The following is a 52,361-nucleotide window of genomic DNA, read 5'->3' as shown; positions in this document are numbered from 1 at the left end:
TATGAGCAGATCTCTGGCACTCCCTGGTGGTGAAGGAGTGTAACTAACTAGTCTAATTTATACAAGTGTCCCCCACAGTGAAAGTTTGAATTGAAATATGAGACTCACAGTAACCTATGTCACACATTGTAGTTCCATTTACTTTGGAAAATATAGATGCCATTTGTCATGTATAGATAACTTTGCGCACTCGTAAAATACACACTTTCTCTGGGCTGATATCATTTTTTCAGATTTCTTTCTAATCTAACCTGGTTAAGTTGTTAAACATCGTCCTAAACATAAAAATTTCAACATTTATTTTTGTGTCTGAAAACTCAGCAGAGATGTCCCAAAATGTGAAAGTTTGGCACAGAAACATACTCGAGCAGGTCGTGTGCTTGGGTAGTAAAAAGTCCTGACGGTGTTCATTAATCACTACGTTGAGGTTTTGATGCCACAGCAGGAATAGAAATGCTGCTCTAACTCTCAGAGATAGACTGTAGTGCCTCCATCAGCTTCATTTCAGTTCAGAGCTGGGAAAAAAAAAACCTCTCCAGCCGGAGTAGCACTGGTTACTTGTCCAAATAATGCGCTAATATTAACATTTTCTTAACATTTAGTGCAAACAAGTAGGTTAAGGGTGTGCTTCAATGCACTACACTGTAGTAATTAATTTTCAGATTATATGTAACATAATGGTGGGTTTTGAGTCGTCATGAATATTTCTAGTTGTTCTAACGGAAAAACTGACCCAATGCTGCAGACCCAACTCCCTGAAACCAGTAGTTGATTTGCAGTTGGAACTACAATGTTGTAGTTCCAACTGCAACTGTGTATATGTGCGTGTGCGTCTGTGTATATATATATATATATATATATATATATATATATATATATATATATATATATATATATATATATAATATATGTTGTAAATATACCTCTCAGCAGTAACTCAGTACAGGAGTTTTTCTCAACCTCGTCTACAGTAAGAGTTGCCAACTCAGCATCCACTCTTCAGTCTAATCCTATTTTTTTCTTTTTTGGTAAAATCGAGCCTGATTTGTTTTGCAAATGAGGCAGAAACAGCTAGAAACTGCTTCTACTGAATATACAGCGTCATCGTTTGAGGGGGTGAATTATAGCTGTTATTTTTCTGGTGAATAATTTGTAGAATTTTGTTTTAAGTTTGACATTTTATTGTTCTAAAATCTGTGTTTATATAGCACCTTAGCAGGACTCCAAACGTAAGACTCCAACCTACTCATTAGAGCCACTGGGGGCTCAGCATCTTGCTCACAGATCGAGTGAGGACTGAGCCTGTGACCTTTAAGTTACTTAACAACTACTCTACCTCCTGAGACTGCCTGCACCTTGTGGGAATAACAGCCTAATTGCTATACCTCACGTGTATGTTTGAGAGAATGAAGAATACTGTATAACCTGTCAACTAATGTGCTAATGAAGTAAAACTTTGAATATTTGATGCATCACCAACTCAACAGGTTAGCAAGGCATCACACTGGAGCAGCAGCATCCATTTCCCTGATTCTTTATGCTGACTTTTTGCATAATAGAGAAGATTCACATGAGAAATACATGATGGCTCATTCATCAAGTTTGGGGAAATAGCATAAAATATACTATGGAAATGATCCAGGATGCCATATGTGATTAATGAGGCTGACTCACTCTACCAATACCAGAGCAATCAGACACAGAATTAGAAACGTGGAGCCAATAAAACATTTATATCTATGTAACACGTGTAAAATTAAGCCCGCTCAGCGATTCCTGGCTCATGAAGAGGCCGACTTGGCCCCGTGATATTTGCAAACGTGCATGTAAGCTACTTATTAACCATGACACAGGAAGGCATCAGAGCATGGGTTCCACTTCATGTGTGATTCAGGCTCTCATAGAAGACAAAAAAAAAACAAAAACGAGACAGACTTCAGCCAGGTATACTTTCAAATTAAATAAAAAAATGTTTTCAAAAGTTTTACATTCCTTTCATTTGGAGAAAAATAAAAGGATACTGAAATCAAACTTTGAACACCAACGTGAAGCTGCTCTCACGGAGAGGTGAAGAAGGGCGCAGAGGCGAAGTGGAGGTGTGCATCATTAACAATGAAGTGAGCTTGCTAGCACACATACAGCTATTACCTGACTGGTAACACACTGCAACACTGATGTAACCTCAGTGGCAATTCTAGCTAGTTGGGTGCCCTGAGAAAACAATAGCAGAGGAAGCACAGTGTGATCATGTGTGGACTTGAGTTTGATCTGACGATTGACCTGAAGTGAAAAGTCTCCTTTTGAATGCTTTGCACCATTTTTTTTAGGCAATATTTCTCCACATGGTTGACATTGCTCTGACAGTGATAGTGCTGCGAAAAGAAATGTATCAAAAGCTGAGTTTGACCAAAACAAAAAAAATAAATAAATCAACCAGAGGAAATGATGTCTGCGCAAACAATCTCTGAGAGTGGAGTAACGATAATAAGACCAACAGAGTGAGTGGCCATCGATCCAGCCTGGGTTTGGACCTCAGGGGTCAGGGGGTTCCATTCATGTTCCCCTTCCACCCTCCATGTGGACTCCGGTGCTGTTACATCACGCACAGGTCTGACATGAAGCGGAACAACTGATGAAACACGGGGCGGCTTTGTGTGAGGGGAGCACACCGTGTTGGGGGCTGGGAAATGTCATTTCAACAAATGAGTGAACTCCGTGAACAAACTCTTGATGTTTGATACACGTCTCACACTTCATTTTTCCTAAATGTGAAAGAGACAATCGTCACATTTGTTTTGTCATACAATCTCACACTGAACAGATGTTTGGGTTTTCTTCAGCAGCTCGCCACTGAGCTTGTCCTGCCATTCAAGAGTTTTCGAGAAGGCCCTGACAACACCGTCACTAGTTCAGTCTGAAGTCTTATCAGGCGTCAGGGTACGATGCAGGTGGCCTTTCTGAGGGCCAGGTAGCCTGTAATCACATCTGTGGGCAGGAGGCGGATGTAGGAGAACTCCTCAGAGGATGTGAACCGTAGTTTTGTCTGCGGGTCTGTGTAGTTTGCCTGAGACAAATTTTAGAAAAAGCAAAAAAAAAAAGGAGTTATTGCTTTAAACAGTACAGGAGCAAAGTAATGATTACATTTGTAGCAAAGTAATGACTCACCGGGAGTCCAGAGATGTCAGAGTATTTTTTGGCTGGCATCAGCGAGGGAGGAGCATCAATATTGTAGTCTTAAAACAAAAAGAACATATTGGGAGTAATTAAGTGACACAGCCTTATTAGGTACATTCCCTTTTTCGTTTTGGCCATAGTTTTTGCTTTAAAATGGGGGGGGGGGGGTGCAACTATTGGACATGTACATTGGAGGGTTTGCAGCATATTCAAAATCATGTCTGTTATGTTTTCATCTAAAAAGGAAGTCAGAGGACTGAAGACAACAATGCATGTAAATAAACGTGTCTACAACTGAAATGGCTTCTAATTATTTAGAGCTCATAAATGAACCGGGTAAAAATGAGGGGCAGTAACTCACAGTTGGGGTCGTTCAGCTTCCACGGTAAAGCCCGTTCCAAAGCCAGAATTTGTTTGAGGTTTTTCCAGGTTCTGTTCTTTTTGCCTGCTGCTGCTCCGCCAATACCAGAATGCTGCCAATATTATGAGCAACAAAAAAAAAAGGAGGTGTAAATGGAGGGAGAAACCACAGAGGCATCAAAACCTTAAAGGCCAGATGGACTTAGACACCCACCATGAATGTGGGGTCTTTGAACGGTGGAGGTTTTGATGTGGACTCTGTGGTGGCAGCCGCCGCAGCGGTGGTGGTTGGACCACTGTCCACTGATCCAACTGCCTTGACCTCAGCTGCCGGGTCTACTGCAGCTGACTGATCACACACAGAGGAAAAACATGTTACACTGTTACAACATTTCAGTTTAAGTTGCTTGAGTTCAATATTTTTTGATTGTCAACAAAGATTATGATGTAGATCCAGATGCAGGGGTGTGTTTTTTTGTTGGACTTATATATAAACATCCTGAAGATATGATTTTGAAAACTGAATTCCAAATACAAATGTTTATCTTGACAAATTTGAATAAAAACAACATGGATTCTGAATTAGATGAGGGAACTTGGTGAACAGATGACTTAATTAGGGGTAGAAATCTGACAGAAGACTTTTTTTTAACTTTAGGGAGCACGGTGGTGCAGTGGTTAGCACTGTCGTCTCACAGAAAGAAAGTTACAGGCTCGAGCACGGGGTCTTACTGTGTGGAGATTGCATGTTGTCCCTGTGCCTGCGTCAAGACTTCCCTATCAGTCTGAAATTAACGCCACAGGATGGACCTTCTCTTAAGAGGACTTTTTCCATCTACTCAAGCAGTTTATCGGTATCATTGTTAGCAAAAAAAAAATCTGTCATCAAGAGGTGCACCTCTCTAAGTAGTACAAGTTTAATACTTTTCCCTACGTGATGAATGTAGTATTAATATTGTATGTCACATGATATATATACAAGTAATGCAAGCTAAAAGGCTAAATTGTAATTCACAAGAATATGCAGACATAGATCAGAAGAACACAAGCTCCCTATTAATGCAGCATTACTATGGGAGGGCCAGTGCGGTCTCACCTGGGTCTGTGTGCCCGGTGTCGGTGTCGCCGTTAGCTGTCCCTTCTTCTTCTTGCTGCCCCCGCTGCTCGGCTGAGTGGTAGACACCGCCAGACTACCGGGACGTTTCTTGGCCCTCTGAGCGGCGGAGCTGGCGGCCGCCGGCTGGCTCCTGATGGTTATGGGGATCTGAGAGGCCATTGGAGCCTCTCACATAGCCAAATGGTAGCGTAGTACAGGCTGGGAATACAGCTTTCTCACTCGATAGTTAGCATGAACTGCTAAGACCAAAACATCGCTTTAACCCCGGATATTGAAATACTTCACTTCCGGTGGCATTTAGAACACCAAAATAAAACAAATGTCCAAATTTCCTGAATAAAATGCCTAATTTAGAAAATATAAATTACACTGCTCTGTTTTTTTTAAGTAATAACAAAAGCTAGATTTTATTAGTCAAAAAAGCAGCATATAAATGAACTGAAATCCCAGGAAAACAGGATGATCTCATTAAAATCAGTAGCACCATCTGAGCTGCTGTGATGGAGTGCTGCTGCCACCATGTGTATTATAGGAGGTCCCACACAGAAGTGGTGACAGTAAGGAGAAAACACAAAATTGATTGTTATTCATTGTATAAAATTATCCAAGAGCCTTGCATACACAGCACCTGTCTGCTTTAGCTTTCTGGTATCTTGTTTATGTCATCACTTTATGTTTTGTCAATGCAAATGCATAATGAACTCATGAAGTGCATTACAACCAAGCTCATGAAAGTAAAGAATTGTCATTAATATGTGTTTTTTCACTCTAGTGCTGCTTTTATAATAAGCCTTGCTTCAGACTTCTGTATGGCAGGTTTGCGATGGAAATATTCTCTTAATTTTGCACAAATCCTTGTCGTTGAAGCCACAAGCGTACATGACAAAAAAACATGAAGCTGTAAACAGCACTCAAACAAAACTTACCCGCACATTCAGAATTGGGGACAACATTCTACCTCCTGAGATACATCCTACTTCTTGTTTTTCTTTCACTGCCAACTCTCTCCCAGCCAGATGGGCTAACAAATGATGAATGTTCCTGGCAGAGGTGCTGGAGGGTTCAAACTGTTCAGTTCACTCATTACAGCAAAAATAGACATAGTGTGTAGTTGTAACTCAGTGGTTCCAAACCTTCTCACTTGCTACTCATCAAATCCAGCAAAGTCTTCTCGGCCCACACATTAAGTGCTAAAATATAAGCAGTTAAACCAAATAATCCCTTTTTTATGGGAGAAGAAAAAGCAAAGTTAAAATTAAAAAAATCACGTCCATATTAATAGATGACATTATTGTACACCCTCTATTGTCTTGTGCTCTCTTTTATTTTATGTGTAAGAATGGTCAAACTCCTTTTTTTTTTTAAAGTAAACTGAAGACACTTTCTTTGACTAGACCTTCAAGAGAAATGAGACAAATTTCCTCATGCAGCAACCTGTACAGTCCCTTTTCTGTGTTTAGGAGTCTTGATGTTAGAGTTAAGCAGCAGAACCTGTCTGGATGACTGAGATTTCCTTCAGTTAGATCAGGATGCCATGCCTCAGGGGGTACAGGGTTGTTCTCTTGTCAGTCAGGAAGTGTTTCACAAAAAATAAACCTTTGAGGGGAAAGTGCCTCCAGCATATCCATCAGTCTATTGAGCCCTACCAGGGAAGGACCTGTCAGTATCCAGACATTGCCGCACATAACAAAGATGCACCACATCCACATTCAACCGAGTGCCCTCTGACCTCCTGCAGAGACCTCAGCAAACTGAAAAAACACTTTTGTAAAATATGTGACATTGTGTTTGAGTGTGTGTGGAGGAAATGTGGAGCCACAGAGAAGCTTTGCAACTATTTTAGTGTCCTCATCTTATCCAAGGGTGTCTAGAGGACCACACTCGCAGGGGAAATACTGATTCAGATTAAAGTCTTGCCAAATGTCTTATTTAGTTTTCAGCACCGGCACACTGTGGCTTGCAGCAGCATGAATAAAGTATAAAGCCTGCTCACACACAGTTGCAGACTAACAGATCAATGTTTTATGGGTGATGTTAACCTATGACATGTAACTAGTGGACCCTCCTTAACACATTATAGCAGGAACCAATAACATCCATGTCAAAGATTAGCACTAGCTGTTCACAGGCTTACAGTCTAAACACACCTGGGTGCCACACAGAGCTTTTCTGTTTAACAAGGGAGGCTGTGTTGTGTCAACTCACCCTGGAACAGCCATTCCCAAAAATAGGAAATGCAGCAGCCCGGTTAAACCTCTAAAAATCCATTTTGGACAAAACCTTCAGCTATAACTGATTAGACTAGTCAAGCTGAAGAGGAATTATATCCCTATTTATTCACAATTCTCTATGAATGTGGGCTTAAGGCAAAGCAGAGCAAACTGAAGAAGCATGTCTTTTTCTTTCCTAATTGATATCATAGCAATTTGGAAAGCAAGTTAAATTAATCATTAAGACTGCATCATGGATAGTTGATCATAAAATATTTGCATATATGAAGTCATTTTATGGTGATTTCTCTTTTTTAAACTTAATTTCAAACAATATAATATTCATATTGCTTTATAAATTATTTGGGCAGTCTTAAATTCTATCAGATCCCTAAACCTTAAGGCATGCACTTTTAGAAATAGTATATTGGTGTGATCATCCTACATTATTTACGATCCATATGGTTCCTATTTTATAATGTGCATAATGATTTTATAGCGGTTTTGTGGGTGTTGCCCTACATTTTAATGCAGTAACTTAGATCTAGCAAAGCAAGGGAACATTTCAACATAAACAACGCTCTTGCTGTCACGATGTGAGTTCCAGTTTCCTATAAAGTTAAAGCATTTTAAATTACAAAAGTTGAATGTATTTATTGTTTATGTCCCGTGACTCATCAGCAGTATCATTACATCCCACTAGAGGGCCGAGGCCTGCACCAAGGAAATCACTGCTCTTGAAATGGTCCTGGTGCTATAAAAAAAAAAAAAAGCCATTAAAAAAAGCATTTTCAAAGCGAGGTTGATTTTCAATTTGACATGCACACACACATGCATGCTGGCGGGAATGTCATTTAAAAGCACATTATGTAAAAAGGGTTGGTGGAGTTTTCCGCTCTGGTGACTCCGGGTGGTATTTGAGCCAAACATGTAAGCCAAAGCCTGCAGCACAACTTATCGATCAGTGTCAGCAGGTCATTGACTGGTGCTGGATATGTGTCAGTGTTTATAATGCGAATGGATCGCTCACATGTCTGTCCATGCATGTGAGTAGGAAAGTGTAGACAGGGTTTGACGGAGAGATCTTTCTTTTTTCTTTCCCCCAAACTTGGTTTTGCTGGTTTGCTTTCTATGACAGTTGCCTCGTTTGTGCCCGAAACATAAGGGCCAAGGGTTTTTCGCCCAGGTGGACAGAGCAACTTCTTGGTTAAAACAAGAAATATTCATTCATTCATATCCCAGAACTGCTTTTAATCTAACTGAAAGCTAACCCGTTTTCAAATTAAAGCCTTCGTAATGTTAAAGTCCATCCATCGTCGTCTTCCGCTTATTCCTTACAAGTAAGGGTCGCGGGGGGGCTGGAGCCTATCCCAGCATCTACGGGCGAGAGGCGGGGTTCACCCAGGACAGGTCGCCAGTCCATCGCAGGGCCAACATACAGAGACAAACAACCATTCATACCTACGGTCAATTTAGAGTATTCAATCAGCCTAGTCCCCAAATTGCATGTCTTTGGACTGTGGGAGGAAGCCGGAGTACCCGGAGAGAACCCACGCAGGCACGGGGAGAACATGCAAACTCCTCACAGAAAGATCCCGCGCCCGAGCCGTGACTCGAACCCGGAACCTTCTTGCTGTGAGGCCACAGTGCTGACCACCGCACCACCGTGCAGCCCGTAATGTTAAAGTGAATTTTATAATAGTTTTCTGACATAAATATCCTCAAACTAAAGGATTAAAGCCAAAATAGAAAACCAAGGTTGCGAAAGCCTTTTCTCGATGTTAAATGACTAATGCATGATTGCAACCTTGTCGGGGTTGAATGTAAACAGGCTGTATCACATATTTAATCATTCACTGTGCTGAATCTCGATCTCCCTGAATGAATTCCGCATGACCTGACCTAGAAGTGCAGCCGTATTGCTATTCACATCTCATCAAGTCGAGGCAGACTCCTTGCCTTTGTTTGTGCAGGTAGAATTTTTCACTCATAAAAATGAGACATGGCTCCTCGCTGACTTGATTATGTGCATTAAGAATTTAGACAGTGGGTCTATTGCAAACCATTTTGTCTGTGTACAGTTAAGAAATAGCAGACGGACACCGTATATTGAAGCTAATAAAGTAACAGAATGTAATACAATGAATCACACCTGAATGAAAAGAAGGAGGGATGGCATTTGTTTTTTGGCATGGATACACAAATGGCCTCCATTTGCAATGCAAGTTAGACCTCCAAGTGTCGATATCTATTTTTTTTTTCCAAAAAGCCCCTAATGGAAAGAGCACCTGTGTAATGTAGCAATGTAGCACAGACAAACAGTTGATCATTTTTATGTACAATTTTAACAGTTGGTTTACTTTTTTGAATGTGAGAATAAAATGAGTCAGTGTATTTGTATTTGTATTTTTTTTTTAGGGACTTAGGGACTTCAAAAGTTGCCAGGTAATACTAGTTACCCCAGCTACTATTAGCCATAGTTAATCTTTCTCAGAATTACACCTGGGACGCTGCTACCTATTAAGAGCAAGATTTACCGTCCCTCTGAACGAGTGGACGATATCAGGTGAAGGAAAAGAACTCTGGCTGCTAGCCTGACCCGAGCAACAGCCTGAGCACTCCCAAGCGCTGCTCTTATTCTAGTAATAAATTGTGGTGAAAAAAGCATTATGCCTGCAGTCAAGACATTTAAACACTCCCCTGATAAAACAGGTAATATTGAACAATCCTGTTGGCATCTTATTTGCTACAAACAAGCTTGTGGTAGAAAGGTGGAGCCAGATTTCTTCTTAAATCTCTTTGTTTCCCAATGTGTTCTTCTTCTCCATTTCCGGTCCATTGTTAATCCTCACTATATTGCAATAAATGACAGGTTCTTAGGGGGACTTTATTGCTTTAATGGTATTTTTGTAAGTATTGACCCATAAAAACATGCTGAAGTTACAACCCTCTGTCATATTGACATATATGTGATTTCCAGCAGTGTTTTGTAGTTTATGTGGACATAATTCAGCACAGATAGAATTTGAAACAACTAATGTGAAGGCCAGGGACACGCTCTCATCCCTCTGTAGGACAGATTAAAGGCGAACGATAACTTTTTTTTTATTAAGTTTTCCATTTAAATATGAAACCTCTCTACCATCAAGATTTTCATCTGATGAACTGATATGAATTTATGAAATCATCTTTGATTAATACAGTGGGTTTAGTTCGAGAGACAGACGGATGGATGACTAAGAACCGAAATATGGCAATTATTTCAGAGCTGTTTTAGTGCTTTATATCTGTTTTTTGCATGCAGTAAAAATAATCCAAAACCTGTTTGTTTTTCGCTCCAAAATCAATTTCAGAAACACATCTCTAAACATCAAGAAGAGAGGATCTTTATGATTGGTGTGTCACTAATGAGAGTCACAATGAGGTTAGAGGGCATGTTTTGAAGGTGTTGAGCCTCAGTGTTTTCTGCTCTGGCTATTTTGTGTTTTTCTGCTATGGAATGTGGAAGCATGATTCCTGTTTTAAGCAGCAGAAGCTTCCCTGAGGGTCAACATGTTCTATTTTTTTTATTCTTTGGTTCTTCAAAGTCTGAACTCTGAGACCAAACTCAGACATTAGTCAGAGAGGTATTGTGACAGCACACAACACATGGCCCCTCAAATACCAATAAACTTGGAATAAACCACCATCAGCTCTGTCTTCTCCCCAGCTGCAAACTTTGTGTGCCAAATTTGAGAATGCCTGTCTTCATACGCAGAATTCTTACATTACATCTCAGTCAGAATTCAGACTGGAACATAAATTTGAGTATGAGTATGAGTGCTCTGCTTCATCATGAAAGCTTCATCACCCAGACAACCATGAAGCCTCAAATTGTTTGTTGTAGCAACTGCATGCATCAACACAAGCCATTTGTAGTTTCATATACAAAGCAGTTAACTGTGGCAAAAGATGAATGTTTTCACCTGAGGGTTATTGTGTCATTAAATAATGCTCATATTTCCTATCAAAGTCATTTTAATGAACTGAACTATGTTACACCAATAACCTAACATTGTGCAGTTGATTGTTTTTAATGAATATGTAACAGAAGGTGAGCTCGGTAATACAGTAATTTATCTTCCGGGTCGACGAAGCGAAGGGAGGAATGAGCAGTGATGCTGCCTCTGTTTGCTCCGCACATCAGCAGCCAAACTCCTCTCTCAGAAGAACCCCTGGCAGAGGCAGCACGTCCGCCCGCAGAGGCTGATCACACCGCATAGCGCTGCTGCCAACTGAGCCCAGTCATACACACGGTCTTTCCTGATGGATGTCTTATCTCATATCGCTTTTTGAAACTGGAATGTGCTTTTATAGCTTCGGTCCACACTGGACACCTCACGCCCAGCTTGTTTTTTGAGGTAATTGGTTTGTCTCGACGGTGGAGAGAGGACCAGTCTCTCTCTCTCTCTCTCTCTCTCTCTCTCTCCCTCTCTCCCCCTTGCCGTTAGCGCGCTAAGCTAGCTAGCCCGCTAACTTAGCTGCGATACTTTGAAGCGTATCGGTGTAGTTTTCTGCTTCGGTTGCTTGCCCGCGGTCTCTTCAGCCACAGAGGATTGGGGTACCCCGTCACTCTAGGTAAGCGAGCAAAAACCTGTGTGAAAACCTCATTCATTATTGTTGTTATTTTCTCCAGCCACCGTGTCAACCGTAGTCTGGCCGGTGGATGTAGTATGGTAGCAGCAGACTGCCGCTATGGCAGGGGGAGCTTCTTGTTGACAGAGGCACTCAAGTAACGGGGATGTGATGCGACTCAACATCAAACATTGTCACTTCCCAGCTAATTAGCCGGCAATTAGTGATGTACCACCAGTGTGAAGCATGCTAAATGGAATAATGACCGCTTTGTCGATACTGATGAGTACTTTTATAAGTCCTCTACAACTGCTAGCTGTTTTTAGTCAATGGGCCACTGCCAGTTTAACATTATCTCACAGCTGCAGTGTTTGACTGCTGGGATTTTTCCTAACGGTCCTCCCGGAGCAGTGATGAGGCACTTATTGGATGTTCTGTCTGGAAGTAGCTCAGGTTTAAAGTTGGCCATAATAGTTGCAACGGGCTATAGTTTTCTAAGTGAGCTGAGCACCCTGAGTTGAACCCGTGTTTGGTGCTGGTTGTGTCTCCTGTGACCTCCCGCTAAAGGTCAGATGATTTCGCTCAGTGTGTCACACAAGGGGAGACAGCCTATATATGACTGTCTTTCTTTGTGGGCCTTTTAGTCTTTGAGGACCCTCAATCTCAGAGGAACAGAGGTTAATTACATTTCACGTAACTCAATCACAAAGAGACCTTACATAGGGTTTGGTTGAAGCTTGTGAGGCCTGACTTGTGTATGTAGTGATAAAGAGAGTGAGTGAATGAGCAACTTGAGTGAGTGAAAGAAGAGGGAACCAGTGAGCATGCATTAACAGCGTTGTAATTATCTCGAAAGATAAGAAAATGGATTCACTATCAATCCTGCAAGAGTTGACATTCGCAGAGCAGACCAGATGAAGATGTTTGACAGGGAGGAAGCCAAATTAAACTGTCATGTTCCTTAAAGTGAGAGCCTCAAAGTGAGAGAGAGAGAGAGAGAAAGGGAGGGAGCGTGTATCATTTATCCCGTCTGTGTGTGTGTGTGTGTGTGGTGATGCCTGTATGTGGTAATCTGTGGTGTTGCTGGATGGAGTCTGCTGCTGTATCTTTGTTTGACTGACCCTTGGTGTAGGTCAAGCATTGTCAAAACAAGAGCTGATCACCTTGATCATGTTTAAAAATGGATGTGTGTGTGTGATGCCACAAAATTACACGCACAGTTAGCCGCACTGATTTGATTCAGGTGAACACAATAACTGGACACTTGAGTTTGTCTTGATTAGAGTAGGATATTGTTAAAGAACGTTGATACAGGTATGCACCAAAACCTCCATTAGTCATTCATGAAAAATAGGTTTTCCACTCAAGTCTTTACAGCATAAAAATGAAACTTTTTATCACAACTTGAAGGTTTCTGGAAACATAATATCAATTCATAAGAGTTCTTTGGAAATAGACATTAATTGTTCAAATTCACCATGTGTCTTGTCAGTGTGCAGAATGCATAATATAATAAACGTATTTGTAAAATAGAAAATATGAGTATAGGTAAATATCAAGTGTCATATCATTTGAGGAGTAAAATACAATGTCTCGCATCTTTACAAACATTATGGTCCCCCTTGAAGTCACAGCCGAAATTTTGTGTTTGTTAAACATTGCCTACTGTCATCCCAGCTGTATTCCATCCTCAGTAATCTGAGGAATCCAGTGGTGGAGATTTTGAAGGAGCCGTTCTGGATTTGAATGCTGCTGAAGACTTAAATCCACTCTTGTTACTCAAATCAAACATGAGGTAACCGTCAGTACCTAAATAAATTCTATGCACGTTCAGTGAAGCCACGCCTTTGATGTCATAATCTCTGTAATGTTGCACTCACTGACATGCTTTATTTTATAGTGCGTGGTCATAGCACTCAACAAACCAGATGAGAGACCGCTATCTGCTGGGATGTAACAGAGTGTTTTAGTCAGCCATGTGTAATGTCAGACATCCAGTTACCAGCTGTACTAGATCTTAGCATACCACATGTTTATTGAGTCGCTGACACTTATGAGATGAACTCTCAATGTACCAAGATTTGGTATAGAAAGACAAGGAGTTTTTTTCTAAAGCTTTGCATTGTTGAAGCAAAGTGGTTAGTGGTACAAAGAACCGAAGCTCGGTACTCGGCCGTGTTCGTGACCTGGATTGAATATGTGTCATGCTCAGGAGGACGTTGCCTCAGAGCTGTAAATCTGAACTCAGCCCTGTGTTGAGGCATGACTATCCAGCATTGGAAGGAAATGAATCATGTTCCTCATTTCAAGGCCGTGGAGTCGACATGATGTGTTTCCTGCTCCGTGTGTGTTCAGGCCTCAGCAGATCTGCCTGTCTGTGTGAATGTTTTATAGACTGAACGATTCATCAAGAACATTATCTGGAGATGAATCTGCTGTGAAACTGTTTGGATGCAACCTATAACAACAACAAAACTCTGTGCGTGCGTGCGTGCGTGTAAATGTGACACTGTGGTTTCAGCTCCTGTAAAGAGCATGTAAGTAATCGTTTGTTTCTTCTCCATACAATCATAATACAAGTGGTAAAAATCACACTAAGTGCTTACATTGGAATGCTATAGTTTTTACACAAGTCACAATTTTCAAGTAAAAATATCTATCATTTGTTGTGATGTGTTTTTAATTACTGTTTTATATGGTGACTTCTTTCAATGCCTTTCCTGCTGAGGCTGCGTAAATTGAGGTGAACAATGTGCAGGTATATATCTTTGATGTCCACTTAGATTGAGTGTATTCATAAGTGTGTGTTTGTGTGTGTCATTGTCATGGATGGCGTTTGGTGTGTTTATTCCTCTGAGCTGGTCTGGAACAATAGCATCATTCTGGCTCACGTCTCCGAAGGGACGCAGCAGCATTCGGTGTTCCCGGCACTCTTGTGTTCCAGCAAGGCTTGGTGTAGGATTGGGTTTCCCCTGCCACCTGGAGCTCAGAGCACAGGAATGCCATTGTCGCCCACTCCACCCCCACCTCACGCCTCCTGACTATGGATGATTCAGACCAGCATGCAGTTTGCATGTGTACATATACAAAAACATGCATGCACACACATATACTATGCACAATGAGCTCATGCAACCCACCTGTCCCTAAAATTAGGTCACCCTTTGTTACATTGTCATTGCTTATATAAATAGACAACGAAACATCTGACATCTGCAGCTACTGAGCGCTGCCATTAGCTACAGAGGGTGACGCTCGGCAGGGTGGCTGCTGAGTATTTTTCAGTTTGAAAACTCACTGAATAACTGACAGCTGAACTTATAGTTATACTCTTTGTACTGTTGTTCAAGTTTAGATTTCAATCCACCTAAGGACAGGCATGTGTGAAGTAAGTGAGAGGTGACTGAGAATGAAACTACTGATCTCCTCAGTGGGTGATTGACAGAATCAACATATTAGATCTGAGAGGGTGTTAACTGTTCTGTAAAGCGCTAAGTGAGTCTGAAAGTGGGTTCATTGTCAGGGCACTGATAGCAGGACGGCTCAACTGGCTAGTGTTTCAACAGGAAGAGGGACTACAGTGAGCGTCTGCTGTGTTAGGTCTTTGGGAAAAGGAATTGTGGTCGACAGTGCCCATTAGGTGACTGTGATGTTTGTGCACCAGTGCAATATGTAAGGAAAAACACAAGATCAACTCTTCCTCAGGTGACCGAGAATGTCGGATTGCATTCTGGGTCCAACATGGGGTTTATTCAGTACAGATTCGTCACTGTACAGCAGGTGTGTCAGAGCTGGAGAATTTGTTTGGCCACTCCGGACACATGCAGTTTGCCCTTGACTTGTGTGTCTCTACTGTGGATTCAAATTACATGTATTTCAATGGTTGGTTATGTGTTTTAATCATGGTGGTTGTCATGCTCGACTGTACTGAAGTCTTAACACACAAAGTTAACACAGTTATGTCAGCTTACTTTTAAATTCTAAGATTAACCTCATCCATTGTGGCCTGGTGTTAGTGGTTATCATACTAATGTGATGATGTGATATCAGATCAAGACAATGTCATATTTTTTCAAATTTTGCTTGACATTATGAACAGTTTTGTGTCAGACGTCCTGCCTCACTCAATCTGCTCTGTGCTATAGCTGGGGTCAACAGAGTCACGCTCATGGAGGGGGAGTACAATATGTCTGTTGTTGTGATACATTAAGGGCCAAGGGATGTTTTAGTGAAGCTTTTATCAGAGTACATTTGGACACGCAACGTTGTGTGAGTACTCGTTTCACTGAGTAAATTTATTGACTTTAGCAGACCTGTTGAGGGCATGACTTTACAATGTTATTACTTGAGCATATTTGTCTCATGCTCTTGGCACTACCCTTGAGGGTTTAGTAGTAATATGCATCATAGATTTGCATAAAGCAGAACATAAACATATGCATATATAATAATTCTTTGTTACACATTGATGTAGGCAAGTTCTGCTTTCTGTTAATGTGCACATGGCAGTTTCATCAGGCACCTTTTTAATTGCTGTGAGTTTGCATTTTTTTGGATCAGTATTTATCCGTGTACACTTTCCTGTTTACACTTATTGGATATGAATACGTTTTCTGTGGTTGTTTTTTCTTCCACTTTCGTTACAGAGACATTTATAGGCTCTACTGCCAGAGTATAAGCCAGCCAGCATTTGTCATTATGACCTATTTTTGCAAATTAAAAAGCAGCCTTCATCAGTAACCTGCGTCAACCACATCATGGTGTGACATCTAACTTGTATTGAAGTAATAATAAATAATGACAACCTGGTTATATCATACTATGTTTGTTTATATACTGACTGACAGAGTTACTAGTGGACTGTGAGTAGTTTACCGCTGAGGCGAAGCAGCAACATGTGAGATCCAGTTTTAATAGAAGAGGGAGGGGGCCAGATTAGGGATGTTCGATCCTGGACTTTTGCTGATATTTTATAACTGATTTGCCTGATCATTGATATTTGCTGATGCCGATATATTTGTATAAAAGCACAAAACAAGTTTATATACTAGTAGAATTTTGTTCATACTAAACAACACCTCAACTAGTTGAATTTGAAAGTTTTCTTTTATTTCCAAAAGTTTTTGAGAAGTCTGTTGTCCATTTTTGCTTCATCATAAATAACAACAATGAGCAAAACTGAGGCTGAGGCTAATCTTGATTTGTTGTGCTGATATTAATTGTGATTTTTGGATCAATATGAATGTATTGGAAAAAGGACCAGTATTTGGCAATAACAATGATGGGCCAATGTTATCATCCGTCCTTAGGCAAGATGGTTTTGCACAGCACACGCTGTGTTTTTACTAGAAAGTTCTCATGTTTGAGAGTGACAACAAGATGAGTCATGGCAGCAACATTTTGGAGTTGATGCGGACATTGAAGGAGCTACAAAATACACAACGTAACAATTTAGAGTGTCATACCAAACTGTTTAAAAAAAAGTTCAATACACAATTCTTTTTTGTCCCACAGGGCAACGAAAGTTCTATTAAATGCAGTGTATTTAATGAGAGTGTAGTGCGTGCATATACACATGCATGGATGGCTCATTAGCTCGAGGCTTGCTGAGAAGACAACAGGCACTATCACTGTAGTGACCATGAATGACAACAAAACGCAGTAGGGATTATGTTGATGTCATTTACTCATTTCAGCTCATGTTGGGAATGTTTTTCTTCTCAGTAATATACAAGTCAGATTTAACTGAAACTGAACTGAATTGAAACTCAAACTTTCACCCAAAAACCACAATACAAAACCCAACCTCGGCCTTGCTGAACTGTTCCACCCCTACCGTCCATTTGCTTCTCTCCTGTTTTTTTTTGCTTACACATACTATATTTTATTGGAGTCAGAGTCCCAGTAAAGCAGTTCAATAACATATTTTCTTTTCCTATTACAAGACAACAGGACAAGTATGAAACTGACTGAGAAGCAGCTCTAGTAACACTACATATTAACCACCAGCGGTCTCATCACAGAGAAAAGCTACACACGGAACTGAGTAGCTTTATAATGCACAGATCATTCACTCTTCCATTCAGTCTGTGTCGGCCGCTGCTGTGTGGAGTGAATGTTCTGCTCTGCCAATCTTGGAACAGAAGAGAGATGCGTGTCTCCTGCGGGGAGGTTCTGGTGACGGTCTTTTGTAGAAAGTCACTGGAGTCTGTCCGCCAGCCGTGTTTTGTTTCAGCTATAGCTTACAGTAGAACTTAGCATCCTCCACTGGGATGCTTTGTGAAGCGCAACACCTAGTAGTAAAAGTCAGAACACTGGACTAGACATGTTTAGAGCTTAATATTAATCCAGTTTGAACGTTTTTACACCAGAATTGTTTCTCTGATGAAATAGTTGGATTCTGCTAGTTCTCAGTTCACTGTAATGCAGGACAGGTGTTATGGCATTTTAATGGTACAGCTTTGTTTATGCCCTCAACCATGAGAGAGGAGCCACACAGCATGAGTGTAAGCATTGCATTGCCTGCTGGGGATTGGAGTGCAGCCCATCATGGGCGACATGTAAATGGGCTACTAATTATAGATGGGAAAATTCATACTAGTGTACTTATTATAGCCTCTATGTTGGTTGGTGGATGTAGTATTGTTGATTACTGAAACTCACTCGGGATGCTGATAGCCCCTTTAGCTAGATCAGATAGTGAAGATATACTGTAAGTGGTTGATCCTCAGACAAAATGAGAAAACCAGAAAACAGAAAGAGATGAGAAGGAGAGAAACAGCCGTGAGCAGCATTTAGCAGTTTTTTTTCCTCTCAGTTTGAGGTCTGTCACTTTCAGTAGTGGTGTGTGTGTCTGTGTGTCTGTGCATGTGTGTGTATGTATTTGCTTTGCGTGTGTGTTCTCTGGCTTTCCAGTGGGACACATTAGGGGTAGATTTACATAGAAGTGGGTCATCTGGTGCCACCAGGGAACCTTGCTTGCTCCCTGCTCCCTTTCTGGTCCAAGCCAACTAAAGGCCAAGATAAACCTGTGTTTGTGTTTATTTTTCATTAAATACTGGTTGCTGTAAGTTTTACTCAAGAGATTATACACAGTTTATACATATGAGCAGAAAACACATGACACCACACAGCTGTCATTCATTGACTCAATATGTCCCTAGCTTGTCCACTGCACTTTGAGTCATCATAAATAGCTTTGTTGGAAACAGGGATCTTATGAAGCTGTTAGACTAGACACAGCAGTAAGCCTAAGCAATGGTGCCGTCATCAACTTCATCTTGGACCTACAGATGACTCAGAGCCTGTCACACTCAGTGTGTCCCAGCCCGATAGACATAATGTTTCTGCTGGCATAATGATAAGGAAATAGGATTTAACCCAGTATTCAGCTGAGGTTTATTTCATCTCCAGGCTGCAGTTTCTTGTTGTCTGCATTGGTTCTCAAGGACTTCAAAGTCTATTTGTGTCAAAATTTTCTTGCTTACGACCTGACATTGTTGAGTTGAGATGAAGGTGAATGATATCATAAGTAATCATGTTTGTAAGTACAGTTTGTGTCTCCATGATGAAGACCACACGTTTCCACCCAAAAGAAATAAAAGTTTCTGGTTTAAAAGAAATGCACCTCCATTGGGTGTTGGACATTGAGAGTCTTCACTGAACCCTATGTTGCTGTGACTTCCCAAATCTGACATTTGTAGTCGTAGTTTATAGCCATGCTGTGCTGAGCCAGGCCAGGTGTGAAATTGGGCAGGTTTTCAAGTGGTCAGCAGAAACACTTCTGTATATTATTTATTCTCTTCCTCCAAAATATGGACAGCTCCACCACTTCCTCTGAAAAGACATGAGGACAAACATCCAGGAAGAATTCAAACCTGTGGTTTGTTATTGTTAGAAAACGAATGTTAACTTATCAGCAATTGAATGATTAAAAGCTTTTATTTTTCCCAGTCTTTATTAGGGATGCAGCACTGAAGCATTTAATACACATGAACTGCAGTTATTATAAAGTTGTATTATTAGATTATGTGTATCTGCCATGTGTTCAAGACACACACACACACACACACACACACACATACACACGATAGTTCATTATGACAGCAGAGTTCACATAGAAAGGGCAGAGTAGAGTACAGGCACCAGCACAATGACAGTGATTCATGACAGCAAAACATAACAGCGAATATGTTTATTGATGGTAGTTTTTCATGTCAGCTCAGTTTAACTGTCTCTGGGATTTACTGTCATTTGATGGGGGTGTTTTTCTTTTATTATTTTCAAAAAGTAACCATAACCCAAGAAAACGTAATACAAATCGGACCGTGGGTTTGCGGGACTATTGCACTCAAAATTCTTTCAAAATTAGGAAGAGCTGGGTAATAAATTGATGAGAAGTCATTTAAAATTTATGGTTAAAGCGGGTTTTTTAAAAATGAGAGCAGATTTTTATCAGGGGAATTATGGAAGGGAACAGCAACCGCTAACCATCTCTAAAATTGTAAATCAGCTGTGGGGAAAAAAAAATGAAACGTCAGTAATCAATTAACAATTATCTTTTATCAACTAAAACAAACATTTTATTATAACACATTTTTTTCACTATATTATGCTGCCCTTGCTTACCCTCACAGTAATGGGATGCTTATTACACCAATGATCAAATTCTATTTCCTACAAGCTGTTAACGCCTGGTTATATTCATTTAATTTTTGTTAGCTTGAAAGAATTCCAATTCAATTCAATGCAATTCAAGTATTTCACATCATCTTGAAGGCCGGGTTGATAAATAATACTGTGTACTTGTGTAGTGTAACACTGTTAAGTGACCTTAAATATTTGAATAGAGCGGAATAATATGGCTCAGGTTGATCACATTGAGTAATGCTACACTCTGGGTTCAGCTTAGCTTCAACAATTCCCTGCTTTGTGAGAAGGAGTGTGCTGTTCAATGCGTCCGTATGTTGCTCACAGCATCTGTTTCACTCTGAGATATGACCCGACAGGAAAAGACATAGTTTCCATGGTGACAGCTCTGCTCCTTCCCCATCCCCCTCACACTCTCCATAGGAGGAAGTGGAATACGTCCAATTTGTGCTGACTCGGGGAGAAACAACTCTGTGACATGCACATACACTCTGAAATCTGTAGTTATTTGGAATAATTGCTTGTATGTCTGTTTGTGGAAAATGTTTTAGATTTAGCTACACAATTCTGGTAAAACTGAGATCTTGACTGTCTTTTATGAGTCTCTAGGACACCATTGTTAAGCTTTTATTCCATCCACAATTTAATTTTCGATTTATTGCAGTCCAATATGCAGATAGTCCCATGAATATCTCACACGCAGCTACACACAGTTCTAATTTCTCAAGTCATCGAATGTTTTCTCATGCGTATTTACAAAATAATTACCAAAAAAACTGCAAGTAAATGAGAACTCGGCCTGAGCCAGATGTGCTCTGCGTGCTGCAAAACACAAAGGCCTTGTTCAATTACATAGAAGAGAGTTGGTTCTCACTGTTTCATCTGTTGTTATGCAAACCAGCAGCAGCACCTCCAGCAGTTAATAAGAGCTGCTTTAGTCCTGTGATCTCAATATTTCTCAAGTCTGCTCTCTACTCATCATGATGCAGCCATTAAAATCTCTTGTCAGGCTCATGTATGATTCCGTTGTTTGGTTTGATCTGAACAAATTCATTCAAAGTGAAGCATTTGTCCTACGTCCTCCCCGATTTAAACTTCATGTAAAGTTTGAGCAGGAATGAATGGTAACTGAAAGGACAGTTGTGGCAGAAGAGTAGGAGGTGTTTGTCCTCTACATTTGACCCAACGTTACTATTGAAGAGCGATTAGTAGCCACAGTGCAGTGTGAGTGGGGATTAACGCTACTTCTGAAGACTGTGTCTGGAGGCTCCAAGGAGACCCACATCTCAGTCCTAGTAGCAAGGTTCCCAGGACCCTTTGCTGTGAGGCGACACAACTAAACTGTGTCGCCACATCCACAGAGCTGCGAAATCGAAAAAAAAGCCTGGAGAGGATTTATAGAGATTTGTGACTCGACTCTCTCTGCTCTTGTTCAAAAAGGGATCTCTGTTGGTTCCTGGCTAACTACTGTTAAAGGGTGTATTCAGTTTCATCTTTGGGCATTCACATGGAAAACTTATGTAGTTAAACTAATATATGGTCAAAAGAAGGACCTTGGTGTGGGAAAATGCGGTATCATGCACAATGCTGATTAGTAGTGTCCCAGATTATAAAAAAATGTAAAACCCTGATCAGCTGATTGGTAAACTAAGCGTTATTTATCAAATTCCAAGACTGAGCAGTTAATTTGGAGTCAGTGCCAGCTGAAATGCTCCCTGAATGTTTCTCAGTTCTCTGACTTCATTAAGTCTCCATCGAAAACTCTCCAAGGTCTATTACCTGCAGCTCATCTATCATTCATATCTGTTTTGTTTTGGGGTTTTTTGCCATGTAAAGTCGGGTCTCATGAAATTCACTTTTGTGAATGTTATTGATGATGATAATGGTAATTGGAGTCAGAGCATAACATTTTGCTAACCTCAGCTTCTGAACTCATTAGCTATATAGGGATGATACCAAAGATTCTTTACAGTACATATCTATGTCCAACCCAAGGATGATCTGTCTTGTCTCTATTATAAGGAGCTGGGAATTTGTGTCAGTTACCTAAATGATATTTAAAAACAGCTTTAGAAGCCTAGCTGTGAACAGTTTTCTTGCAGTTGTGCTTTCTCTGGAACTACGTAATTCCAAGATTTATTCTTCACATTTTCTTTCTTCGAAAAAAAATTGAACACAAGTCTTCTCATTGCATCATAATATCCCAGTAAAGCCTCTGCATTTTCAGTTAGTGCTATTGTTTTTTAAAGGAAATCCTGTAGTTCTGCTGGAACTGACGACCATACAAGGATGATCATCTCAAGAGCTGGCATGTTTTAGGGTCAGTGTCAGAATTCTGTAATTTTGTGCAACCCTAGCCATGAAAAAAACACAGACAAGCTCATTATTCTCAGCCCCTTTAACATAGAAAATTTACACATGGTCACTGTTAATGTAAGATGAGGACATTGCATGCTGCATGGAATTGCTAGGAAGTCTTTCCTGGCTGGATTGGGAATGTTGGCGGGAGTGTCTGAGCACACAGCTGGGGGCGTGCACACAGTTAAGCCTGATCCTGTTAACATGACTACAGACCAGAGCACAGCAGGGGAGATATGGAACCAAGAACAAATCACAAGTCTCCAGATGTCAGAAAGGCACATTGAGATAGATGAGAATTGAGCTCAATCTGGTCTATATAAGCAATCAGTACCTGGAGCAGGGAATGTACACTGTGTGTATATTGTCATCTCTGTCGGCCTGTTAATGGTGGTCTACTGGCCTGTGCTCTTTTTCCTGTGCTCTCTACTCACTGTAAACAGGAAGCAGTTATCTCTCTCTCTGTTACCCTTTCCTTACATCTATCCCTCTCTCTGTGTCTCTTGGTCACTATTTTCTTCCTCTGCCTACCTTCCCTCCCTGCCTCCCTCTGTGAATACATACTGTATATCTAGAAAGTGACAGGTCCCCAGTGCCCAGTGCATGTCCCTATTATGGGAAGCAAAACAGGTTGTTTTGAGAGGCTTTTCATCCAGAATAAATGTGACATGGTACCACGTTCAAGTAGGTTGCACAAGACTCCTCTTACCTATTTTCTCATTGCTCTATTCCTGGAATTCCTGTTTTTCCTTCCTTGGCTTCCCCTGGAAAGTTGTCTGAAGTAGTGATCTATGGCTGTAGTTGATGTACTGTTGTCTCCTTTTGTTGTACACTGTACAACAAATGTTGATGTTTTCTTATTTTGTTGCCTTTCCTTGGGTCTAGATTTAGCATCGATATGGTGTTTGTGCGTGCATAGGTACTGTATGCCCCACAGGGTCTTCCTTTCCCATAACACTGGAGACATGAGATGTTTGACAGGACAGGAGGTCAAAAGAAGGGCTGTAGGGAGGAGGATGAGGAGCGGAGGTGCAGTTGGCACCGTATTGGTACTGTTTGTTGTTGCAAAGACCAAAGATGTAATCTTTGATCTCCCTCTGTTACAGCATATGCTACAGGCAGAGTCACATAACACACACACAAACCCTGGCTAGGAACCAAACACACACACACACACACACACACACACACACACACACACACACACACACACACAAAACATTGTTCTCATAACAAGCTATCATACGGTCTTAGAGAAAAAGAACTTTCTCCCTGTCTACCCAGTTTCTCCTCTCTCCTCAGTGCCTTTCAGTGTCTCCAGAGAGGGAGTGGAACAGTTAGGTTTAATGCTTGGCCATGGCTGGTTGGTCACACTGCTTCATGCTGTGCTCAGGGAATTGTGAAGGACTGATTTGACTGCTAGTTTTAGCTCGGCTCACAGTACCCTCCAGACTGTTCTGAACAAAGGCTGTTGTAGCGCCTTCAACCTTGTTTGGCTCAAGTCCCGCTTTGAGCTGTTAACGATTTAGCACGGCAACATTAGCTTGCAAAGTGTTATGTGGGTGCAAATGTACACAAACACATGATGTGAGAAGGGATTTCTGCTTGTAGATTTGCGCTTGCTAGGATAGCTTTCTTCATTTGTCCACTCATGACCCTTTCTCACCTCTGCTTTTTAACTGCCTCTGGTCCCCTGGATTCAAGGATTACGTCGACCCAGACTGAATGGAAAGAGAACCGCTTGGGAGAAAAGTCAGACTTTCTGGGGTTAAAAACAGGGAGTGTCCTGTTGGGATAGAGAGATTGAGGCAGCAGCAGGGTTGGTGTGGACCCAGCCTTTTTGGCTGCAGAACCGCATTCTGCGCCTTGGTTCACAACTAGTCACAGCTTGAGTGGGGAGAAGTAGGGAGGTGAAAAAAGAGGGATGGTAATGACTGTAACAAGAAAAATAGATATACAGTACTCCCAATGTTTCCTCTACCAGTATAAAAATGAATTTGTGTGGACAGTACTTTTTTTATATGTGTAGCTATTTTAATTACACTGTTGTAGATAGATTGAGTTTTCTAGCATTAAAAATCCAAGAACAGTGAAATGTGTCTGATATCATGTTTTGTTTTACTCCCATTAACATTACTGCAACTGCTGAATTGAATATTTAATCCTAACAATACTATGAATGTATTCCTCCTCAAAACTGGTGCGTGCGAATTCTAAAAGAGACAGAGAGACTATTATTGTAGGAGGGTGATGCGAATGTCACTTATCCAAACTTAACAACAAAGTTAACAGTTAACACTGTGGTACTGAAACCCATTGTAAAATGATCCTCTTGGGTTAAACTGTTAAACTGTAGTATTGTATTCTGCTTGATTTTGTGAATAGACTCCTCATTTATTTAGCTTGCATAAACATGTTGTTGCACATTGCATCTCAACAATTCTGTTTTTAACTATGAATTAAAATGAAGACCTCTAAAAATGAGGCATTTGTTGCTTTCCTCTTCCAGAAAAGACTCTTGAGCTCTCTTGAGTATGTGTGTGAGGTGAAGCCATCTCTCTTGGTTTTAGTTTTTAGCTCCTTGGCATCATTACGCATTCAAAACAATTTGATAACATGAAAAAAAAACCTTCTTTTTAAAGCGAGGAATCTTTCTATATTCCTTTTTCCTTAAAAGAGTCTAAAAAGTACTGGATTGATAAGAAGTGTTAAAGTAACATGGTCTTATGTGTGTTGGCCTAAATAATGTAGTATTCTGGCAAGCTCTCTGTTTTGACAGGGTCCATTTTTGTTCTGCATTACACACTCTTAGAAGAGTAACCTCATCATTGAGGCATCCCATCGCGATCCATGACTGTAAGTGCAGAGGGTTTGTACTTGATTCTGCGGCATTTATGAATGTATAAAGTGAGGTCGTTGAATAGTCACATGTTTAAACTACTTTGGGTTTTTGTACAGGCCTGTGGTCATGTTGACATTTAATAAGAGAACAACTGTGACAGCCCAGGTTGAGGAAAAGCTGAAGTATTTGTCATTTGAACACCACTACACTGCTGGAGAGGTGCCCAGTGAAACAGTTTCTCTCATTCATATCTTAAATTTGGTTTATTTGTAAACAGTTTTTTTTTTTTTACAGGATTGCCACATCATTTTGTTGTGGCTTCACGGTTTTTCCTCCTGAACAAACATCAGTCATCAAGTGAATACAGAATGAGACAGACAAAAAGCAGAACAAGTAGAGGAAAAGGTTGATCTGCTGACAGATATAGAGATGTGTTGCTATTTGAACTGCAGTGTGTGTGTGTGTGTGTGTGTGTGTGTGGCTTTGAGTATTTATAGAGGCTCTTACTTGTCCTGCTTCCAATTTGCAGGTGGATTACATTCCACTCAAAGTTTGTGGAGGTTTGTTAGAGAAAAGAGGAAAAGGGATTGATAGACAGTTGTTAGGAAGGAGACGGCGAGAAAGGTAGGGAAGAGATGGGGAATGATGACTCACCCAGGAGGAGACAGGCAGACGTGTTTGGTGACCAGAACTCTTCACGTATTGAAGCATACCTGCACTGCAGTACAACCCCCTCACACTCACTAACTCAGGAGTGTGTGGGCTGGCAGGAGATTTATGGTATGGCTCTTCTTGTAATACAAACTCAACACCACACACACACACACACACACACACATACACGCTGGCTGGAAATATGAAGTCCCGGTAGACCAGAATGATGACTTGGCTTAAAAGTAGGCCAAGGACTAGATTAAACACACACGCGCACACGCGTGCACACACACACACACACTGAGTCATATTCACTCTCATCTTCATTCTCTCTGCGGATTTTTCAAAAATAGCAGATTAATCCAGTGAAATGAGCAGTTCTGAGTTCGTCAGTTGTCCATCACTCTTGCTTCATCCCTCTGTCTCCTGCCTACAGCTTCTTTCATCTGCTCCCCGACAGGCAAAGAGAGTCTGTGTTTGACCTTTAAGTGTGTGTGTTAAAGCAGGGAGGATGATGGATTTATAACACAATACTGAGAGATGGAACACTGACTAGCTGGTTTGTAATTTTAAGCATTCCAAAGTAAACTATTCAGACACATTTGACTGAATTAGGATGATGATGCCGATGATGATAATGATACGTTTCCACTGATAAAGGGAAGTGTTGAGGCAACTGGCAACATACCCACTGATACTGTGTTAAGAACTTAGTGAATATGTGAGTGTTATTATTGTGTAAGTACAGTCAGGAAATGTGTTTCAGGCAGTTGAGTAGCAGCGTCTCTTTGGTCTTCCTGTAATTGCTTTGTGGCTTCACGTCCCTGAGGTCTGTGCATATGTAACACACTTGGTCTAGGGCTTTTAGAACAGGCCACTTTCCACTGCAGGATGTCCAGGCACTCGCCAGATGGTGCAAAGGTGTTTTACAGGCCCTTTCAGCCTGGTTCCATAGCGGGGCTGGATCTTCAGCAGTGTCAGTCACATAAGTGTGGATGTAAGAGTTGATATCATATTTTATACAGCTTTAAGTCTGAGCTGGCCAAAGCAGCATTTAACTAGCTAAAGAAGCAGAAGTAGAGCAAAATGGAGCATCAGGGGTCCCACAATTGATATGTAGTCACTAATTTGGCACACTCAGAATTTAATTTGCAGTCAAAGCTTTTGCAGATTTATTACATCAACTTGTGGATCATTTCCAGACCAATTAACGTTGAGCCCCAGCTAGCAGTTTTTCAGAGCAGTTTTCCTCTGCAGCAGGTACTCCCCAGGAAAAAGAGACTGAGGGAGATGCTACAGGAGCATGGGTGGGGCGACACGTACAAAGGTGTTGAATGCCTAACGTGTAATGGAACACCACCTATCCATACCCTTCCATGTAGTTTAACTGGGATGTTTAAGATGTACCAGGCAGGAGACACACGGGTATTTCTGGTATAGACTCTCTGTTTCAAGATGTCTGTGCAACTCCTTGACATGCATGCTGCCTTGTGTCATCTTTAGCAAAACAGTACTCATTTTGCAAAAATGGTCCAGTTAGGGTGTTTTGGTGTCTTAATAGAGTGTTAAAATGATATACGACATGTAAATTATTGATGGGAAAAATTTTCATTTACACACATACGATACTGATATATAAGTGTAAAACAGATCAAGTAGGGCTCTGTTTTTAATCTGTGTCTCTTGTCTCTTCCAGGGAGCATGTTTGAGTGACGAACAAAGAAGGAAGTGGGATCTCTGAAGCTCCACCCTCTCTGCTGGTGGAGCACCCTGCACATCTGATCCCTTTCAGTCACTTGGACAGGTATGAATCCAGAACATCTGGAGTTATATGAAATAGAGCATCACTTCAAGGCAGGCATAACATTGAGGTCATGCTCCCACCAGTTGTCTCTCTTGCAGTGACATCAGCACCTGGTTGATTGACTTGACATTGGGTATTAGACTCTCTCACAGAGCTGTGGGCTGCTTTTCTGCATTGAATCTTAGATTGTTATTTTGCTACATCAGTCACATTAACTCATGCACCGTAAGAAGATTTTGATTAGAACAGCCACAAAGGAGTAATACTGGTGCCAGCTAATGTCTTGACTAATTTTGTCATTTGGTTGAGAAAAAAATTAGGGTAGACTGCTTAAGTGGTTTGTAGGCAGGGAAACCATGCTGCGATGCCAGAGCCTGGTAAATCAAAAAGAAGAGTGGGAGTAGCTGACATACAGAAGAGGCCAGACACACTGACACGAGCCTTGCTGGGTCAAGCAGCTCAGACTGTTTGGAGTCTTATCTAAACTGGGTGTGTGTTTGTGAGTGTTTACTCCAATTAACACAATCTGGGGTGCTATGTTTATAGTATTAATTATTTTAATATCCTTTTTTTTCCTTTGATTTGTCAGGTGTGGAGTAATGCTATGTTAAATGAGCAATTACAGTCCAGAGGGATCCCACAGTTCATAGAGGCATGATATTTTGGTTGTATGCGCAAACATTTGTTATTTATGTACTTTATTTCAATGCATACATGCATGTGTGTATCTGTAGTTCAGTTGTGCAGTCAGTGTGCTCTCCAAGAGACCACCCCCTGTGACATTAATATGTATTGATTTTGGCCGAAATTGCCCGAGTGATTGGAGATTGAAGTGTTTAATTCCACTTTGCGCCTGTGCCAGGCTCTGAATTGGTAATCAATTTTAGCTGACTTTTACGCCGCCGTGGGCACTTTTCTCTTCTTTTTTTAACTCTTCTCTCTCTCTGTCCTTTTCTCTCTTACTGTCTCTTCAACAAAGAAATGTATCAGCAATTAAACCACACGAAATTGCTGGTGTTATCTTCTGACCAATCACATCTGTATCATCAGTATTTCAGGGATTTTGCTGTTGTAGAACAGGATCCTACCAACATTTTTTTTCTTTTTCACATAAATGTCAAGCACATATTACAAGAATTGCTTCCAAAGCAATATAACAATATAAACATAAAATGAGCTAATCCTCAAAATAGCTCATGAGTCATTCATCTTGTTACCGGCTGATACCGTACACCACCATATAAGCCACAAGAAAGCTGTTTTCATACATTATCAATGCAAACAGATCCTTTTACCTCCCGAAAACATTTGGTGAAAGTTCAAATTTTACCAGCCATGAATAGATTACCATTGGGTTTTTTTAAATCTGGTGACTGAAGCTAATTTTGTGCTTTGTGTCATTGTATTGTTACCTTATTGCTCTATTTGTGCTAAGATGTTGTAGGATATAATCAGAATAAAACATCACTTGGTAATATGAATCAATCATTGGATGATTAAGATTCAAGGGGGGAGGCATAAATGTATGGTCCAAATGTCTGTAGTTATTCCTCCCAACGTTGAGACGTTTTAAATTTCAGCCTGATGGTGAAAATTCAGGATCACCATTGTCAATAGGATTGATTGATTTGAAAACCATCTGTACTGATTTTGGTTCCAGCCCACTCAGTACACATAAGATATCCTGCTGCAAACGTTTGATTAATGACCTGCTGGTGACACAAAATGAATTCAGGGGATCGCTGAGTCTGTAGGATTCATCCTGTGGACACCGTGACAGCTAGAAGTTTACCGATAGTCATATTTCAGTATCTACAAACACGTTGTATTCTAGGGTTTCCTCCCTTTTAAAATGGGTAGCTAAGGATTTTAGTCATATAGGTAGTGGCTTGTACTGTCTTGTTGTCAGTCTAAATAGAGATGAGCTTATCCGCTCTCATCAGTCACCTGTAGGTGCTTGCTACATTGAATGTTGGCTATCTTTGTACACTCTCCCAAAGAGGAACGTTTAAAACTAACCTGTAATTGCAAGATGTATACATACATGATCATATATGCTATTACTTCCTCACTCTCCTCCATTGTCCTGATCCTTGGCTGGCTTTCCTTCCTCAGAGGGACTATACTGCACTCTGCAGTCAAGGTTATGACCTGGAAATGTAGTGACCCCAGCCTCTGTGCCCAGAGCATGTGTGTGCTTCGGCCGCTCCATAGAGAGCAACAGAGACAGGGCTTCGGGCCGCTTTGTTCTGTTTCACTTCCCTAATATTAGCCTGCGCCTTGTTCTGCTCCAGTTGAGGCATCACAACTGTTCAATCACCGCTCCCATCAGTGTTGTCTTGGAAACTGTCGAGCCTATCAAGCCCATATGACCTGAGGACAGCTTACAGATCTGATTTGCTCTATCTCTAGTTTTCCCTCTGAAGATGCCTCAAAAAGCAACATGCATTCAAGTAGACGTTCGTTATCATAGAGCAGATGTTCAGAGAATTTTCAAGAGAATAAACCAGGAAACACACAGTGAGCAAATAATGTCAGCAGTTCTTATACGTACTTGGAGCAAAAAAAGATACAGCCATGAGTAACACATATCATCCTCTCTCACTGGCATTTACTCACACAAAATGATCTCCCTGTTATTTTCTTTGGCACATATAAACAGGAAATGTTCAGGCTCCTCTCTCTCAGTCATAAATAGCATAGTGAGTGAAGCTCTGGATCCTCCTGTGAAAAACACTGGTTGTGCAATCTCTAAAGGTGGCTTAAGCCTGTGGAGAAGAAAAGAGGATATGCAAAGAGACAGAGAAGGATGTGGGGGGGGGGGGATAGTGTACTTTTAGGGAAGTAGTGATGGCAACCACTCTTGAAAGGAGAAAACGGCACTAAGAGAAAAGCAGGGGATTGGGGGGTGGTGTAGAGGTGGATTAGTGAGCAACAGGGAGAGAAAGAGGGAGATGGCCAGGATGGAGATACAAAAAGAAAGATAGAGGAAACGTGATATGTTAATGGATTAGGGAGAGAGAGTGGGAATGGAGGTATGGAGATTTGTGTGTCTGTTTAATGTCATACAGATCCAGGGTGTTTAAAAGAGACTTCAAAGAGAACAGTGCCGAACAGAAACTCAACTGACACACATTACACACACATACACACATTCAGAAGCGGGCCCCGGGGCTGCAGTGCGCGCACATGGGAGAAGTTTGCCTCGAAGGCTTTTTGCCAGAAAGTCTTTCTAACAGAAAGCCAAGCAAGAGAGCCTTTGTAATACGTGGTTAACAGTGAGAAGGATTCTATTTTAACCCAAACGGTTATATTTTCCTAAACAGGATATTGTGTTGTCTTATTAAACAGTGGCAGAAGCCAGAAAAGAACTTCAGAAAATAATCTACTTATAAGTATATGTAATAAATTTTAACAGCAAACAAAAAATTTCAAGTCATAGCTAAAAAGCCCACGCAAGATTCTAAGAAAACCCACCGAGAACTGCCGGTATCATTGCAGGGTTTGTGGCTGTTTATATTTTCTCACCTCAATTCTTAAAGGTTTTCTGGGCTTTTTCTGTCAGAAAGCTTTTTTGGTTGAAGTCTTTGAGGCCAAGACTACTGCATACACACAGAGGACACCTGACCCAATGCGCCCACTGCCATGACTGATAAGAAATTCAATGAATAGAGAAACGTGGCTAAGATACGCCTCTTGGAGAGCGATTTGTCAATGTTGTAATCAAAGAGCTTGTGAAAACCAGCTGACATTCATCTAACTGAATATCAACATGAATTTTGAGCAGGAATATGTGTGAGGTTGTCTTTCATGGACTCTTCTTTGTGGCTTTCTGTCTCCCACCTGGATCTTTTATGTCTGTGTGCCAAGAGAGATGAATAAGCTAGGCGTGTCTCAATTTTAGCTGTGTTATCAGGTTGTGTCATGTTGTGCGGGGGTCAAGTGAGAACTGTGTCATCCAGCAGCAGTCAGACGAACAGTGAAGGGAAGGACTTGAGAGGGAGGGATGCGTTTCAGGCTTCCCGCTGTTTTTGGAATTTTCAGAAGAGTTATCCAAACAGATACTTGCAAATTGCTGAATTTATTTGAGGGAACTGTTCCAAGGCGTTTACAGAAATTAAGCAGAATGATCATTGTGGTTGCACTGTGTATCATTGTTGTGGTAGGAATGCTAAAAGAGTGAGGAAAAACCTGGGTGTTTTTGATTTGGCATTCAGGAAAAACAAGTTATAATATATCAAAGAACGAAAAAGAATTGAAGAAATAAATCAAATACGGTAGTCTGAAAGATAAAGTCGCATGCTGGTATTGTATTGCAATTTGTTGTTAAAGCACTCAGCCATCACCCTTGTGTTCACTGCGGTGTGCGTGTGCGTGCGTTCAAGGGAGAGAGTGGAATATAACTACAGTCAAGAGTATGAAGACATTGCCCTGATAGTACTGATGATAACGCTATAGAACCTACTGAGTCATTTTTCCTCTCCTCCCCGGCTCGCACACATTTGTCTTCCTATACAAGAGGCTGCTCATTGACATAATGCATTCCTTAGCCTGAAACCATCACAACCAAATCACCTCACAACCCTCACCCCAGACTAAACCTAAACAAAATCCAGCCCTCAAACAAAGTCTTAATCCTCAAACAGCCCTTTGAAGGTCTTTTCTGAAGTGGACCGGCCAAAACTACTGCGTCACTACTTAAATCAGGGTCACCTCTGTATTTAAACTGTATGGCCTTGTCACACAGTAGTGCCCATGTTAATGACTATTTATTTCATTTCTCATTTGAGGGTGGGTTAATACAAGTAAGAGGATTATAGTAGCTATTTGCAGCTGGGCCACAACCTGTCTTTTTTTTTCTGACATCCGTTTTCTGTTTTATTATATTTTTGTATTTTGAACCCTAACCCTGGAAACATTGTATATTTGCCCTTTATGAACACATATGTCAATGTATATTTAATGCTCCACAGCAGAGGGCATTTATAGAGTGCTGCAGGGATAACATATGTTTGAAGGCCAACCCGTAAGTTGGCGTCAACATGGGTTCTCACGGCCATAAGCCAATTGGATTTTTACATTGAGTTTTGAATTACTGCTAAAATAAGATCTATGGTGAACAAAATTTTGTCAGACTTAAGTCTTCTGTTTGCAAGGCAATCCTCACAGAAAAATTATCATGTTTAAGAAGGCAAACATTGAGAAGTACGCACGCATTCGGATATAGAACAAAACGTTAACATATCTTAAGCTAGTGTTAGCTAAATACCTTATTTCAGCAATTAAACTGAAAACCATTTCAAATCTCCCAGTGAATTTGAGACGAGGGACATGGACGCTGAATGATATAAATATATTTTGAGTTGTTGGACTCATTCTTGTGCAAATATTTAGATTGTTATATGTATTTTGACAATGAATCGAAAATCTTTGGCTCCATCAGCCAAAAAGTCTGAGCAAAAGAAACTTTGGGAGAACAAGCAGATCTCCACTGTAGTTTTCTGCTTTGCCCAGCACTTTGTACTCCTTGAATCCTATCAGGTGGAATTTAGAAACGCTGCTCTGCAGTTCTCCATCCTAAATAGCTACTAAGCAAAGCTAAACTAAGCTAAGCTAAGTTAGCAATGCACAAACACCTTTTTGTCTCCCAACGGCATGAGGAAAATCACCATGGCCAAATTAATTTTCTCCCCTCTGCTTGTGCTGCTGCAACCTGAGGGATCATTGAGGCAGAGAATCAGCCAAAGAGGGAGAGTTGGTGCTGGAGGAGAGAAGGAAAGGGGAGCAGAGGAATTTTAATGTGCCTGTGTCTGTCTCTCGCTGCCTGCCACAGAAAAGCAATTACTGTCACAGCTCCCTCCTCTCTGCTGTGAGTGTGTATGTGTATTTGTGCTTATCGATGTGTTTGTGTGTTAGTGTGTGACTGCACTTTAGCACCCAGTGATTTGGTATGTAACATACATGGAGGGTAAATTGGTTTGTACACTGAAGGTTAATTAGGAAGTGGTTCAGAGGATGTTGTTGTAATTTTTATAAATATGTCACTTGCACCTTGAATACAGTTAAAACATTTCTTAGATTACATAAAATATTCATCCAATGAGACAAATGTGAATTTTCTAATAATGGCAAACATTAGCCTAAACATAAAATTTTTACAAGTACAATTATTTGAATTGTATGGATTATGGCTCTTATCTGTCTTGGCCTTTTCAGCTTCATCATATTGTATACTTTGGTAATGTTTAAGGTGATTACTCTGCTGTGCTGCTACTACAGCAAAACACTGCCTCCATTGTACACGATTTACTCAAGACTTTCAGCATCTTGGCTGAATCCCCCAAAAATTCCTTAAGATGGAAAGTGAAGTTTCTAGAGAAATGAGCTTGGAGGAATTGGATTGATTTCCCATCTCATTCTCTGAAACCGTCAACTGGATTGTCTTCTGGATCACGTCAGCATTCTCATTTATCCATACACACTTCCTCCTTCACACTGTCATTCACCAGCGTGTCTTCAGCTCTGCGTCCCGTGGTATAACATCTTTATGTCCTGAATCACAATAGCAGTTTTAATATTTTAATACAATTGATTGTGCATCATCTGGTTAGGAAGTGATAAACAGGACTGAAATTATGATTTTACAGGTACTTGGTCCCTGGCATTCTGAATTGAGGTCTGAACGGTTTAGGTAATGAAACCAATTTGAAAGTGACCTCATAGTACTACAGGTGTTCTTCTGGGCTGATGTAAGACAGAAATGCAACAATACCCACATGTTCATCATTAGACTTGTTCTGAATGTGGAAGCGACTACTTGGTGAGGTGCATTATAATCAACCAGCAGATAAGAACCGAGTCAGACAGGTGGTGGAAGGATGTCTGGAAGGAGGGGTGGTGGTGGGGGAGGGAGATGGGAGAGAATGGAGTGATATCTTCAGAGTTTTGGAAAAGCCTATAATTGTGTCAGCATCTGAGGGCTCACCATCAGCCCTCATTTCAAACAGAGCTGAAATATTTCTCTCCTTTCATGTCACATTTTCAGGATGCGGAGGTTTGCCTACTGTAAAGTGGTTCTGGCCACCTCGTTGGTGTGGGTGATGCTGGACATGTTCATTCTGCTTTACTTTAGCGAGTGCAACAAGTGTGATGACAAGAAGGAGAGAGGACTGCCTGGTAGAGATGGTGAGTGTATATTTATGCACACACACACACACACACACACACAAACACACAACAGTCGGTTGAACATCTGTATATGTGCCTTAACTGCAGACACCCTGGCCAGGCCACGGGACGGGCCCGGCGAGGGGGGGAAGCCTGTGGTGATCTCAAAGGAGAACCAGGAGAAGATGAAGGAGATGTTTAAGATCAACCAGTTCAACCTCATGGCCTCTGAGATGATTGCTCTCAATCGTTCACTGCCAGATGTCCGCCTAGAAGGGTGAGCACCATCCCCACAGCAGATGTCCCGGGCCCGATATTTTGCTCCCCATCCAATTCCGATTCTTCGATACTGAGTGTTTAGAGATGCCAATCCAGTATGCTGATGCACAGTAATACATTAAGTACAGTAATGTTTTTAAAGCCAATCTGATGTATTTACACGACAGGAGAAGAGCTAACAGGGATGTCCACATCAACAAGTTAACCAGTCATTAGCATTTTAAGGTTAATGTCATTAGTTAAATGATTAAAAGTTTATGTTGTGAAAGACTCATAAAAGCTTCTTATCACTTAACTCATTAACCCAACAACATGTCAGGTGCAAAACCATATTTCAGTGAGTCAGGGAAATGTACTGGAAGGTAATAATAACTGCTTAAATTTATTTAGCACATTACAGAGATTCAAGGTCACTTTGTGAAAGTGAAAGTAAACAGCCTGACTGATAGTATACAATCTGTAGAGTGTATATATGCAGTTAGCAAACCCACTTAAAGGGAAGCTGTTGTATGTTTTCCTCTTTTCTGACCTATAAATATCACTCCAGTGTCACATAGTCGTGTTAAACAATGTGTAAGCGTCACATATTGAGCTACATGCTTTTGAAGTAAGCCCTGCAGTCTGTGTCAACTGGCTCTCCATGCTGTGTATTACCAGCTTTTTTCTAAACAAGTGTTTTACTGGTGATGTCAAGGCATCCCGGACTTGCATATATGGGCATGCTCCCTCCAAGCACCCAGCCCTATACACAGCTTTGGAAATTTTACTGCTGCGAACTGCTCACTTATAGTGTAACTCTGTGCAAAGGCTCCAAGAAAATGTTTCAAGTGTGAGGAAAAGTGAACTTTATTTAGCTTTTCTGAAGACAGAAGCACCAGGCAAAGGGGATAGGGTTGCTTTTTCCAGGCCAGCAAAAGAAACATAGCTACTTGTTTGTTAGTTTGTTTGTTCACTGCACTTCACCCCAGACTGTTTTTATAACCTGGGCCAGCGCGAGGCTGGATTAGCAGCTAGTCTTGGGCTAAAGGAAAATGCTGTTCCTTCATTACTTGGTTGTGTTGAAGAGTCAGAAGCCCAAACTGTAACATTTTATCTGTGGCCTAGTTGTGTTTGTTTTGTGTCAGAAGTCGGACCACGAGGGTTGTAATGAATTCTCTCATTTCCTCTGAACTCCTGCGAAATGTGGATGGCGGTTCACCAGCAGTCTGATTTGCCAGACCAATCACAGCGGAGTGGGCATGGTGGGAGGTGTACATGGTGGGGGGCAAAGGGGAGTGACAAATTAAACGGAATGTTTTGCTTTAAATTGCAAAAAGCATTAAGATACTTTACATTTAAGTGTGAACCCATCAGAAACAGAATTAGTGTGTTACATTGAATAAGGCTAGTATTTCTGGGAAGCTATTCTCCAGAGCTACTAGCCCATTGGTTCAAACCCCTTTGTCCTTTCAGAACAGGAAATGCATCACGCTCGGGAAGTAGTGATGCCGTTTTTTTTAAGCTTGAAAATAAAAGCACATTAACCCCTGTGCACTTTGCTACCTTCTGCTGTTTGGCTTTTATTTTGCTTTAATGGCAATAGAACTACCGGTAGATATTATTTATTTATATTATATTGTGTGTGTGTGTGTGTGTGTGTGTGTCTGTGTGTCTGTGTGTGTGTCAGCCAGCCAGCCAGCCAGCACTGGTGGCTTCAGCTTGTGCAGTCAGAACAGCAGACTTGTGTCCAGCAGCTTGGACCAGCCTGCCTTCCAATAACCTTTTGGCCTCCTTTTCGCTTCAGAAGAGCGTGCATATATCTGTATTGAAGGTTTTCAGAGAGAAAGGGAGAAATACTGACTGGCAGTCACAAGACTGACAGGCAGGGGCACTTGCACACTAGACAGGCAGGAAAGAAAGAAGACATTGATCCGTGAAATGGGATTTAGTCTTTGAGTGAGAGTTGATTACTAGGTGTGTTTTCACTCAGCCTTCTCTTCGTCTATCTGCTTTTCCAATTAGGAGATAAGACAGAGTCAATATCGAGGGAATGTGTGGTGTGTGTAGGTGTGCTGACGTTTTTGTTTATTGTGTGTTTGTCACAGGTTATGGGAAACCTGTGAATTAATTCATCAAAGCTAAGAGGTTTGCCATGAAATTGTTGAGTGTAAACTCACTAGTGGTTTATTTTCATCATTGTATTGGCAGTGAAGTCTTTCAGTGTTTAAAAAAAAAAACATGGGAGGGAGGATGGGTTATTCTGCTATTTATTCTGCTATTTGTCAACCCTGTGTCTGCTCGCAAATTTGGTTGGGTGGATCTGTATGTGAACAGTTTCCATGACCGCAGCCTTCAGAAACCATCACATTTCAACCTCTTTTACATTCTGACTGCAGCGTTTTTATGAGACGGCATATGTGCATCTGTGTGGGTTTGTGTAATGTTGCAAGAGTGACGTTATTTAATCAGAACCAACCCGTCCACCCATCTTGACTATCCCCACAATCCTGTAACTGGAAAAACAGTCATTACACCAAATTTGCTGTTGCCAAACGTTGCTCCACCACCCTAATATTCTCATCATGTGACACATTGACATGAGTGTCTCTGAATGAGTCAAAACATGTCAGTTTGGTGGAAACACAGAGGCCTTGTTTTGCATCGGTTACACAGCAAAGCTCTTGTGTGCAAAGTGGATAGTCTCGGTTGTTGTGTTTGTGCGTGCAAAAGAGGGAGGAGAAAAACAATGAAGTGATGTGTATAAAAACCGAAAGACTCAAAGGGTGTCTGTATTTTTACAGTGAATCATCTCGCGTGCTCATCAACCTCCTGAATATGTGCATGCACATCAGAATCGCTGTTACTTAACATGCTCTTGAGACTGCTGCAGGATGGAGGATATTCTTGACCTCTCCTCTGTTGCTGTTGCATTCCTTCCGCCAACAGCAGCAGCAGCAGCAGCAGCAGCGGAGGCAGGACGTGTTGGTGAGCGTTTGATTATCAGGAGGAGGGAGGGATTTGGCAATAAAGACTGTATTCCATTTGGCTTTTAAGACAACTGAATCTGTCGGAGGAAAGAATCCCTCTGGTTTCAGTTTTGTTATTAATGGCCAGCTGTCGCCTTTTTTGATTTTTTTTTAAACAAAACAACTACCAGGATTTGTGCGGTCAACAGTTAGTCTAGGAATAAAAAAGTTTTTTAAAAAGATGCTGGAAATTTGCCTCACAAATATCTGAATATTGGAGTACATGTGGTTCAGTTAAGATTGACTGAAATAAATTCCCCTGGTTGATATTGATTTACTCTAATATGTTTTTATATTGTATCAAACTAAATACCTCATCATTAATTTTAGTTAAATGTACCGTGGTAAAAGTTTGGCTTGGATTTCTAAACCGATGTTTCGGAGAATGAAAATATTCCCCACAGGTGTGGACGAGTCATGATAATTTACTGGCAAAACGGTGTACACACCCTGAAAAATAAGAAGTATTTCAATCTTCAATAGAAACAGAAGACTTGGAACGGAGAGCCTCAGATGAAGGAATTTCAGACGGACTTCTGAAGACTAAAACGCTGTTGAGCTTTCCATGGGATTTGTTGCTGATTACAAAAATATAGGAAATATAGACTTATCCTTTAATATCAGAGAGCATGAATGTAGGCTTCATGGCGAGCAGCCTTTACTTGGGTTTTTGACCTAGTTTGCATGCCAGATGTGTGCCCACCCCGTTCTGTCTCCGTGACAACTCGTGTTGTCCAATGAAAATAACGTTGATTACATGATTATTGGAGGCAGTTCATAGTTAATGTCATGTGTTGTGCAAATCAAGTAAAAGCTGATATGTGTATTCATTGAACTGTCACCAATTGCTGACAACCCCTTGTAGGAACATTTGTGTCGGCAAGGTAACTGTGATTCTAACTTAGTGCTGCACCATTAGTTCTTTAATCATGTTATTCACCAAAATAATTCTTAAATCTTGCAGAATTACATTTAGTTTTGTAAAGGATACAATTCTAAGTCAGATAGTATTTATTTAACTTCGTATAATGTCTTTTACCTAATAAAACAATGTTATTTTAAAACCAGTGCAGGAGAAATGATTGGTCTGCTATTTCTTTTTTATGCTACTTTAAGAAGTTGGTTTATATGTATTAAGAAATACAAATTTTCAAAATAATCAGTAATTTGGGTAGATTTTTCTAGTTTACCAAAAAAGGTTAACTCATCATACCCCTCCTTCATTGTATTGTAAATCACACTTTTGTACATAACAATCCTAATAAAACTAAAAGGTTAATTAGCTGATATTACACATTAGCAAGTTAATAAAAAAGCTGTTAAGTTCTGTATCGTCGCCTCCGTAAAATAATCGCCTATGTTATTTTTTTCACGTTTTTCAGAAAACTCAAAAAACTGGGAAAAAAACTGGATCATAAAAAGTTGTTTTAGGCACACAAAAAAAATTGGCAAGAAAAATAACTTGTGGCAATTATTTTATGAAGGTGACAATATATTGTTACAATAAGAGAGCTACATAAACATTTGCGTTCATATTGCATAGGTAACTTGCACATCCAACTGTGAGCTAAATGTTAAAGAAGTTGATCAGTTACGTTCTTGTTAGTCATTCTGATGTGTCAGGAAAATAATATAGATGATCAAAATCCAACCGACTCAGTAGCTATTCTTAGATCACGCAGACAGATAAATCTATCTGCTCTTGTCTCCTCCGGTAAACACTACAAACTCTCTTATTGAGAGACAGACAAGCAAATCAAAATCTGACAGAGGGGAGCAGGCGTGCTATGATAATGAGTCACTCTCTAATTAGCATCACTAATCATCTGTCATCGCGCTGCCCCACAATTTCTGAGTCTTTCTCTAAATTTAGGGATTAATGGTTAGTTGCTCAGCCATTATTCACCCTCTTTGTTTAGGGGATACTTTGACGTTTAGAAAAATATTATTTTTCACGAGGCCATAACTGACGATCTGATTCATGCACTGATTCCGTGACTGACTAATGTGGTTTAGTTGATGTTCAAGTCTGTTCAGTGTCCTCTCGCTCTGCTCTCTCTTGTGTGTAGACATTATTCAGCTGCAGCGCTGCCTCTTACAATAGCACAGAGGCTGGATTGTGATGCCTCTGCTCGAATTTCTTCCTCCCTTTCTCACCTCCGTTTTTGTCTGTCTCACATGTCTACAACTTCATTTACTGCACACGTTGTTTTCTTTGTATATCTGGAGAGTTTTGTCTGGTTTGATTTGCTATCCACTTCTTCTTTGGCCATGTTTGTTCTTTCTTTGAATGGTTAGATTTTCGCCTTGTGTCCATATGTGTAGGTGTATAAGGTATCCCATTGAAAGTCTGTTTTATAGTAGATAATGTTGTGATTGGTTTGTATTCTCTCTGCAGGTGCAAGAACAAGTTATACCCTGACAATCTTCCTCGAACCAGCGTAGTGATTGTATTTCACAATGAGGCATGGAGCACACTGCTGCGAACCGTCCACTCCGTCATCGACCGCTCTCCTCACACACTGCTGGAGGAGATTGTACTGGTGGACGATGCCAGTGAGAGAGGTACACACATATTCCAACACACATGGGATTTTTCCCTCAATGCGTGTGATTGTCCCTCTTGTTTGAGGCTTAACCTATTTTTTTTTTCTTTTTTGAGCTACTGTACAATTTTACCAGGTTTATGATTGTGTGTCTGTGCTGGTACCCAACAACGAGTCAGCATATACCGCCTGTGTGTGCCACTTCATTCTGTGCAATGCTGTAATCCCTGTTTGGGGGAGATTAGGTCTTTAATTCGCCAGCCGCAGGGATTACACTCTGTTATTACCCTCAATCCCCCCACCCCAGTCGCCACCACACAGCACCATTTCATCCTATGGGACCTCAGGTTTGACAGGGCAAATGGAGGGTGAATGTTTCAGAGCAGTCATGCTAGCACACAAGCACAGTTACCTTTTCATCTGCGTGCAGAAATAGCGTGTAATCCAGCCTCTGTTGTGCGTGAGTGTTTATTATTATTGTTTGACACAGAAGCGTGTGTCTTTGTATGTGTGTGTGTTAGATTTCCTAAAGCGGCCATTGGAGCAATATGTGAGAAGGCTGGAAGTCCCCGTCAGGGTGGTGAGGATGGAGCAGAGGTCTGGACTCATCCGAGCTCGCCTTAAGGGAGCGTCCATCTCCACTGGCCAGGTGTGTGTATGCCCATGTGTCTTGCACTCCCCAATAATGTCCTGTGGCCACCAAAGCATTCCTCCCTGCTGGCAACACAGCTGATTTTTTTTTCTGAAGGCGCTCAGCTGGGAGTGCTTTAGAGCCCTTTGGAGGGATTTTTTTTCAGCTGAGATGCTTTATTGGCTATGATTAAAAGTATCTGCAAGTAAAATTGTCAGCACAATGTAAAGTTCCACACAGGGCTACACAGCAAGAGATGACGCACCTGCCAGTGTGTGATTTGGTGAACAGGGAATTGCCAGATTCAAGCTCTCCTTTTTTGTTCAGCACTATCACAGGATTTGTCCCGCCCCTTCTCCACTGTGATTGGAGAGGTTTTGTAATTCTTGGTGGGCAGAAAAAGACAGCAAATGCTCTGTGGTTCCAAATGCTGCTGGCATTCATGGCATAGAATAAAAATACGATGCTCCCATAGCAAACTATTACAAAGATACACTTGGGTGGACCCGAACCTTCTATGCATTTGATATATGTATTACAGGAACGGTCTTACGTTTTCTCCCCATGATTCTAGGTCATAACCTTTCTGGATGCTCATTGTGAATGCACAACAGGGTGGCTTGAGCCTCTGCTTGCCCGCATCAAGCAGGACAAGTAAGAAATACACACACATAAACACACTTTTACACATCAAAAAAGATATACACAAACCATTGACTTGAATGAAATACATCAACCTATTTATGTCTGCAGGGGGGCTCACCCTTATGTTTATTAGATGCTCCATTACTCATTTTGTGTTTACTGCTTCCAGCAAGCAGTCTTTCTCACACACACACACACACACGCGCGCGCGCACACACACAAGGTTTAAGAAGTGTAATGAGGGATGAGTGATGGCTGATGGGATGTCACAACGTGGTCCATTATGAAAATGCATTAAATTCTGGGGGTACCACGCCTGGCAGATGACCACTCAGTGTTATGAACAGCAGGCAGATATATTTGGGCATGTTTGTTTGATGCCTCTGTGTGTGTGTGTGTGTGTGTGTGTGTGTGTGTGTGTGTGTGTGTGTGTGTGTGTGTGTGCGTGTGCGTGTGTGTGTGTGTGTGCGCCCATGTGCACACACTTTCTGCAGGAAAACAGTGGTGTGTCCAATTATAGACGTAATCAGCGATGATACATTTGAGTACATGGCAGGATCTGACATGACTTACGGAGGCTTCAACTGGAAGCTCAATTTCCGCTGGTACCCTGTACCCCAGAGAGAGATGGACCGCCGTAAAGGAGACCGCACACTGCCCGTCAGGTGGGTAACTGAGCAGGATTCATGAGTTTAACTCTACATTTTAAATGTTCTTGCAACACGGTGTACAATCTTACCTGCTCCATGGGTGCTGTTGACCCTTTGCGTCCGACTCACTTCACTCAGCTGTTTAAAGTAACTTATATCCTCAGAACTTTCATTCTCAGTTGAGCCATCATATTTCTTCCTTTACTTTGCTGCAGGAAGATCATAAAATGTTCTAAAGGCAGGGATAAGAGCAAAATCCTCCTCTGCTGTTGAGTTCAATATGTTTATAGAAGACTTCCTTTTCAATTCTCATGGCCTTGGCCTCCAAACTACAGTCAGACTCTCTACTTCTGCCTGTCTATCATATCTTCTTCCTGCTCTTATTTTTAAGCTCACCATTATTCAAGGTCATACACACCTTTTGTAACACTCTGCACCCCCTGTTTTCAGTTGCTTTTCCCAGTTCTTTATGACAAACTTTTCCCGTGGGTGTGTTGTATGAGCAAAATAAAAAAATGATTTGTAGTGACAGGGCAGGAAATTAAAAAGAACTTAAGCACCAATGCAGCACAGAAAAAGACCCAATATATCCCAAAGCACATTGTACATTATTTCTTTACTTAAATTCTTGCAGATTTTTCAGTTGAGCATCTGTGTAGATCATACAGCAGAAACTAGGCTCAGCTGCAAGTGTTTTAATGACCATCAGGAGAAAAACAGGCGAGCCAACTGATCCTTTTCATCAACACTCCATTCGCTTTCATTTGTTGTGACACATGTCGGTGGTGCACCTGAACAGAGCTGTAAATGACTGTTTGTTTGCATGTCAGCCAAATTATATTCCAATAGAATAAAATCCCACGTTGGTATTAAATGACTGCGTATGTGATTTCCTTGCGTTGCTTCTCAGTAGCCTGCAATTGCACAGCTAGCTCCAGGGTGTCCACTAGCTTACTAGCATGTTGCTGTTTCAATCTGAGGATCCTCCTAGGGTGACGGTACAGTCAGCAGCTAAACTGGTCTGGAAGGGGAACATTGTAATTTACCGTCCTGTGCAACAGTCTGTGGTCACGTTGAAGCTTTACAGCTATTACATATATTACAGGTCTGAAGATGACTTGTGGATTAACCTCTAAACAAGATGAAATATTTTACTTTCTGAAAAAAATATCATGACAGTGGACTGTACCTCAGTTTGGCTTTCAAAATACTGTATATTTCTGTGCCTCAGTAGCTTTTAGGATGTTTCAACTGTGTTAAGAAGTTATTTTTTACCTCAATTTAAGGTTTTGCTGGGATAAGTTTTTAAGCTAGTGATTTTATTATAAGTTGGAGTAAATGTGCATACATGTAGTATTATTTATATGACAGTCATTAAACTCCCATATAAAAGTCCAGGGGTAAAACAGGTGAATTATGTCTGTTTTGTGTGATAATGCTAGTATTTGTCTCGATAAGTAACGTATTATTTTGAAATCTCAGCTTTTGGACTTAAGATATATAGGTATTGTGTCTTTTTAGTAAGTGAACCAGGAAGTTGAATGAGAGCAAAAACAGGCAGCAAGGAGGAAGTTCAACTATTCTGTGAGGAGACAAATAGAAGCTGTCATGAAACTATTAAAAGCTGACACGACCAGCACAAAAACTGAGAGAGCAGCCAAAAACGGAGTGAAAAAGAAAACAGCAGAGTGAAATGTCTCTAGATGCTGAGTGAGCTTCAGAGACATTAGTGCACTGATCTTAATTCATGCTGGTCTCCGCTGTAGAACTCCCACCATGGCAGGCGGCTTGTTCTCCATAGACAGGGATTATTTCCAGGAGATCGGCACGTATGACGCAGGCATGGACATCTGGGGCGGAGAGAACCTGGAAATCTCTTTCAGAGTGAGTGAACACACCCGCAGCCAATCGACATGACAGTATTCTTCCATGCACTGGCAGGCTTTCAAAAGTGTCTGCTAGGAAGCTTTCAGAAATACACACACAGACACACACATACGCAGACACATTGAACTTGTGAGTTTGACTAAATTCTTGACTAAGAATTTGTCAGGCGTCATCCTGAGTGGTTACAGCACACACAGGAACAACCTGCGTCATCCATCATCACTAGTCAGCGACCCGACCCCCACTAATGTCTATTTGACCCCTGTTTATGTTACTGCATGTTTGTGCTGAAGAAGTTTGTTCTCTCTAACTTCACAGATCTGGCAGTGTGGCGGAACCCTAGAGATCGTCACATGCTCTCACGTGGGTCACGTGTTCAGAAAGGCGACGCCTTACACGTTTCCTGGAGGAACGGGACAGATCATCAACAAAAACAACCGGCGCCTGGCAGAAGTCTGGATGGATGAATTCAAGAACTTCTTCTATATCATCTCCCCTGGTGAGTTGGAATGGATTTGTGTGTGTGGGTGTGTGTGTGGGAGGGGCTGGTTGGGTGTTACTCATGCAGGTATGTATGTTCTGTGCTCATGTGTGGAGGCTAATCTCTGTGGCAGGTGTGATCTATCCATTAACCTGGTGACAGTGTGATATTGCAGTGGTAACCCACCAGTGCGGGACAAGGGGTGGCGAGTAATTTCACGCTACGCAGCATCTGTTAACTCTCACACACACACACACACACACACACACACACACACACACACACTCACAGTGTGAGCGACAACCAAAAGGCAAGCAAAACTCTGTAAATAAAGCAATTCTCATGGACCTGGATTGAACTCACTGCCCCACCAGTCACACTGACACACGTGTCCTGTCGATATCATTTTCCTTCAAAGCACAACCTCTTCAGAGCAGTTAACCTCACAGAGGAAATATGCTTGCTTGTTTTTGGTGCAGCCTGCATAGCTGCAGAATCATCCACTTATTGTCACAGCTTTTCTGGCACAGAAAGAAGATGACTCCCATCTTCATCCAGCCTGCTAAGATCTGATTGGCCCACTTGTTATCAGGGTAATGATTGCAAGGTTTAAAACCAGGATACACAGCTCATTAGTCTGCATTCTATGCAGCCATTAGTCTAGTCTGACCCTGCACTTGTGAAAACACCCATTACATCACTCCAGTATGGAAAAATGCTGCCAACCAACAAACACAACTAGACTATGTGTATGTAGTTTCATGCTGGAGTTACTGTTAATGACCTTTAGGATTGTGTGTGTGTGTGTGTGTGTGTGTGTGTGTGTGTGTGTGCGCGCGCGCGTGTGTGTGTGCGTGTGTCCAGGTGTCACCAAAGTGGACTATGGTGACATCATGTCTCGCACAGGTCTGAGACAAAAGCTTCAATGTAAACCTTTCAGTTGGTACTTGGAAAACGTCTACCCTGACTCCCAGATCCCCAGGCACTATTATTCATTGGGAGAGGTACACACACACACACACGCACACGCACACACACACACACACACACACACAAAAGTCTTCATTTTAAAGATACATGGGTCATAGGGGTGTATCAATTTGTTTTAATGATTCGATTTGTATCACAATTCGTGGTTACCGATAAGATTCAAGGACGATATTGGTTCGTTTTGAACGATACGATCCGAAATCCTTGAAATTAATTCAGTAAAGTTTTATCCAAAAATTCTACCAGCGTGACTGTGAAAGAAATACCTGGCTACTGGACAGTGCAGGTGAAGTTTCCGAGATTCCTGTTGTTTCTTGAAAGGGAATCAGGCGTAAAGTAATTATGGATATAAACAAGCAACAAGTAAACAATAATTAATAGCAATGCATTCACGTTTTACTTGAATAAAGTGCAGCCAACACTTGAGGTTGAATTAACAGGAGCTTTAACTTTTCTGCTCTCATTTTCAATATTCAATACATTTTCAATAAAAGTAGAGTCAGTGCCACCAACATTTCAGCACTGGGTTTACCTGCTACTTTTGCTTTACATTTCCTACAAACAGCAAGCAACTTATTTGGAACAGCTCCGTCTTTGCAAAAGCCAAAGACTGCAATTGTGGCTTGATCATTTCTCGCTCGCCAGCTTCTCCTCTGTCATCTGCCATGCTACGTTTTGTTGTTCTGAAATTAACGCCGCTGCTGGCGCGTGGCGATGATGTCACCGACAGGCAGACCGAGTCGAGGAACGTTGAACATCTTTATCATTAAAAGTACTAAAAAACACATTTATATAAATTCTGCTGTGCTCACATGTAGTGTGTTCTTTCCTAGTATGGATACAATCGATTATTACATTTTAAAACGATGTTAGATGGATATGTTTCATCTGAGGGCCAACTTGCTGAGCACAGATCCATGTAGTTGGCTCATAGGAATATAAATCGATACATCGATGGAGTAGATGACACGCTACACCACAAGTCATGTTTTTAAGCTGAAAGCAGAAGCATTAAAGTGAAGGTTGATGGCGTTTATCCAAAGCTAGTAATAACTGACATGGTCAGTCCGCCTTCGCGTTTTCCTGCTCATCTCATTTTTGTGAGGAACCATCTGCTAATGTGCATTTGAAATGTACTAATTTCATCAGTGTTAGTAATTATTGGAATCCATAATTTCAATTGTATTGGTACAGACTTCTTAATATCTAGTGTTCTGACATCCCTCTGTTGAATTGTGTGTGTGTGTGTGTGTGTGTGTGTGTGTGTGTGTGTGTGTGTGTGTGTGTGTGTGTGTGTGTGTGTGTGTGTGTGTGTGTGTGTGTGTGTGTGCGTGCGTGCGCGCATATTCTCAGATCCGTAATGTTGAGACTAACCAGTGCCTGGACAACATGGCCCGCAAAGAAAATGAGAAAGTCGGCATTTTCAACTGCCACGGCATGGGAGGCAATCAGGTAACACAAGACCATGATCTATCAGTCAGTTTTACATTTAATCAAGTAATTGGTGTGACTCTAAAAGAGAAACCAACAAAAAGTGTTTAAAGATTCCACAGTCCAACATTATGTCTTTGTTTGTTATGATGTCACCGATAAATGTTGGGCAACTTTCTGGATAAACAACAGAAATTGAATTTCTTCTTTCTACAATCGCTTACTGGTTTCATCCCTCCAAGTTTAACTGGAATGCTTCTCCCTCATGCTGATGCTGTTTGGAACAGTGACGTTCCAGTCATGCACTGACCGTGAAAAGAGAGATCTACTCAGCAGGTGTTGGAGGAGAAAACTAGGCAAAGATTTGTTTTTAAACTCTGATTTTTGTCGGTGCAACTCTCAGGTTTTCTCCTACACGGCCAATAAGGAGATCAGAACCGATGACTTGTGTCTAGACGTGTCCAAGCTAAATGGACCAGTAATGATGCTCAAGTGCCATCACCTCAAAGGCAACCAGCTCTGGGAGTACGACTCTGTGGTGAGTGCAGTGGAAATGATGAGGACGTTAATGTGCGAGCGTATGGGAGGAAAACTATAAAAACAGAGCTTTATTTGATGGATGCACGCATTTACCAGATATGTCTTACACAGAGGGTTTGCTGCAGGTTGAAATTAGCCCATTACTCTGTAAAAGGTGTGTATAGTCCTATATTCCCAAAGTTCAGCTCCCCTTTTCCTCTCATTTAAGATTTGTACGAATAAACAAAATGAGCATTGCGGGCCACACCCGTCAGTCGAATGAAAAGTGATGAGTGTGTTGCACCATCATGATCACGAGCTGCAATCTAAGGTTCTCTGGAACACATGAAACATTTGATAACAAGATAGCAAGCGTTAGCACTGACGTTGATTAGAGAAACTAATGCAGCCAAACGTGAGCATGAACGACACCAGAGGTGTTCCACACACAACGCACGACAAGCAAAGAATTTCCTCTGGACATCTTTTTCTACATTGTGCAACTGGAGCTTAGCTTGGAAGTGTTGCTGTTAGCTACCAGAGGCTGGCTTGTGTCTTCTCAGAAATGATTGCAGAGGAGGAAGCTATGAAGGGAAAAAAAAGAAATTGGTCAATTTCCCTCCGCTAACTAGAGCAACACTAGCTGATAGAAACGTGATTTCAACACTCCCATGGGCCCGGAGGCGATCAATCTAAAGGTTGAAGGACGTCACAGTACAGCTATACAACTTTTCACCTCAACCAACCGTGGTTCTGTTTCTCTTTGTCCATATGTTGGAGTCAAAATCAGTTGATTGCCTTCTAACCATGTCACAATAGTGCGGAACTCTAATTCTCGTTGTAACATATGAGAATGTGCTCGGTATTTTACTGCTTGGTACACCAGCACAGAGTAAAACTGCTGATCCCTCTTTAAAAGGAGTCTTGTGTTAGTCTTTAAAAGTTTACAATTGAATCTGGAAATGGGAGAAAGCACGTACCCAGATGTTCTATTTGAGTAACAGTTGTTCTGCTCCGACTTCAAATGAAACAGTAGCAAATAAATGTTGTGACACTGTCGTGTTCCTGCCCTGCAGAAGCTGACCCTGGTGCACGTCAACAGTAACCAGTGCTTGGACAAGGCCAGCGAGGAGGACAGCCAGGTGCCCAGCGTCAGAGACTGCACACACTCACGCTCCCAACAATGGCTGCTCCGCAATGTCACATTACCAGAGGGCTTCTGACCAAACTCCACTCACTCCCAGCCACACACACTCACACACACAGCGGCCCTGAGTAAGCAATCAAGGGAATGTACTGGTTTGTTAAAATTGGGCGCCAGGAATGAAGAGACATCCCATGAAGGCTTGTGGGACCAGAGGAGGTCGGACTGGACGGTACTACCTCTGCCAGAAATCAGAGGGAGGACTTAGTTTGATCCTCCTCAGAATGAGTAAAGACTCCCTCTTGGAGACGATGGATGTTGTTTTACATTTTTTTTGTGCGTTTTTGTTTGTTTGTTTATTTGTTTTATGTTTGTTTTTTTTGTAAGAGATTTTAACCGTGGAGAGTGACTCGCTATTTGCGTGAAACTGAGACCGGCAGAGGCAAGGTTCTTTACTCACAGCTTCCCTGGACAAAGCAGTCCAACCCCTCAGCTCATCATTTTAACGTTTACTGACTGCTTCCTATGACACATGAGTGTGTGCACTTGATTTGTGTGTGTGTGTGTTTGTGTATTCTATGATGAATGTATGCTTTGACAAGGAAGGCTGAATTCTTTTTCTTTAATTTAATTTGTAATGAACTCTGATGAACTGAAGAAGGTTTTGCGTGCGTGTGTGCGCACGTGTGTGCTAGATTATGCGAGAGCCCCTCCTACACTCTCACAGCAGCGTTTGTCTCCCTCTGGTGTTTCTCCTCTGCATTTCACCCTACAGACTGAAGCCTCTCTGCTGAGGATCTCTAAGGGACTGCGCACATGGAAAAAAAAAAAAACACAAAAAAATTAAAAAAAAGAGGACAGAACCTGACGTCTAGAGATAGAGAAATAAGATGTTTGTGATATCTTGAGATTTCTATGTCCAGTTTTTATATGTGTGTTTCTACAGTCCTGTGAGAGTGCCACAGAGCAGTAAGCCTAGTTTGTCTGTCCGTCTATGTCGTCTTTAAAGATGTTTAACATAGAGCTAACACACAGAAACTCTGCATATGTAACTGCCTAATGTAGTGTTGAAGCATAGGGACCTCCCATATGGCACCACACACACCCACACACAAACACACACGTAATGCAAACATATAGGAACAAGGCTGTGCTAGTCTGATTACTGAACCCATTTTTGTCATATCTTCTTCTTAATGACCTCTTTAAAAAAAAAAACTACACTCCAAGGGCTTGTGGAGTGTGTGAATGCGTCAGCGTGAATGTGTGTGTTCAGTACTGATTCCCGCCTCCCACCCCACCCTTCTAATTCTTCCCAGTTTACTCGAACAAGCAGCTCTCAGATTTCTCTGTAGCACCGACTGACAGCAGATCAGTGTATCCCTGCTTCCCTTGTACTAAAGAGCAAAAGCTGCTTTTATTTTCTCTACAGAGCCTTGTGTCTGCACCCACCTGAGGACACGAGCGCCGCGAACGGAGGGAGACACGGCGGGTTCGAATATCAGACAGGTCGCTGAGGTGTGTGAGGTTGAAGTGAGCGCAGCAGCAGCAGCAGCAGCAGCAGACATATCATAAACACATATCTGACTTTACAAACTCACCTGTAGTGTTTCACAATGGTTCAATCATATCTCAGCGAGCCACACGGCTCAACAGATAACATCAGTGTTTCATTCTCCTTTCAACCCTTGGCTCTTTTGATGCATCGCTCGTGCCGCTGCTAGTCAGGGCAGGAGAGGTGACTTCATAAAGAAGGAGTTGTTGTTGTTGTTTTGTTTATTTTCTAAGCATTGAGGCTTTCTCCAGTGGAGGAAGTGTTTACACATAGTCATTGGTTCATCTTTGTTGTGGACGCGGGAGCCAGAGGAGGCCACCGATCGACTGATTTCATGTCTGAGCGAGTGAATGTGCGCTAGGATGTGAGCGTCTTGATTTGATTTGTTTTGTTTTGTTTTATTTGTGGGGGGGGGGGGTTGTCGGGGGAGCAGGAGTAAGGGTTGAAATAAAACTGACATGTCCAGGCTTCCACACTGAGCTGATCCAAATGTAGAAAATAAAAGTGAAAACGTTTACAGAACAAGACGAGATGAATGTGGATTTCTGGCTCTTTTGTTTGTTTGTTTGTCTACACACAATCCCAACAGGAACTTTTCTCAACTTCTCCTCCAACAGTAATGAGGTCAGAGATCAAGGGCATGGAGAGGTACCGTCCCAGCTGCTGAATACACAACCAATCCTGATTCACTCACTGAAATTATCAGTGTTTAGCTTTAAAAAAATCCGACGCCAGCACATCTGATGTCTTATTTCCAGTTTGTTTCCCAACAGCTTGAGGGTCACGTTCTTCTAATTTTGTCACAAATCTCGATTATTTCCTCAGTCACCAAAGAGCTGCAGATCCTTCAATTACGCTGCAATTTTCTCACCGTTGAGTTCAAACTGGAGCCGCGTCGACAGCTTGATGGGTTGAGAGAGAGCGTGGCTATACTGAGCTTCGCTCTTTCATCTTGTTGTATAGCAAATCAAATAGATGTCACTCAAAAACGAGAGCTTGGAGGAAATCGAGTCACCAGGCCTCTGGAACTGGCGATTAGGGTATTTAGTGATGTTTCATTCTGATCACACAATTAATCCAGAAACGAGTTCGTGGAATGAATGATGGAGAAACTGGAGCAAGTGAGACTGAAAGAGTTAATTCTTCAAGTCTTGCCCCCCCCCCCCCCCCCATCAAGAATGTGTTTATCCCCCTCTTCCATGGTTGAGTGTTTGAGCTTCCCTGTGACAAGAGACGACTGTTTTTTCTAATTTGCCGGGTTTGTGACATCACAAAAAAAACGTTCCTGGTCCAGAAGCCAGCAGACGGGAGTGGAACAAGACCCTCTGAGGGCCTCTGGTGAGAAGGGACTCAGCAGCTCAGTGTGAAACGAAGCATGATTCTTTCTTCATATAATTAGAATTGGTTTTAATAAAGCAGAAGTTTAGGTTGCCTTTTAAGGATTTGAATGTGGTAATTATTGTCTTTCTTTGACAAGCAAGGTCCCTCGCATATTCCAGCATTTGCTGGGAGTGGTTTTGTACCTCCCATGTCCACTCCTGTATCCTGCAAAGTTAGTAAATGCAAGTCCGAAACTAAAAGTCCCAACTATTAACAGCTTTAATTTCGGACTCGTGTTTACCTGAAGCTCGTTTCGACCAATGATGTAG

At 41.4% G+C, this 52,361-nt stretch overlaps 2 protein-coding genes across 4 annotated transcripts; one reads left to right on the top strand and one right to left on the bottom strand.

The window, feature by feature from the left end:
- Positions 1 to 974: 974 nt before the first annotated feature.
- Positions 975 to 4,913, bottom strand: ino80c (INO80 complex subunit C). The gene is made up of 5 exons (XM_086217214.1): positions 4,631 to 4,913; positions 3,749 to 3,883; positions 3,536 to 3,647; positions 3,166 to 3,233; positions 975 to 3,064 (listed from the first exon to the last, which is right to left on the bottom strand). The coding sequence occupies exons 1-5, from the start codon at positions 4,808 to 4,810 to the stop codon at positions 2,933 to 2,935; spliced, it is 627 nt and encodes a 208-aa protein (XP_086073340.1). The 5' UTR covers positions 4,811 to 4,913; the 3' UTR covers positions 975 to 2,932.
- A 6,106-nt stretch (positions 4,914 to 11,019) lies between these two features.
- Positions 11,020 to 51,104, top strand: galnt1 (UDP-N-acetyl-alpha-D-galactosamine:polypeptide N-acetylgalactosaminyltransferase 1). 3 transcript variants are annotated; one of them, XM_086218564.1, is made up of 14 exons: positions 11,020 to 11,261; positions 27,675 to 27,782; positions 34,828 to 34,967; positions 35,058 to 35,226; positions 40,632 to 40,798; positions 41,301 to 41,428; positions 41,985 to 42,064; positions 42,550 to 42,720; positions 44,472 to 44,589; positions 44,911 to 45,091; positions 45,938 to 46,077; positions 47,417 to 47,515; positions 47,898 to 48,032; positions 49,090 to 51,104. In XM_086218564.1, exons 3-14 carry the CDS (start codon positions 34,829 to 34,831, stop codon positions 49,234 to 49,236), a joined length of 1,674 nt encoding a protein of 557 aa, XP_086074690.1. In that variant the 5' UTR covers positions 11,020 to 11,261; positions 27,675 to 27,782; position 34,828; the 3' UTR covers positions 49,237 to 51,104. The 3 variants fall into 3 exon arrangements, with proteins under 3 accessions (XP_086074690.1, XP_086074688.1, XP_086074689.1); XM_086218562.1 differs by having other exon boundaries at positions 11,020 to 11,478; XM_086218563.1 differs by lacking the exon at positions 11,020 to 11,261 and adding an exon at positions 13,494 to 14,233.
- Positions 51,105 to 52,361: the final 1,257 nt, after the last annotated feature.

This window comes from Aulostomus chinensis, chromosome 11 (assembly GCF_037954235.1).
Source record: "Aulostomus chinensis isolate RoL2024-O1b breed Wild chromosome 11, RoL_Achi_v1.0, whole genome shotgun sequence".
Classification (NCBI taxonomy): Eukaryota; Metazoa; Chordata; class Actinopteri; order Syngnathiformes; family Aulostomidae; genus Aulostomus; species Aulostomus chinensis.
Note: the sequence above shows the minus strand (reverse complement) of the source record. Positions and strands in the feature narration are given on the sequence as shown.

What these genes read in the sequence shown, in the direction of transcription:
- ino80c (XM_086217214.1), bottom strand. Translation starts at nt 4,810, where the DNA reads ATGGCCTCTCAGATCCCCATAACCATCAGGAGCCAGCCGGCGGCCGCC. An exon ending in TCAAAGACCCCACATTCATG is followed by an intron (nt 3,648 to 3,748) that starts GTGGGTGTCTAA and finishes TAATATTGGCAG; the next exon opens with CATTCTGGTATTGGCGGAGC. An exon ending in GAAGCTGAACGACCCCAACT is followed by an intron (nt 3,234 to 3,535) that starts GTGAGTTACTGC and finishes TTTTGTTTTAAG; the next exon opens with ACTACAATATTGATGCTCCT.
- galnt1 (XM_086218564.1), top strand. Translation starts at nt 34,829, where the DNA reads ATGCGGAGGTTTGCCTACTGTAAAGTGGTTCTGGCCACCTCGTTGGTG. An exon ending in CCAGATGTCCGCCTAGAAGG is followed by an intron (nt 35,227 to 40,631) that starts GTGAGCACCATC and finishes TTCTCTCTGCAG; the next exon opens with GTGCAAGAACAAGTTATACC. An exon ending in GACCGCACACTGCCCGTCAG is followed by an intron (nt 42,721 to 44,471) that starts GTGGGTAACTGA and finishes TCTCCGCTGTAG; the next exon opens with AACTCCCACCATGGCAGGCG.